A 62,765-nucleotide genomic window follows, 5' to 3' on the forward strand; every position below is an offset into this window, starting at 1 on the left:
TAAGGAACTTATTTAATGGTTTTAAATTAATAATCACTCTATAGGACTGATCTGGCTTCTGGATCAGAAACAAATTAGAGTAGAAACCAAAATACTTTTCAGTCTCTGGTACTGGCACCAGGACATTTTTATTTATTAAAGACATGACTTCACCTTCTAAGGTCTTTTGACCCAATCCCCCCATGTGACTTCTCGTCACCAAAAACCGGGTAGGTGGTAGTGACATAAAATCAAAAGTAACTCCTTCTTTGATGTAGCTCAAAACCCATGTACTCCCACAGATCTTGGCCCACTCTTTAACAAAAAACTTTAATCTACCCCCGACCTGTTCACCTGGTTTACTGGGAGGTTGGCTTTTTTCCTGTGTCAGATTTCTGATTGAAGAGGTAACCCCTGGATCTACTTGCTCCTCTTCCTCTTCCTCTATCTGACCCTCTGCCCCGGAAGTTTCCCTTTCCTTGTACACGAAAGGACTGGGACCTTCCAGGTTGATATGTAACAGGAAACCCTTTCTTTTTATCTCCTGCTTTCTCCAATAAATCTTCTAATACTGAACCAAACAAAGTATTTCCTTCACAAGGAATGTTGCAAAGTTTTGTCTTTGCCGCCGCATCCCCTGACCAATTTTTTAGCCATATAGCTCTCCTGGCTGAATTGGACAGGGCTGCTGACCTAGCGGAAAACCGTAAAGTGTCTGCAGAAGCGTCAGCTAAAAAAGATGCAGATTTTTTTAACCGAGGCAGGGAAGCTAACAGACTCTCACTAGACTCTCCTGACTGCAACCCTTCCTCTAACTGTGCCAACCATACTAGCATGGACCTAGCTACACAGGTGCCTGCTATGCTTGGCCTGAAGGACTCAGCTGCTGCTTCCCAGGTTCTCTTTAAAAACCCGTCCGCCTTTTTATCCATCGGGTCCTTTAAAGTCCCCAAGTCCTCAAAAGGCAGGGAACCCTTTTTTGACACCTTTGCAATAGCCACATCTATTTTCGGGGGGTGGTCCCAACCCGGATGTTCTGAATCGTTGAAAGGGTATTTTCTTTTTACTGCCCTAGGCACAAACCCCTTTCTGTCCGGTCTGGACCATTCCCTCTTAATAAGGGCTGAGACACTTCTATGGACTGGGAAAACTGCTTTCTTTCTCTCCTCCAGCCCCCCAAACATGATGTCTTGCACTGATTTTGGAACCACCTGTTCCTCCAGTTGCATGGTAGAGCGGACCTCTTTTACTAAAAAGTCCACGTCCTCTAAAGGGCATAATGGCTTCCCCGTTGTGTCTTCCTCTGGAATGCTTAACTCTTCTGATCCAGAGTTGTCATTCTCTGCTCCCCCCTCCAATTCATGATCAGACTGTGCCGCACCTGAATGCGAGGCACCCGCTGTATTCAAAGCCGGAGGGGCTACTGCCACTGGGACTACTTTTAGGGAGCTCTGGATTTCATCCTTAATCATTTCCCTATAATAGGAAGAATATACACAAATTCAACTATCCGCTGACAACAACTGGATCAGCAAATATCACCAGCATAAATTTAGGGCTTTAGCATGAGGGAACACTCACTTCATAGAAGCTAGCAGCACAGACATATTAGGCACTTCCGATGCCACCATCTTGCTTACACAGGAGTCACATGTAGGGCGATCCGTGTCTGAAGGCAGTCTGACCTTACATATCCTACATTCCTTCCTGGTACTCCTTGAGGACCTTTTAGGCTCATCCTCCTAAGGATACATCACATGTTTAATCATATGAATCTTACTTTACCTTAAAGAGGCCACCCTCAGCCCGCTGGTACCCTGGGTTTTTCCGCTGGCCCCGCTGTATCCTTCTTCTCACTCATTGCGTACTGCCAGTGACCGGCCTTCTCACCACCACACCGCCAACGCCGTACGCCCGCCTCACTGAACTCCGGAGCGTTCCTCACTGAAGAACCCCCGGCGTCTGGCGTCACTTCCGGCGTACGACGCGGCTTCCGGAACTTCCCGACGCGTCACTGCACGTCACTTCCGGAAGTCCCGGAGCTAGGCCGCAACGCCTCCCAGCTGGCTTTCCCGGCTATCGGCCTCCGCGACACCGCGCGATACCGATGCTCCGGCCGCTGACTGAATTGTCTCAGTCACTGTGGTGAGTAGGTCTTAGGCCGAACTACGGCCTCTAGAGCGTCCCCCTTAGCCTTCCACGGCCCCAGGGAATAGAGGGAGCTCCGGTCTAATGTTGACACGATGTCTCTAGGCTTCCCGCAGGGACAGGAAAACCACTGAGGAGGAAGAGGAGGGCCTGCTCTTTTATATCTTTAGGTTTCCTGTCCATGTGGGGGCGGAGTCCCTCTCTCTGGTTGGTGCTGTCATGTCGAGGGGGAAAACCTGGATACATCATAAATCTAGTAATTATCAGTCTAAGGATTGGGCAGCTTATTGGTGGATATACACACATCGATATATACGGATTCAAGGGTGTCAAGCCCCTATTACAAGGGGCAATTTCAAGGAGCAAGCGAGCGCCAACCCAACAGATCAGCGCTCACTTGCTTCTTGTTCTCTACTCGTTGACGAAGTCTACGGGGGGAGGGGGGGGGGGCGTGAAGAGCTCATAGGAAATTTCACTCCAATTAAATGGGGCGACGGCCGCAGAACATTGCCATATTAATGTTTGTGTTTCAACACGTTGAAAGACATCGATCGGCTAGCATGGAACAAATACCGATTCTTGTCCATAATGGTTTAACCCTATGTCATTCTGAATTACAAGGCCGTTCTATGGACTTTAGGCAGCTCTGTATAATAATAAAAAAAATTACCAGAATTAGACGGAAAAAAAAAAACCTCGTCCTTGCTGTACTCTTAACTCTAGAGGACAGAAGGTCAGGAAGGCGAGGGTGATGTCAGACAAGAGAACACTCTTATCAAGCGTGCCGCCATGTGCGAACAGATGAAAAGCTGGCAACAGATGTAAGAAACCAGTCCTCCTCCCCGACAATCCACAAACACGCCAATATCTATCCTTACTGGGGAGCTCAAACTGGTGTGCGCCCAGTAACAGAGCCATTGTCACATCTGTAGTACAGGTAAGGCCAGTCCAGGAGTACAACAAAAAACCCTCCAATCCACCAGGTAATAAAATCCAATCCATATTACACAAGATACCCGACCTCTTCTCCAATGACCTCGGCAGCCAGTTTATGGGCACAAAAACATTTCTGCTGGAACATACAGAACTGCAAACATTTACCGGGATGGCAGGTCATCTGTCACATGACCACGTGCCGCCCGTATACAGCACACAGGGAAACTTTACTTATTATTACTGACCATGATGTAACTTCTATAGACTGACAACAATAGGATGTGCCGCATCGAGTGTCGGTGTAAAGGAGTTCTCCGGAGAGAACAACTCATGGTGGTGGGAAAGAAAGAAACCAGTACTCACCTGCCGCCGGTCTCCACCAGTACCATCCAATGCTGCTACGTAGAGATGAACACAACTGCAGCAGGTTGGAGTCGGATCGCTCGGCATTTAAATACTGGCGGCTGAAGTTGGATGCAGCTCTAGGGAGTCCTGAATACAGCCATAGGTCCTACCCATGTTTTCCCAGACTCCCTAGGGCGGCATCGAGTGATCCGAACGTGCACGAGTTGCGGAAGTGGTGTATTCTTTCCAGTCTAACACAGTGCTCTCTGCTGCCACCTCTGTCCATGTCAGGAACTGTCCAGAGCAGGAGAGGTTTTCTATGGGGATTTGCTGCTGCTCTGGACAGTTCCTGACATGGACAGAGGTGGCAGCAGAGAGCACTGTGTCAGACTGGAGAGAATACACCACTTCCTGCAGGACATACTGCAGCTGATAAGTACTGGAAGACTGGAGATTTTTTTTTTAATAGAAATTAATTACACATCTCTAGCATCAGTTGATTTGAAAGAAAGAAAAAAAATGTTGGTGAACAACCCCTTTAAGCTGAGTGTGCATGTATGTGTGGGTATTGGGAAAGACCACTGCCTGCGGTAACAATGTACGGGCAGCGTAAGAAAAGACCGTCCCAACGTGCTCCATCACTAATACTCCGCTCAGTAGGGACCTGGTGTGTTTACTTCTACAGCCTAAAGCTATATCCAGGTCATGTGATGATCACCCAGGTGTACGGCACATTAAGCTATATACTATAATGAGCGATCACTATATTACAATGAATGAGCGATAATTTGCGCAATTGAACGATTAAGGATTTCGAAGTAACAATGTATTTTTTATACCGATCAGCGTTTAGACGGAACGATAGATCGTATAAAAAAAAAATCAAAAAAAAAAAAAAAATCGTTATTGCGATTGTTTTAAGATCGCTTTAGCCCATCTCACACACAGGGTGAATCTATGAAAGACTGTTTACACGAAGCGATCTGCGAATTTCCAGCGAACGACCGACAATTGTAGAACATGTTGAAAGATCACGATGAACCATTTATCGGTCGCCGCTTGATCGTACGCTGTGTTTAAACTAGCCGATTATCACTCAATTGCGAAAATTTGAACAATAATCGCTCCGGGTAAAGGGACCAAAAAACCGACATGGCACTTATAATAGGCCGGTCAGAGTACGGCGCCTATAATAGGCCGGTCAGAGTACGGCGCCTATAATAGGCCGGTCACAGTACGGCACCTACAATAGGCCGGTCAGAATACGGCACCTACAATAGGCCGGTCAGAGTACGGCACCTATAATAGGCCGGTCAGAATACGGCATCTATAATAGGCCGGTCAGAATACGGCGCCTATAATAGGCCGGTCAGAGTACGGCACCTATAATAGGCCGGTCAGAGTACGGCACCTATAATAGGCCGGTCAGAGTACGGCACCTATAATAGGCCGGTCAGAGTACGGCACCTATAATAGGCCGGTCAGAGTACGGCACCTATAATAGGCCGGTCAGAATACGACACCTATAATAGGCCGGTCAGAGTACGGCACCTATAATAGGCCGGTCAGAGTACGGCACCTATAATAGGCCGGTCAGAGTACGGCACCTATAATAGGCCGGTCAGAGTACGGCACCTATAATAGGCCGGTCAGAGTACGGCACCTATAATAGGCCGGTCAGAGTACGGCACCTATAATAGGCCGGTCAGAGTACGGCACCTATAATAGGCCGGTCAGAATACGGCACCTATAATAGGCCGGTCAGAGTACGGCGCCTATAATAGGCCGGTCAGAGTACGGCACCTATAATAGGCCGGTCAGAGTACGGCGCCTATAATAGGCCGGTCAGAGTACGGCGCCTACAATAGGCCGGTCAGAGTACGGCGCCTACAATAGGCCGGTCAGAGTACGGCGCCTACAATAGGCCGGTCAGAGTACGGCGCCTACAATAGGCCGGTCAGAATATGGCGCTTATAATAGGCCGGTCAGAGTACGGCACCTATAATAGGCCGGTCAGAATACGACACCTATAATAGGCCGGTCAGAGTACGGCACCTATAATAGGCCGGTCAGAGTACGGCACCTATAATAGGCCGGTCAGAGTACGGCACCTATAATAGGCCGGTCAGAGTACGGCACCTATAATAGGCCGGTCAGAGTACGGCGCCTACAATAGGCCGGTCAGAGTACGGCACCTATAATAGGCCGGTCAGAGTACGGCACCTATAATAGGCCGGTCAGAGTACGGCACCTATAATAGGCCGGTCAGAATACGGCACCTATAATAGGCCGGTCAGAGTACGGCGCCTATAATAGGCCGGTCAGAGTACGGCGCCTATAATAGGCCGGTCAGAGTACGGCGCCTATAATAGGCCGGTCAGAGTACGGCGCCTACAATAGGCCGGTCAGAGTACGGCGCCTACAATAGGCCGGTCAGAGTACGGCGCCTACAATAGGCCGGTCAGAGTACGGCGCCTACAATAGGCCGGTCAGAGTACGGCGCCTACAATAGGCCGGTCAGAGTACGGCGCCTACAATAGGCCGGTCAGAATATGGCGCTTATAATAGGCCGGTCAGAATACGGCTACAGCCGGTGAGGAAAGGGGCTGAGAAGCAACGTGCTATATAGGAGGGCACTCCGCAGGTATATGGGGGCGATACGACCATAACGCCGGTCACTCACCCTCCTGGGGTAGGTAAGAGCACCTCCAGCAATACAAACCCACAACTCCTACCATTCCCAGTGGTGGAGCCTGACTGGAGTTGTAGTTTTGTAATAACCCCACACACAATGTAAATCACAGCTGCCCCGTGCCTGTGCGCCCCTAGGCTGACGCCTCGTTTGTCCCAATCATATATTGTACACGGAATTATACAGAGCCAGCATATAGTAGTGTCCAGGCCCCTATAAACCCCTGCAGAATAGAGAACCGCAGCCACTCAGCACTGACAGACTGCGTCTTATCACCTGCGATAACGCGCTGCAATCTGGCAGCAGGTGCTAGGACCCTGCAGGGACACATGCTAGGGAATCACGTCTCCATGGCAACAAGCCCAGCTCCCGCACGCCGCCCAGGCTCTTCCCTCACACATTGCGGCAGAACTTACCGGTCCCGGTTCTCTCAGCGGCGCCGCCAGGTAACAAGAACAACGAGCTGTGCTCCCCGGGTTGACACCACGGGCACGTCAGCTGACTCCGGGCCGCTCCCAAGTATCTGAGCCAGGAGGAGGACGGGGTGTCGCGGAATACGTTACAATATAATATAAGGCTTAGTGTCGCTCTAATGTTAAAAAATTATTTGAAACGATAAAGTTTAAAAAAAAATTGTTCCTTTTTCAGGGAAACGAGCTAAAGAATCTGCTTAGTCAACGTCAAAACGGAGAATAAAAGTTACCCACCCCGCAGTGCGCGTTGGTACGGTCCGGGGACGGCCCACCTCCGTGACCAGTTCTACTAAAGCGCAAAGAGCCTATAGGGGCGGAGGAGCTGGCGGAATGGGGGCGGGGCATGTGGGTGACGTCACGGATGGAGAAGTTGGGCAGAGGTGAGGGTTTTGTTAAAGGGACCGTGAGTAATAAGCGAGAGATTGTGTAAGGAGCCGGGGGCGGAGCCTGCTGAGGGCCTCAGGCGGGGGATAGGGCTGCGGCAATACCGGATAAGGCCCCGCCCTGCGTGATTGACACAGCACACATGGGAGAGGGGAGGAAGGGACAGCAGGAGCCCTGGGAAGCAGCTCTGACTCTTCTTACCACATAATAACATATTTCTACAATCTAGAGGTCCAGTAGATATAGTAAAGGGGAATCCAGCAGAAAAAAATCTTTCAAATCAACTGGTGTCAGAAAATCTGCAGTACTTATCAGCTGCTGTATGTCCTGCAGGAAGTGGTGTATTCTCTCCAGTCTGACACAGTGCTCTCTGCTGCCACCTCTGTCCAAGTCAGGAACTGTCCAGAGCAGGAGAGGTTTTCTATGGGGATTTGCTGCTGCTCTGGACAGTTCCTGAGGCCTCACTCTCCTGTATGTTCTCTATCTGGCCCAGACCGCCATGATGATTTCTTGCAGCTACAGGTCGTCTCTTCAAAACCTGCCAGATAAACATCTCAGGCTCCACAACGTCCTTCCCCTTTTCCCACCTATAGGCTCTCATACAGTAATAATTCCACTGTTTGCTGTCATGTGCAGTAAAGTGAGTAGGTGTTCGCCTGTATTTAGGATTCCTTGAAATGCCTCAAACATAGTAATAATGTCCCTTGCTGTGCCCCCATTAGTAATAATGTCTCATGCTGTGCCCCCATATAGTAATTATGCTCCCATATAGTAATTATGCCCCCTGCTGTGCCCCCATATAGTAATTATGCCCCCTGCTGTGGTCCCATATAGTAATAATGTCTCCTGCTGTGCTCCCATATAGTAATTATGCCTCCTGCTGTGCCCCCATATAGTAATAATGTCTCCTGCTGTGCCCCCATATAGTAACAATGCCCACTGCTGTGCCTCCATATAGTAATGATGCCCCTGCTGTGCCTCTATATAGTAACAATGTCTCCTGCTGTGTTTCCATATAGTAATAATGCCCCCTGCTGTGCCCCCATATAGTAATAATGCCCCTGCTGTGCCTCTATATAGTAATAATGTCTCCTGCTGTGTTTCCATATAGTAACAATGTCTCCTGCTGTGCCCCCATATATAGTAATAATGCCCCCTGCTGTGCCCCCCCATATATAGTAACAATGTGTCCTGCTGTGCCCCCATATAGTAATTATGCCCCCTGCTGTGCCCTCCATATAGTAATAATGTCTCCTGCTGTGCCCCCATATAGTAATTATGCCCCCTGCTGTGCCCCATATAGTAATAATGTCTCCTGCTGTGCCCTCCATATAGTAATAATGTCTCCTGCTGTGCCCCATATAGTAATTATGCCCCCTGCTGTGCCCCATATAGTGATAATGTCTCCTGCTGTGCCCCCATATAGTAATTGTGCCCCCATATAGTAATAATGTCTCCTGCTGTGTTTCCATATAGTAATAATGCCCCCTGCTGTGCCCCCATATAGTAATAATGCCCCTGCTGTGCCTCTATATAGTAATAATGTCTCCTGCTGTGTTTCCATATAGTAACAATGTCTCCTGCTGTGCCCCCATATATAGTAATAATGCCCCCTGCTGTGCCCCCCCATATATAGTAATAATGTGTCCTGCTGTGCCCCCATATAGTAATTATGCCCCCTGCTGTGCCCTCCATATAGTAATAATGTCTCCTGCTGTGCCCCCATATAGTAATTATGCCCCCTGCTGTGCCCCATATAGTAATAATGTCTCCTGCTGTGCCCTCCATATAGTAATAATGTCTCCTGCTGTGCCCCATATAGTAATTATGCCCCCTGCTGTGCCCCATATAGTGATAATGTCTCCTGCTGTGCCCCCATATAGTAATTGTGCCCCCATATAGTAATAATGTCTCCTGCTGTGCCCCCATATAGTAATTATGCCCACTGCTGTGCCCCATATAGTAATAATGTCTCCTGCTGTGCCCCCATATAGTAACAATGCCCCCTGCTGTGCCTCCTTATAGTAATAATGCCCCCTGCTGTGCCTCCTTATAGTACTAATGCCCCTGCTCTGTCCCCATATAGTAATAATGTCTCCTGCTTTGTCCCCATATAGTAATAATGTCTCCTGCCGTCCCCCCATTTACTAATAATGCTCTCTGCTGTGCCCTCATATAGTAATAATGCCTTTTCAGACGGGAGATCCTGCACGTGGCGGGGAAACCTGTAAGCGCCGTGTCACAATACCAGAGCGCCGGCCTCACAGGGTGGATCAGGGGTTAAGCCAAAGAAGTTCAGACGCACGTCCATAGTAACAGCAAGAGCGCTGTCACCAGGGGCAAACATCAGAGAGGGAGGCATCAGAGCATGAATCGCAGCATCGGACAGAGGTAAGTATCGTCACTAGCGACCCGTCATCATATGGGCCACATCGTCCATCACTGTGCAGGAGTGTTGTCGGGAGCTACTAATGGGGGTACTGCTATGTCGTAGTCACCATAGCGGTCTTGTAGGGCATCATTGCACACCGTTAGTGTCTGGCGCTATAGATGGGGATACTGCCATGTCACAGTATGGAGGGGTGGACCTCAGTGTACATGGGGGTCTCTATGGGTGATGAGAGGGGTGTGGCTAAGGGCGTCCATGCCAGGTAAGGTATAAACCGGTGCAGAAGGTGCCGAAGAGGGATATGGACCATGAGGGTCATAAACCAGGCATCCGGGGGGGTCATGCCCAACAACCACTGAGCCCACCCATGCCCCAGCACAAGGAGGGCAAGGTTAGCTCTAGTTTTGGCCAACTCACTTGACTGGGATCCCCATGCCGGAGGTGCCAGGACACCTCACCATATTGTGCATCCAGAGCTGTGTCCAGAATGGTGTCTGTGCCTAATATAACCCTAGAGGTCAGGAAATCTATCCAGAGTTCCTGATAAGAAATACAGATAGATTTTCCTGAGGTGTGAAGGAAGCCTAAGGCAGTGGTAGTAGGGGCAGGTGAGTATACGTGACAAAAAAAAAAAATGGACACCTGAACAAACAATTCCCGGATGGATCTGGTGGCGTCTCCCGACTCTGTACTAAAACTATGACACATGTGTCCCACACAGTCTACATCTAAAGCTTCGCCCATCCGTTCCATCTTATAAATATGGGTCAGGATACATGGTACAAGCTGTTTCATAAACTGGCATGATTACAATGGTAAATAATGAAGGAGTATAATATTATACAGTGCAAGTCTGGTAACCTCTAAGCAATCCCATAACAGATGATGAATACTGCTGTAATCCTATGATGCACAGTCAGCAGGTAAGTGATGAAATAGCCTGGAAATTCTCAACTATTCAGAAAGAGAAATCCACACCTTCCTCCGCCTCCGCCATGGTATCGCATTACCCTGGTGCATCAGGTCTCCGACCATAGTTCATGTTTGCTCTTGGTTCATATTCAGTAGTTGGTAGAAGGTAGAGATAGTAGGGAAAGCACAAGGAGGTATGTAATGGAAGTGAGAGTAATCATACAGCTCTTTATTTAAAGCTAATAAACCACTAGGTACATCACTGTGTGTTTTTTACATAAATAGACCGGTGCCGGCGTGGGGATGCCAGTAATGCAGTCCTTTTTCTGAACCACCGTCTTGTTCCCAGGCACAGCGCCGGTCTATTCCTGAGCACTGGTCCGGCATGAAGCAATGGGGGCCCCGACTGTGACAAACCCCCTCCCCTCTCTGATGCACCTCCATTACAATCAATGGAGATGCGTCACAGATGGGTGATCGCCACACTGGGGGCAGGTTGGCTTCATGCCAGGCCAGTGCTCGAAGTAGACCGGCATCAATGTACGGGAACCATGCGGAGGTTCAAAAAGACAACGTCACCAGCATCCCTGCGCCGGGTCCGTTCATGTAATAAAAGACAAAGCGATGTAGCTAGTGGTTTATTTGCAAGAACTGCCCAAGCTGAATGTCATGGAGTACAATAAATTGTAAAAATCCAGTGTGTGTGTGTGTGTAAATATATATATATACACTATCGTTCAAAAGTTTGGGGCCACATTGAAACGTCCTTATTTTTGAAGGAAAAGCACTGTACTTTTCAATGAAGATAACTTTAAACTAGTCCTAACTTTAAATAAATCCACTCTATACATTGCTAATGTGGTAAATGACTATTCTAGCTGCAAATGTCTGGTGTTTGGTGCAATATCTACATAGGTGTATAGAGGCCCATTTCCAGCAACTATCACTCCAGTCTTCTAATGGTACAATGTGTTTGCTCATTGGCTCAGAAGGATAATTGATGATTAGAAAACCCTTGTGCAATCATGTTCACACATCTGAAAACAGTCTAGCTCGTTACAGAAGCTACAAAACTGACCTTCCTTTGAGCAGATTGTGTTTCTGGAGCATCACATTTGTGGGGTCAGTTAAACGCTCAAAATGGCCAGAAAAAGAGAACTTTCATCTGAAACTCGACAGTCTATTCTTGTTCTTAGAAATGAAGGCTATTCCATGCCAGAAATTGCTAAGAAATTGAAGATTTCCTACAACGGTGTGTACTACTCCCTTCAGAGGACAGCACAAACAGGCTCTAACCAGAGTAGAAAAAGAAGTGGGAGGCCGCGTTGCACAACTAAGCAAGAAGATAAGCACATTAGAGTCGCCTCACAGGTCCCCAACTGGCATCTTCATTACATAGTACCCGCAAAACACCAGTGTCACCATCTACAGTGAAGAGGCGGCTGCAGGATTTTGGGCTTCAGGGCAGAGTGGCAAAGAAAAAGCCATATCTGAGACTCGCCAATAAAAGAAAAAGATTAAGATGGGCAAAAGAACACAGAGATTGGACAGAGGAAGACTGGAAAAAAGTGTTGTGGACGGATGAATCCAAGTTTGAGGTGTTTGGATGACAAAGAAGAAGGTTTGTGAGACGCAGAAGAAATGAGAAGATGCTGGAAGAATGCCTGACGCCATCTGTTATACATGGTGGAGGTCATGTGATGGTCTGGGGTTGGTGCTGGTAAGGTGGGAGATTTGTACAGGGTAAAAGGGATTGTGAATAAGGAAGGCTATCACTCTGCACTGCCATGCCATACCCAGTGGGCAGCGCTTGGTTGGAGCCAATTTCATCCTACAACAGGACAATGACCCTAAACACCTCCAAATTGTGCAAGAACTATTTCCAGCAGAAGCAGCAGCTGGTATTCTATCATAGGGAATGGAGTGGCCAGCGCAGTCACCAGATCACCACCCCATTGTGGGAGCAGCTGGACCGTATGGTACGCCAGAAGCAGGGGCGTAGCTAATGTCTCCTGGGCCCTGGTGCGAGAGGCCAACTTGGGCCCCCCCCCCCTCCTTTCACGACCAAGTGATGCTATTGTTGTGTGTGTGTGTGTGTATGTATATATATATATATATATATATATATATATATATATATATATATATACACAGTGGTGCCTTGGATTATGAGCATAATTCGTTCCAGGACCGTGCTTGTAATCTGCTATGATTTGGAAGGTGTTTAGAGTACAGTGCTGTAGACCCCGCTATGCAGGCCATGCCCCTTCTCCACTCGCGCTCCCACCCAATACAGGAAGTTCTTAAACCAAAGCAATGTTCTTAAACCAAGTCACAATTTTGAAAAACTGTGAGCTCTTAAACCAAAACGCTCTTAAACGAAGTTACTCTTAAACCAAGGTACCACTGTATGTATGTATGTATATATATATATATATATATATATATATATATATATACACACACACACACACACCAAGACAGATATTACCTATTACCGCCATACTGTTACCGACCAAATCCTGTATACTGAGACCAATATTACCAGTAATACCAGTATATAGGGAGGAAACATTACCGCCACACCACAACCACTACCATCACCACCATATTGTTACTGACCAAATCCAGTATACTAAATCACCTCATCCAGTCATAGAGAGGTGGCCCCAGCTCTACACAGGCTCTATACACCATATACATTACAGTGCAGTTATATCAGGTGACTCACAGGAGACGTCTTCTCTGATCGGAGTTCTTTCCTTTTCATCTTCTTCTCCATCCGTCCTGGGCCGTTATGAGAACTTCTCCGAGCCACGAATCCACAGAATCTGCCAGACAGACATATTAGTCTCCTCACTCTGACACCATCCTCATCTCTATACACACTGCACATCTGTACTGTCCCCTTTACACCCTCATTTAGTGGGTAGCCCTGACTCTATGTGACCTCCTAATAATATATGCCCCCCTCTGTGTATTCCCTCTCCCCCTATGTTGCCCCCCCAAATAGATGGCCCCCTCTACCCCCTCCCTTATAGATGGCCCCCTCTACCCCCTCCCTTATAGATGGCCCCCTATACCCCCTCCCTTATAGATGGCCCCCTCTCTCCTCACCCTCCCTTATGGATGGTCCCCTCTCCCCCCACCCTCCCTTATAGATGGCCCCCTCTCCCCCCACCCTCCCTTATAGATGGTCCCCTTCCCCCCCCCCCTCCCTTATAGATGGTCCCCTTCCCCCCCCCCTCCCTTATAGATGGTCCCCTTCCCCCCCCCTCCCTTATAGATGGTCCCCTTCCCCCCCCTCCCTTATAGATGGTCCCCTTCCCCCCCCCCCTCCCTTATAGATGGTCCCCTTCCCCCCCCCCCTCCCTTATAGATGGTCCCCTTCCCCCCCCTCCCTTATAGATGGTCCCCTTCCCCCCCTCCCTTATAGATGGTCCCCTTCCCCCCCCTCCCTTATAGATGGTCCCCTTCCCCCCCCCTCCCTTATAGATGGTCCCCTTCCCCCCCTCCCTTATAGATGGTCCCCTTCCTCCCTCCCTTATAGATGGTGCCCTTCCCCCCCCCCCACCCTCATAGATGGCCCCCCTCTTTCCCCCCCCCCTCATAGATGGCCCCTCTTTCCCCCCACCCTCATAGATGGCCCCTCTTTCCCCCCACCCTCATAGATTGCTCCTCTTTCCCCCCACCCTCATAGATGGCCCCCTCCTTTCCCCCCACCCTCATAGATGGCCCCTCTTTCCCCCCACCCTCATAGATTGCTCCTCTTTCCCCCCACCCTCATAGATGGCCCCCTCCTTCCCCCCACCCTCATAGATGGCCCCCTCCTTTCCCCCCACCCGTACAGGCTGATAAAAAAAAACAAAACTTAACTCACCTGACATCGCGCTCCCACGTTGATTCTCACTCCTCCTGGTCTGTCCCCGGCTGCTGCGCGGCTGCCGGGGGTGTCGCGTCTTATCCCCGGCAGCGCGCGCATCCCAGAACTCCCTGCGCGCCGGAAACCGGAAGTCAGGGCCCAAGGCGCGCAGGGAGCTCTGGGATGCGCGCGCTGCCGGGGGTAAGACGCGACACCCCCGGCAGCCGCGCAGCAGCCGGGGAAAGACGGAGCCCGACTCTTGTGACCGCAAGCACAACAATGCTTGCGGTCACAAGAGTGATTGATCGGGGGGCCCCGCGGGCCCCCCTTGTGGCGGGCCCGGTCGCGGCGGCGACCCCCGCGACCACGGTGGCTACGCCACTGGCCAGAAGTGCCCATCCAACCAATCCAACTTGTGGGAGCTGCTTCTAGAAGCGTGGGGGGCAATTTCTCCAGCTTACCCCAACAGATTAATAGCTAGAATGCCAAAGGTGTGCAATGCTGGAATTGCTGCACAAGGAGGATTCTGGGACGGAAGCAAAGTGTGATGGAAGAACAATGTTATTTCACATACAAATCAGTATTTCTAACCTTGTCAATGTCTTGTCTCTATTTTCTATTCATTTCACAACATATGGGGGTGAAGAAGTGTGACTTTTCATGGAAAACACTAAATTGTTTGGGTGACCCCAGACTTTTGAACGGCAGTATATATATATATATATATATATATATATATATATATAATTTTTTTTTTTTTTTTTTTTTTTATTAAAACCTAGGAACAGCTAAGTGACTTGAAGTAGTCCTAATAATGTATTGCTCCATGGATCACGCGGGTTGCCTCTCAGTACAGTGATACCTTTGGACTGTACTATGCAGGGATCACAGTTGACTTCCACCATTTATTGTTCTTCTAGGGCATCTGAGTGTCATTTCTGAGGTGACTTGAGTTTCTTTGCACTGATAATAAAGTGGGGAGTGAGTCATGGATTGTATATTGTATATTGCATGTAACATTATGCTCTTATTCTACAGTGAGTGATATTTATGTTGCTGTTACCTAACCTGTGTCACAGTACATTATACACTGGTGCTAAAAAGTTTACATACATCAGTAGAATTTTTGCTTTCTTGTCCTTTTTTTCAGAGAATATAAATAACACAGAAACTTTTTAGAGTGTTTTATCTTTTTATATCATAATGAAAACCAAAAACTTCCAAATGACCCTGATTAGAAGTGTATAGCCTCCTCTTACATCAATGACAGCTTGAAGTCTTTTGTGGTAGTTGTGGATGAGGCTCTGTGTTTTCTCAGATGGTAAAGCCGCCCAATTCTTCTTGGCAGAAAGCCTCCAGTTTATGTAAATTCCTGGTCTGTCCTGTATGATCTGCGTGCTGGAGATCTCCCCAGAGAGACTCAATGATACTGAGGTCAGGAGACTCCGATGGCCACTCCAGAACCTTCACTTTGTTCTGATATCCAAGGAATCAGTAACAGTCTTGGGCACCAAGCACCCCACGCAATTGCGTGGGCCCCTCGACATCCGGGAGGGGGCCCCACATCCCGCTCTGGTGCCCAAGACTGCCAGACAGGGCCGCCGCTCGTCCGCTCTGAACTGTAAGGCTGCATTCTCATGTTCTCTGTTCCTCACGGACGTGGAATGCCTCTACCGGACTGTCCCCCCCGCCCCATCTATAATTAGATGCGGGAAGCGGGGGAACTGTACAGATATGCACCGCCCTATGATGAAGCAGCCGCGCAGCACTGTCATTACAGCGCAGCGCCTATCTGTACAGTTCCCCCGCTCCCAGCATCTAATTACAAATGCTGCCCAGGCGGGGGAGAGTTTGGTCGTCCGTGTTCCTTGAAGAACATGGAACGTGAGAATGCAGCCTAACTATGAGCACTCGTAACGAGCGCTCATAGTTACATGCAGCAGCAGCAGTGACTGGGTGGGAGCCATTGGCTCCCTCCCTGTCAGTCACTCTTGTGGCCGCAGGCAGTATCTTGCCTGTGGTCACAAGAGGCTGCTCTTTCTTTGCTGGCGCACGAGTGATGTCACTGGAGCGCCGACTCTGCAAGGGGAGAGCGGCCTCTTGTGACCACAGGCAAGATACTGCCTGGGCCCACAAGAGTGAGGAGAAGAGAGGTGAGTCTAAGTGTTTTTTTTTATGTTATATACTATATGGGAGGGGGAGCACACAGCGGAGGTCTATATAATTGGGCTAAGCACACAGGAGGTCTAAGCATACAGGTGGTCTGTATAACTGGGGTAGCACACAGGGGAGCTATATATAACGGGGGTAGCACACAGGGGAGCTATATATAATGGGGGTAGTACACAGGGAAGATATATATAATGGGGGGAGCACACAAGGGGTTATATACTACTGGGGCATCACAGAGGGGTCTATATACTACAGGGGAGGCATAATGGGGTCTATATACAACTGGGGGCAGCACACAGGGGGTCTATATACTACTAGTGGAGCACATAGGGGGTCTATATACTAGTGGAGGAGCACACAGGGGGTAATATACTACTGAGGGGGGCAGAATGGGGGTCTATATACTACTGGGGGCTGCACACAAGGGGTATATACTACTGGGGGGCAGTACACAAGGGGGAGATTTATCAAAGGGTGTAAAATTTAGACTGGTGCAAACTGCCCACAGCAACCAATCACAGCTCAGTTTTTGGCAGTGCTGAAAGGAAAGAGGAGCTGTGATTGGTTGCTGTGGGCAGTTTGCACCAGTCTAAATTTTACACCCTTTGATAAATCTCCCCCAAGGGGTATATACTACTGGGGGCAGCACACAGGGGTCTATATACTACTGGGGGCAGCACACAGGGGTCTGTATACTACTGGGGGCAGCACACAGGGGTCTATATACTACTGGGGGCAGCACACAGGGGGTCTATATACTACTGGAGGCAGCACACAGGGGGGGAGATTTATCAAAGGGTGTAAAATTTAGACTGGTGCAAACTACCCACAGCAACCAATCACAGCTCAGCTTTAGGCAGTGCTGAAAGGAAAGCTGATTGGTTGCTGTGGGCAGTTTGCACCAGTCTAAATTTTACACCCTTTGATAAATCTCCCCTAGGGGGTCTATATACTAGTGGAGGAGACCAGAAATGCCAACACCGCCCCTGCAAGGAATTGGTAATGCCAGCCAGCAGTGTTCAAACTGTGATTAACAAATGGAAAACCAGGAGCTCTGTAAAAACCAAACCACAGTCAGGAAGACAAACAAACATTTCGGCCACAGCTGCTAGGAAAATTGTTCAGGATACAAAGGAAAAATCACAAATAATATCAGCTGGAATCCAGGAAAACTAGCGGTGCAGCTGTTTCTAGATGGACAATAAGGAGGAACCTGAAGCGAAACGGGGGGCAACTTAAAAAATTGATCTGTGTGCCGACCATGTCATTTAAAAAAAAAAAAAAAAAATGCACAGAAATATTTTGATCAGTCAGAATCTCAATCCTGGGAACCCTGCCGCTAGTCAGATATAGCGGGTAAAGCAAACGTCAGGCTCCATAGATGTATAACAGGGCCTGTCTCCTGCAATCCTGAGTCAAGGGGATTGGTCGGCCGGGGAGTTAGGCGCACAGCCCCACATGTCACCTGAATATATCTAAAAGTGAGGCCAACTCATCAAAACTTTTCATATTTCTGTGCCACATGTCAAAAGTTTACTCAAATGGCAGTAACACTTTAACTAATTTTACTACCTATTACTGTTGATCATAATGGTTTATGTCACCAGATCAATGATACAGGGATGAGATTACTTTTGAAGGTTGCTGACGCAGAAAGTTCTGTTCGCAGAACTTGCCAAAAACTTCTGTTAACTTTGTTCTCCGCGTGCAACGCACAAATAATGATTCATTCCACTTAGTTCCAAGAAACTCGGATCACCTCAGAATTTAAACTCCTGTGTCCTAGACTACCAAGAAAGAGTGGAAGCCAACTGGGATCACTGCTTAGTATGTAACACCAAAAGTCTATTAATACTATCAATGTCACCCCTGACCTTCCAGAAGTAACGGCACGTGGTCTCCCTACAGTGCTTTTTTTCTTGTTCAAAGGGGTTATCCAGTGAAAATCTTTTTCTTTTCTTCAAACCAGCTGGTTTCAAAAAGTTGTATAGATTTGTAATTTACTTCTGTTTAAAAATCTCCAGTCTTCCAGTACTTGTCAGCTGCTGTATGTTCTGCAGGAAGTGATGTATTCTCTCCAGTCTGACACAGTGCTCTCTGCTGCCACCTCTGTCCATGTCAGGAACTGTCCAGAGCAGGAGAGGTTTTCTATGGGGATCTGCTGCTGCTCTGGACAGTTCCTGACATGGACAGAGGTGGCAGCAGAGGGCACTGTGTCAGACTGGAAAGAATATACCACTTCCTGCAGGACATACAGCAGCTGATAAGTGCTGGAAGACTGGAGATTTTTAAATAGAAGTAAATTCTATATACAATCTATATAATATTGACACCAGTTCATGTTCATGTTTTGAAAGCGCTGGCGGCGATGGAGAGTGCGCGGCCCGGGACCCGGCAACTGCGGCGGAGCAGGACAGGTAAGTATATGTCCCTGACATCCCCCACAGCCCCAGCGGCATAGTAAAATATAATTTTATCCGGCTCAATCCCTTTAAATGCAGGTTTATTGGGCTTCTTCTGCTGCACATGTTTCCTTCATCTTAACATGGGAATATAAAGGAATCACCTACCAACAATGGAACCCTTATGTCTTTTTTAAATAGATTTCGGGAACTTATCCCCTTTAACTCTCTCTGTGCCATACATGTACAGCACATGGGCAGCGTGACTGAATGAAGCAAGCTGACAAGCTGAGCTCATGTCATACCCAGTAAGTACCAACTGCTATCAGCAGCCATCACCACTACTAATCGACATCAGGGATTACTGATGTCGGTCTTTTGAAGGGTTTATCCAACGTTAGAAAAACATGGCTGCTTTCTTCCAGGAACAGCACCACTCTTGTTCATTTAGGAGTGTTTTTGCAGCTTGGTTCCTTTAAAGGGGAACTATCAGCAGGTTAGATGACCGGGACGCCGAGGAGGAAGGTATGTGTTACCTTCCTCCTCGGCGCAAGTCCTGCTCTGATAATGGAGCAGGTGGGTCGGATCATGCTGTGGGGCAGTACTCCCAGCTGAAGAATACGCGGACTAATAGCGCAGGACTGGTGGGGAGGAGGAAGGTAAGATAGTACCTTCATCCTCAGCGTCCCAGGCACTATAAGGGGCTATAAGCAGGATAGATTCCTACAACCTGCTGATAGTTCCCCTTTAAAATGAATGTTGCTGAATTGTAATACCACACACAACCTGGGGACGGGTATGGTGCTGTTATTGCAAGGAAGTCGCTGTGTTTTTTCCCCAATCCTGGATGATCCTTTTAACCACTAAAATGCAGCATTAATAGTGGTCACAGAATCTAAACAGTTTACTGACCTATCCGGTGGGTGTGCAGACAGAACACACTCATTTCCCATTTTTCAAATAAAAAAATATATATATAAACCTGTATACATACATGTGTCGAAGGATGTTGAATTGTCCGAACAATTAAAATAGTAAACAGCATGAATAAAAAATGGCAAAATTGCTGATTTTTTTGTTCACATCATATGTCAAAATTTTGATGATTAGGAGTGCATACTTTTAAATGTAGTGCTGTGACTGACAGAGCGAGGAGCCATTGGTTCCCTGCCCTGTCAATCACTCTTGTGGCTGGGGGCAGCATTATGCCTTTGTCCACAAAAGTTCCGTCCGCCAGCCCTGTGGCACAAGTGACATAACTCGTGGCTCGCAGAGCAAGAAGGTAAAGAAGAAGCTGTAGGAAAGCAGCCGTGCACTCGGTGAGCATGGCTTTTTTTTCTCTTTTCAATACTTTCTTAGTCAGTGATAATCAGTATTTCTGACAGTAAGGGGGCATTCAGCGTGGAATGAATCTCACTTACCTGGGTGTTGTTTCGTGTTTAGTTCTTTCAAATAACTCCATTTTATTTGATCCTGCTGTCTTTATGATCCTGCCACCTACATTCAATTTCCTTCACGTGGAACGCTAACAGGATTATTATAAGCTGCTGTTTGTTTTGCGATACCGATGCAGCCCTGCCTTGTAAAGAGCTAGAGAAAAGGGAGTGTAATGCCGAGGATAGGATTATATGAGCGGTTCAGCAAGTCTAAGCAATCGCTCTGTGCAATGTTAGTTTTTCTGAATATTCCAAATAAATAATGTTTAAAAAAATTTACAAAACGCTTCTTGAAGTAACAGATTTATATGTCTACATATATTAGACCCTTCTGTGCCCCCCATATAGTAGTTAGGCACCCCTAATATTAAAGGAAAACTCCCACAAAATTTTAAGCTTATTTAACACACATTACAAAGTTATATAACTTTGTAATGTGTTTAAATAAGGGTTCTGACCCCCTTCCCCCCCGGAAGTTAGATAAAATATACATTACCAATTACTGTCGTCACCGTCCCCTTCTCCCGGGCGCCGGGGGGCAGGCCAGGTCTTCTTCCTCCTCGGCGTCTTCTGCTAAAGTGAATAGGAGACGAAAATGCTGCTGGTGCACTTGGCACTTGGTGCCCTGATTGGCCGAGCTTGCTAGAAGCCATGTGATGCGCTCCAGCCAATGAAAAGGCTGCCGGTACCCAAGCGCACTGGCAGCCTTTTCTCTCCCATGGACCCGGAAGACGCAGACGGCGGGCGATTCATGTGGCGATTGTCACCGGAGGGATGGTGAGTATGGTGTGTGTGTCTGTGTTTTGTTTTTTTTTCAGGTCCCATGGTAGTTGTCCTTTCACTAGGCCCCTCTGTCTTCATACAGTAGTTTGGTCCCTCTGTGCCTCCATGTAGTGATTAGGCCCCACTTTGCCTCAATATATTATAGACAACCCCTGTGTAGTAGTTAGTATAGTAGTTAGACCCCTCTGTGTCCCCCATATAGTAGTTAGGCCTCTGTGGACTACTACCCCTCTGTGCCTCCATCTATTACAAGCTCTCTCAGCCCCCTCATCTAGTAATTAGGTCTCCCCTGCGCCCCCATATAATAGTTAGGCTCCCTCTGTAGGGGGGGGGGGGGGTGGCGGCATGAGCTCTGATTTTAAGCTGCGTGGATTCCTGCCTTGTTACACAACCAGTCCTTGCTGGGTAAAATTATTATTGTAATTGTCTTTAGTGGCCGTTACATCTTAATGTGGCAGAATCCATGTGTTTTGACTGTGTTTCTACCCTTTACGTTAATATGTTGATAATTTTTTAACGTTATCCCATTATTCCGTAGGTTAATTGGGAAAATACGGCAATCGTGGGCTACTTAGTAGCTCTTAGTTGTGATTGAGATTAATCACCCTCCAATTTCCAGTCCTTCCTAAATCCCATATAGTATTAAGGCCCGTGTGCATCTATATAGTAATTAGGCTTCTCTGTGCAGGTAGGTCCCCAGTGGATAGTATCCTCCATGTACCTACCCTTCTCCCCCCCCCCTCATAGTTAGTATCCCTAGTAGATAGCCATATCCCTTGTAGGTAATCCTGTCCAATTAGGTTGTATCCCCCAACTTGGGCACCCCCTGTAGGTAATGCCTTGTGACAGTTAGCCCCCCAGTATGTGGTATCCCCCATGTAGTAAGCATCCTCCTATAGGTTGTCCCCCTGTTTAGTTAAACGTCCCACTTCTCTACCTCCAGTGGACAGCCTCCTCAATCATAGGTATCCTGGCCTCTAGTAGTTACCACATTCCCCCACCAACTCCAATAGTTAGCCAATATATATTCAGGTTTTAGGTTGGCTATTTCAGGTTTGCCTTATGCGGCAAAACCTAGAATCGGCCCTGTCTACAGGTGGGGTTACAAGGGTAGAGGGCTAATGCTGGGGTTACAGGGGTATTAGGCTTTTTCTGGGATTACAGGGGTAGTGGCTTTTGCTGGGGTTACATGGGGGGGGGGGGGGTAGCTGCTTTTGCTGGGGTTACATGGGGGGGTAGCTGCTTTTGCTGGGGTTACAGGGGTATTAGGCTTTTTCTGGGATTACAGGGGTAGTGGCTTTTGCTGGGGTTACATGGGGGGGTAGAGGGCTATTGCTGGGGTTACAGGGGTATTAGGCTTTTTCTGGGATTACAGGGGTAGTGGCTTTTGCTGGGGTTACAGGGGTAGCGGTTTTTGCTGGGGTAACGGGTAGCGGGCTTTTGCTGGGGTTACATGGGGGGTAGCCGCTTTTGCTGGGGTTACATGGGGGGTAGCGGCTTTTGCTGGGGTTACATGGGGGTAGCGGCTTTTGCTGGGGTTACATGGGGGTAGCGGCTTTTGCTGGGGTTACGAGGGGTAGCAATCTTTTGCTGGGGTAACGGGTAGCAGGCTTTTGCTGGGGTTTAGGCTTTTTCTGGGGTTACAGGGGTATTAGGCTTTTGCTGGGGTTACAGGGGTAGTGGCTTTTTCTGGGGTTACAGGGGTAGCGGCTTTTTCTGGGGTTACAGGGGTAGCGGCTTTTCTAGAGCCTTTGTTGTCGTACATCACAAGACACCAGATATTACAGACGTCACATATACAGGATCCCCGGGATACAGAAGAGGATAAAAGAACAAAACAAGTAATAGATATAAATAAATATCAGGTATTGTCTGCAGATGGTTTATAATGGAGCCAGTAACGGCCATTATTTGGTCAGGTGCTTCTATATAAATGGCTCCGGTGACTGCGGCTATTATTATCCTGTACATTTCCTGTAGAGCAGATGCAGAAGCTTCAGATACATGGAGGACGGTGCCTGCTAAAAAGCTGTCAGAGAGCTGGACGAGTGGCAGCCGAAATCCATGTAAGTAATGGAAAGGATTCTGGTCGGAAATCTAGGTTCTAGGGTTCTCCTCCTATAATGTAAGGTATATTCTCTGCATGTCATATGATGATGTATGTATGATGTCATATGATGATGATGATGTATGTATGATGTATATATGATGTATATGATGATGTATGTATGATGTATATGATGATGATATACAGTATGTATGATGGTGATGTATGTATGATGTATATGATGGTGATGTATGTATGATGTATATGATGATGATGATGTATGATGTATATGATGATGTATGTATGATGTATATGATGATGTATGTATGATGTATATGATGATGAATGTATGATGTATATGATGATGAATGTATGATGTATATGATGATGTATGTATGATGATTTATGTATGATGTATATGATGATGATGTATGTATGATGTATATGATGATGATGTATGTATGATGTATATGATGATGATGTATGTATGATGTATATGATGATGATATATGTATGATGTATATGATGATGACATATGTATGATGTATATGATGATGATATATGTATGATGTATATGATGATGATGAATGTATGTATGATGTATATGATGATGTATGTATGATGTATATGATGATGTATGTATGATGTATATGATGATGATGATGTATGTATGATGTATATGATGATGTATGTATGATGTATATGATGATGATGATGTATGTATGATGTATATGATGATGATGATGTATGTATGATGTATATGATGATGTATGTATGATGTATATGATGATGTATGTATGATGTATATGATGATGATGATGATGTATGTATGATGTATATGATGATGTATGTATGATGTATATGATGATGTATGTATGATGTATATGATGATGTATGTATGATGTATATGATGATGTATGTATGATGTATATGATGATGATGTAATGCTATCAACTTTTACATTTATAATTTCAGAGCAAATAGAAATCTATGTAATTATATCAAAATATAATCACTTTAAGGATTTCTCTATATTTTGTAATTATTAATTTGTTATGTATAATTATTTCTAAATATAATTTCCTTTAGGATTATTCAAGCTTAGACACACCCATACGTATATATACCCATATATAAAAATAGCAAGGAAACAACACACTGTCACAGTATGTACATGGAGAGGTGTCAGCCCTAGATGGAAGGTGTCAGCAATTCCACCTCTGACATTCTCCTTTAAAAGTTTATAGCGGAATATAAAAAGCACAAAAACCACTGGATGACCTGTCCTATCCGGTATCACACTGAACACTTAAAGGAGCGAAAATTTTTATTAAAGTATTGTATTGCCCCCCCAAAGTTATACAAATCCGCAATATACACTTATTACGGGAAATGCTTATAAAGTGCTTTTTCCCTGCACTTACTACTGCATCAAGGCTTCACTTCCTGGATAACATGGTGATGTCACTTCCTGGATAACACGGTGATGTCACTTACTGGATAACATGGTGATGTCACTTCCTGGATAACATGGTGATGTCACTTCCTGGATAACATGGTGATGTCCCGACCCGACTCCCAGAGCTGTGCGGGCTGTGGCTGCTGGAGAGGATGATAGCAGGGGGACACTGAGGGACACAGGGCACTGGAGGGACACTGAGCATCCCTCTGCCATCATCCTCTCCAGCAGCCATAGCCCGCACAGCTCTGGGAGTCGGGTCGGGACATCACCATGTTATCCAGGAAGTGACATCACCATGTTATCCAGGAAGTGACATCCCCATGTTATCCAGGAAGTGAAGCCTTGATGCAGTAGTAAGTGCAGGGAATAAAGCACTTTATGACTTCCGGTTCCGGCGCCATGCTGTGAAGATGCACGAGCCGGCTGCTCCGCACCCTCCACAGCTCTAAAACTGCCTGACACCCGCACCACTGCTGCACCCGATACCTAACCACGCCGGACGGACGGGGAAGATTCATGGACCGATTTGTCCAGACGATGAAGACCAAAACCCGCAGCAAATCGCAGGTCAGACCAGGCAAAGACGCGGTTCTTGCTCCGTCCATCATGGAGGGCGCGACGCCACGTGACTCTTGGGATAATGCCCTGTCCCGCTCCTCCACTGGCCTCCCTGATCAGGAGGAGGAAAGGGAGTCGTTTAAAGTGGACTATAAGAAATTAGCGGCGGAGGTGGCGAAACAGATGGTCCCTGAAAACCAAGAGACGCTGACGGCGACTATTGCGTCGTCCCTGCAGAAGCTACAGGCAACAGTGAACAAACATGGCGACTGCCTGATAGAGGCAGAGAAACGCATAGTGATATTGGAAGAACAGATGGAGGCTGCTGAGTCCTCTTATAGAAACCTGCGGTCTGATAATAACAAACTGCAAGACCTGGAGGACCGCTCCAGGCGTAACAACTAGAAAAAATACAAATGGGGCCCCTAATCTTTATGCCATGTAAATAGTAATAAACAAAAATTATGCATCAACTATGAAGATTGCTAGAATTAAAACGTAACTTTTAATAATCCTAAATAAAAGTGCGATAATGTGAGATTAAAAAAATCGATGTCGCTAGTATAGATACTAATATATTGTAATAGTCTGGTAGAGCACTGGTGTCAATGTCCTAAATCACCGTGAATTCCTCTTATGTTAACAGTTCAATGTGTGTGTCCGGGGAATGTCACCTCCACATTCCCTTCTCAATTGACACCAAACACAGAGAAAGCTATTATTTTAATATTTACAGCCAGCCTGCCCTTAAAGACATCGGACTCCGCTTATCAGATAAGTTTGGACGCTGTTGCTGATTTTAAAGCAAATGCCTACAGCTCTCAGTATGCCACAGACTAAGGGTTAGCTGTGATAATAAATCCTAGTGATCATGGGAGAATAAACCCTTTTGTACGACCACCAGGTAGCAGGTAAAGGTAGCAGATTGTATGTTTAATCACTGACTCCTCCTCCATATTCCAATTCATCCACTAATATGGGGCCATACTTGGTCCACCTATTAGAATATGCTAGCGTAATAAGTGGGCGGAATCCTTCATCGCTGTTGCGCACATGACAGCTGACTTATACTCCGTACTACCCACAATCTCACATTATCGCACTTTTATCCAGGCGTAACAACTTGCGCATTATAGGCGTGCCGGAGTTAGTGGCGCAAAAAGATCTGGCCAAGTTATGCGAGTCCACCATTCCTGCGCTACTGGGGATTTCCCATAAATGCAAAGTTGAACGAGCTCATCGCCTGGGCCCTGATCGTACGGGACAGCTTGGGGACACTTCCCATGCAACACTACAACACCGTGCGCGCCCACGACAAGTTATAGTGCGTTACTTAGATTACTCGGACAGAGTGGAAATCTTACAAGCGTTCCGCAAGCAGCAACAGGATCTGAGATATCAGGAGGCCAAACTGCTTATCTTTGGAGACTTTTCTGCTGAGACCACTAGGAGGCGCAAGCTATTTTCGCCCATCTGCTCGGCCCTCTTTAGGAAGCCCTGTTATATCCGGCGACGCTGTGAGTCTTCTACCCTGACGGATCCTACTCTACATTCCACTCACCTGAAGCGGCTACGGCCGGTCTAGAAGAGATCCTACGAGACGTGCCGAATATGCCAAGCTCGTCTCGACGCTCCAGATCACCGCAACCTACCCGTGACAACAATTGGGGGGTGGGTGGGTCCAGACTCGCGGAAGGGATTCTGTTTGTTTTACAGTTCATCTGTCATATATCCATACTGTACAAGCCTATGTTAAAGTTGGTTTCTTGGAACATTAAGGGACTAAGGTCCCCACAGAAGCGGGTGCTTATGCTACGCCATCTCAAACGTATGAAGCCGGACTTGGTTTTACTGCAGGAGACTCACCTGACTCAGGACGATTTCTTTCGTCTGAAGAAGATGTGGGTGAAGGAGGTGTATGGATCTCCTGCAGTGAATCACAAGGCGGGGGTGCTGATATTAGTAAGTCGCTCCTTTCAGGGCGAAGTCATACATGTGTCCCATGATAATGCAGGCAGATTATGCAAGATTCACATGAGAATGCTCTCTGAGGACATGATCATCTATAATGTGTACGGTCCGAACACTAACAATTCTCTCTTCTTCTCTGACCTTACTGACCAGATCCTGGCTGACCCAGTACAACACAAGCTGATAGCTGGTGACTTCAACGAGGTTATGGCACCCTTGGAGGACCGTTGTAGATCCCGTGGCTCCCATGCCTCTTCAACACCGTTGCTGACATTATCGCAGCGGACTTCCCTGACTGACATGTGGAGGTATTTTAACCCAGACTCTAGGGAATATACATATTATTCTACTCCGCATGACTCTTGGTCGAGGATCGACTACATACTTTCATCCCCTTCCATCCTTCCTAAAATTCTGGCCCCTACTATAGAAGAAATGGTCATATCTGACCATACCCCCCTATCGTGTTCTATAGTTACGCAACTTCCCAACGGGTAGTGATTTCATTTGGAAATTTCCTATAGTCCTGGCCAAAGATGACGGGTTTAAAACCCTTCTTAAAGGCTGGTGGCTAGAATATTCTACCGCTAACGCCGAGCATACAACCCAGCCTGCAGCTAAGGCAGTCCTGCGAGGACGAATCATGGCCTATAGAGCAACTCTCCAAAGGAAGATCTCAGCCAACATTTCTAAATATAGTGCTTCCCTTAAGGAAGCCTACACTAAATTTCTAGTAGCCCCTTCTGATACCACGAGAATGGTCTGGCAACAAGCCAGAGATCAGTATGAGCAATGGATGAAAAGGAGGGAGGAGGTACATCGGTCATACTATGAGGCGCTGTTGTTCAGGGGAGCAAAGCTGGTAGACTCTTAGCCCGAATTGCTAAAGGCCCGTTTTCACAGCATTCTATCACACAATTAGTTGACCCCCAGGGAACATTGCATAGACACCCAGCGCGGATTAATGACATTCTCCAAGACTTCTATAGACGCCTTTATGATAAGGGGGCGGGGGTGGGACATTACTAACTGTGACTGGCTGACTGACCTTAACTTACCTACACTGTCAGACACGGACAGAGAATTTCTGAACAAACCGATGTCCGGGGAGGAGATTGGGGGGGTCATTGCGCACTTGAAGTCACACAAGGCCCCTGGTCCGGATGGCCTGTCCGGGGACTTTTACAAAATTCTAGGTCCTGAGATCACCCCTACTCTAAAAGGTCTATATGACACTTACCTCTCCTCCTCACCTGTGCCCAGCTCCTCCAATGCGGCGTATATTAAGGTTCTCCTTAAGCCGGGAAAAGATCCTAAAAATCCAAGTTCATATAGGCCAATTTCACTGTTGAATTTAGATGTTAAAATAGTGTCCAAAATTTTAGCTGACTGGTTAGCCGTGATCATGCCCTATGTTATTTCTTCATTACAGGTTGGCTTTATTAAAGGGAGATCAGCGGTGATGAATATCCGCAAGGTAATGGCCGTATTGGACGAGGTTAAGACACACCCTGAGAAACATCCATCCCCAGCTATCTCTCCATCGATGCTGAAAAAGCTTTTGATAACGTGAGCTGGGGATGGATGTTCAAAGTGATGGGGACAATGGGCTTCTCAGGAGCTTTTCTTTCTTATGTTCAACATCTCTACCACACCCCAGTAGCCAGGATTCATACCCCTGGTTTCCTTTCCCCTTCTTTCCCCCTGTTTAAGGGGACGCGACAGGGATGCCCGTTGTCCCCCTTGCTTTTTAACCTGGCCATCGAGCCGCTAGCACGCAGACTGAGTTTAGCTAGGGAGTTTGACGGGATAAAGGTGGGGGGGGGGGGGAGGAGCTGCGGGCCATATTGTTTGCCGACGACTTACTCATTTTTCTTAGCGACCCCAATAGGGATCTAGATGCGGTCTTTAGACACTTAGAAGAATTCGGCAATACAGCTGGCTTTCAAGTAAATAAAGACAAGAGTGACTTACTCAAGCTTACATCTTTTCCCAGTAGGCAAAACCTCCCAGTCCGCTGCACTTCCGATACTATTACTTATTTAGGTATAAAAATTGGACGATTCTCCAACTCTATATACAAGTTTGCCAATCTGCCACTCTCTCTTATGGCCAGAGTGGCCTTGCTGAAAATGATAGGATTTGCTAGACTGCTATATCCATTCCAGACCATCCCACTCCTCCTTAGTCATAGGGACCTATCATCATTAACCTCAGCCTTCTCTAAATTTATATGGGCCTCTAGACGTCCCAGGATAGCAAGACTGAAATTGGTACTGCCTAAAGAGAAAGGGGGTCTGGCTCTTCCTGATGTCAGGGGATATAATTTAGCATGTTTGCTGAGGCATGGAGTGGACTGGATCAGAGGCTCTAGCAATTACTCTAATCTTATACTGGAATCTGGCTTAGCACACCATTGGTCGCTAAATGGCCTGCTTCATACAAGATTCGGGCACTCCCTCAACACATTAGATCTAGCCTAGTTTTCAGGGACACCATTAAGGCCTGGCACCACAGTAGGAAACTATTGGGACTCCATAGCTTGGTGAGCCAACACATGGATCTTTGGCACCTTCCGGAATTCCCACAAGGTCGCCAAAATGCATTGTTTACTCTCCCTCTTAGGTTCTAAGCTACATATCAATGTGCCCCTGGACCCACATGCTGATGCTACATATTTCCCCGAATAATCCGCTAATCTCACAGTTATTACACGTTTTTATTTTGGTAGCCAAACGCTGTCTCTTGTCCCGCTGGCTGGTATCGGATATGCCCACAGTGGAGCATGTCCTCCAACAGGTTAGGAGATATTTGCTCATGGACCAACTGGATGCTGAGCCGGCCAGGGAAAAACGGGAAACGGTTTCTTGTCACTTTTCTCTCACCTTCAGAAATTCACGAGATTGTTCGAACGTTCAAAGACACGAAATGGTACATGAGGAAGGATGTGGCTGGGACTCTGGGGGTGTTGCAGGTCCCCGATACCCGGGTAGGCAGATGATACTTTGGAGGCAAGACTCCTGTCCGCCTTCTTTATCCGCGAGTCTGGAAGGGGGGGGGGGTTGAAGAGGGGTTGAGGGGGGAAAGGGGGGAGGGGGGCTGTTTCTACTGTATACTGTGTTCATTCGCACTGCCTATTCACTGTACGGTGACTTGTTTAAATTCTTTTTATACAAAAGGCTGTCTGCGTACAGACCCTGTGGTGCAGATGTCCACTTGCCTTATGTTTTGAAAATAATAAAAATTAAGTTTGAAAAAAAAAAAAAAAAAAAAAAGCACTTTATAATCATTTCCCTTAATAAGTGTATATTGGTGATTTCAATAACTTTTGGGGGACAATGCAATACTTTAATAAAAATTTTCGCCGTACTTCTCCTTTAATGCTCGGTTCCCAACATGTGTCCCATTATCATCTGATCATTGTCAAGATATATATTCGCTTTATTTTTTTAAAACATTTTTTATTTTTAAATCATTATACATACAGCCAGGGCCATTTTTGCCACTAGGCACCCGTGGTCCAGTGCCAGGGGCAGCACCAGGGAGCAGGGGGAAAGAAACAACTTTTTATTTTTCAGTCTTTCAACTTCCATTCAGCCAGTAAATCTGGAGTCTTTTCAGGGGTGTGTGGCGTCATTGGTATGGCAGTGTTATCCAGTCACAGTATGGCGGTATTGGTCAGGTCTGGTATGGCAGTGTTATCCAGTCACAGTTTGCCGGTATTGGTCAGGTCTGGTATGGCAGTGTTATCCAGTCACAGTATGGCGGTATTGGTCAGGTCTGGTATGACAGTGTTATCCAGTCACAGTATGGCGGTATTGGTCAGGTCTGGTATGGCAGTGTTATCCAGTCACAGTATGGCGGTATTGGTCAGGTCTGGTATGGCAATGTTATCCAGTCACAGTATGGCGGTATTGGTCAGGTCTGGTATGACAGTGTTATCCAGTCACAGTATGGCGGTATTGGTCAGGTCTCGTATGGCAGTGTTACCCAGTCACAGTATGGCGGTATTGGTCAGGTCTGGTATAGCAGTGTTATCCAGTCACAGTATGGCGGTATTGGTCAGGTCTGGTATGGCAATGTTATCCAGTCACAGTATGGCGGTATTGGTCAGGTCTGGTATGACAGTGTTATCCAGTCACAGTATGGCGGTATTGGTCAGGTCTCGTATGGCAGTGTTACCCAGTCACAGTATGGCGGTATTGGTCAGGTCTGGTATGACAGTGTTATCCAGTCACAGTATGGTAGTATTGGTCAGGTCTGGTATAGCAGTGTTATCCAGTCACAGTATGGCGGTATTGGTCAGGTCTGGTATGACAGTGTTATCCAGTCACAGTATGGCGGTATTGGTCAGGTCTGGTATGGCGGTGTTATCCAGTCACAGTATGGCGGTATTGGTCAGGTCTGGTATGACAGTGTTATCCAGTCACAGTGTGGCGGTATTGGTCAGGTCTGGTATGGTGGTGTTATCCAGTCACAGTATGGCGGTATTGGTCTGGTCTGGTGGTGTTATCCAGTCACCGTGTGGTGGTATTGGTCAGGTCTGGTATGGTGGTGTTATCCAGTCACAGTGTGGCGGTATTGGTCAGGTCTGGTATGATGGTGTTATCCAGTCACAGTATGGCGGTATTGGTCTGTTCTGGTGGTGTTATCCAGTCACAGTGTGGCGGTATTGGTCAGGTCTGGTATGGTGGTGTTATCCAGTCACAGTATGGCGGTATTGGTCAGGTCTGGTATGGTGGTGTTATCCAGTCACAGTATTGCGGTATTGGTCTGGTCTGGCGGTGTTATCCAGTCACAGTATGGGGGTATTGGTCAGGCCTGGTGTGGCGGTGTTAAATGTAACGCCTGGAGCTATTATCTACCAATCCTTCAGGTTTAGCGTCTAGGGCAGCAGCCGCTGTTAGTACGCCCCTGTATACAGCCAAATATTTGGTCTTTTCTCTTAAAAAAAAAAAAAGGAAACAAACACAGGAAGTCCCAGTGCCAGACGCCTGTCCATCATGCAGGTTGTAAAGCAACTGAGGCTAATTACTGTAACTTAGGCTAATTACTGTATATTATTCACTTTTGCTAATTCTATTCTCAGCTCTGCAGCTTACCAGGAGACAATGCTCTTCGTTATGTAACAGTTCAGTCAGTATAATGTCACTGTGTGGTTACAGAGGTTTTGCTGAAAGGAGAGCTGACCATACAATGCAAGCACCCCCAGGATTCTCTGCTACTGAATATGGACACACAGCAGTTGTACACATATTCAGTGGAGGGAGTCACCTAGTGGCCATAAACATAGAAAACTTCCGCCATGCTGCAGTACCTTGTACCTCTGCTATGAACAGTAGAGCAGTATAAGGAAGACTCCATGTAAGCAGTGGTGAGTGATGGTCACCCCAGCAGGAGAGGCCCTCGGATATAAGGCCTGGGTAACCCCTTTAAGAGACGTCTGTCTTGCACTTTGTACAATATGAAATGTAACACCAGTCAGCTGCCACATGAAGGATTCCGTCTTATGTAACTGTGATCGGCTCAGACTGCGCGGCCATCATCCATTATACGATTATTTCATACCAGGTCCGGTGAGCTATTTGCTGCTAACAATTGTTCATACAGAACCACCCAGAAAACAAACATCCATCCATCTGCCCGTATACATGATACCCCTAGGAACAACGCCAAGTCCAGTCCAAGCCGGGGTCACCCAGTGTACCAGATCCGCAGCACTCTCCACACCGGCATAAGGGGGGGGGGGGTCATATACTGTTTTTTTTTTTGTGGAAATTTTTCATCCAGTCTTTTTTTAGATGCAGCGACAGTTGTACAGGATCCGCTGCAGATTAGATGCTGCAGATTTAAAGGTGCAGATATCAATGTAAATAAATAATGGAAGACAACATAAAATCTGCTTCAGATATGCTTCGGATCCAGAACGTGTGAATGGACCCTTAGGGAGCACCTGTCACTGCATTAAAGGGGTACTCTGGCGGGAAAAAAATGGTTTTCAAATCAGCTCATGTCAGAAAGTTATGCAGATTTGTAAATTATGTTTATAAATTTCTAGTCTTCTGGTACTTATCAGCTGCTGTATGTCCTGCAGGAAGTGGTGTACTCTCTCCAGTCTGACACAATGCTCTCTGCTGCCACCTCTGTCCATGTCAGGAACTGTCCAGAGCAGCAGCAAATCCCCATAGAAAACCTTTCCTGCTCTGGACAGTTCCGCCTGCCTCCTCCTCCTCTGGCGGCCTGAATAAACAGCATTGGCCGGAGGGCGGGGCGGGACACTGTCTCTCTGGGGATAAAGATAATTTTTTAAAAAGATATCGGGTCACAGAGCAGCAAGGAAGGTAAGGATGTACTGGTAAGTATGCATATATATATATATATATATATATATATATATATATATATATATATATACACATTTGGGTTTCCCTTTATTTTTATACAACACATTATTTTGATTGAGTCTTTTTTTTTTTTTAGGAAAACTTCTACATCTAACACCTGAAAAACCTTCCAGTCTGAGGATGGCAGAGTGACCCGCTGATATACAAGCTGATATACATACTGATATACACGCTTATATACAAGCTTATAGCAGGGTCATTTGCCTATATGCGGTAATATTCTTATGCTGTGTTTACACGTAGCTATAATTCGCCCAATCGTAAGATTAACAATTTCGAAGTAACATTTTTTTTTTATAACCATCAGCATTTAGACGAAACAATATATCGGACGGAAAAATCGTTTTGCGATCGCTTAAGCCTATCTCACACATAGGTTAAATCGGTGAACGATGGAACGATCTGTGATTTTTTTGCGAACAACAATTTAAGAACATGTTGTAAGATCAAAATGAATGATTTTGTGCTCGTCGTTTGATCGTTCGCTGCGTTTACATGTATGATTATGGTTCAAATTTGATCGTTATCGTGCAAATTCGAACGATAATTGTTTCGTGTAAACGCAGGATTAGATTCCCAGTCTATCAGGTGCCGAGCTGGAACGTTCTCTGGGACCCTCAGTTACCACGAGCAGTGGGCTCCCCCAATCACCGGCAATAGACAGGATATGGGATAGTTGGGAATACTCCTTTAAATTTGTAGGAGAAGGGGCAATGCTATGGGACTGCATTCAAGGCGAAATCCCTTATTTCGGGGACAGGTAATGTTATTGTTACAACATACTCAGGCACTGTACACACTTGTGTGATTACAGCTGTGAGGTAACAGAATGGGGAAGGCCCAGCTATCGTTCCAGTATGACTGTAAGGACTTTGAGTGACCTGCACAGGACCCGGGCCTAGTTTGGTGAGAGCCCGGGGCCTATGGTAGTTAATCCGCTCCTCCTCATAATACTACTGTCACATGATACTGCGCTTTCACTCAAGGACTCTTTTAGGAATGGCGGTCCTCTTCATGTGACAATCCCTTATATAATGTATAATGTAATGATTTCAGTCCGGCTTTTCTTCTATTATAAAGGTTTGAAGACTTTATGACCGGAAAAGAGAGAAGCGTGCTGATAAATATTCCGGCTGATGGCTTTAATGGCGGAAACGGTGGGAAATGACGGAGATCGCGAGTTACTGCACAAGAAGGTACGGAAATAAACTCATACTGGGAAAGAGTAAAACAGTCACTACACGTAACTACAGTCACTACATGGCCCCTTCATCCAGCATTTTTGTGATAAAATCAAAGATCATTGGTCTCATTAGTCTGACATGATCGGCCCGTAGTATCGCCATGCTGGTTTGGATCCAAAAAGGAGCTGCTGCACCTCACACCTATGTCTGACACTAATGCCTCTCGGCTATATTTAAAAACCAACGCCAGGATGTTGGTATATAATTTGATCAAACCATATTGCCCCATGTACCACATGCAGGTCTCCGGGTTCACACAGGTTCCTACACTATCTCACCACTGTGTCAGTCAGCGACCGTCAACCCCAAAAAGCGTGCACAAGCAGGGAAGGGAGGCCATAGAATGGCCCTGCAACCCCAATGTCACAGGACCAAACCCCAAGGGCCCCCCCCCCAAAACCCAGCAGGCACCGCCGACGGAGAAAGCTGCCGCCAAACAACACCAGTCTGAATATGATCTTGTACTCACCATTACTGCTGCAGGTAGAATGGGAAAGATAGGAGGTACTTAACATGTGTGCACAGGTGTCTCCTGCTGGGTTTTGGGGGGGGGGGCACTTGGGGATTGGTCCTGTGACATTGGGGTCGCGGGGCCATTCTATGGCCCCCCTTCCCTGCTTGTGCGCGCTTTGCGGGGTTGGCAGTCGCTGACCGACACAGTGATGAGTTAGTGTAGGGACTCAGGAACCAGGGGACCTGCACGTGGTGCATGGGGCAATATGGTTTGATCAAATTATATACCAACATCCTGGCGTTTGTTTTTAAATATAGCCGAGTGGCATTAGTGTCAGCCATAGGTGTGAGGTGCAGCAGCTGCTCTCTCTCCATGTCGTATGTTCTTGTGTTATCCATGTGGCTGCAGGGTTTCCTGTTACCCGAAAAGAATCCCCAACATGTTTCAACCAAAATCATAAATCTTTTATACATGTCCAAATTGCATTGGATAAGATTGGAAATCCCCCCATTTATTAGTGTATGTGGTAAAAACCAGAATTACTGATATCATGGCGGGTATTCTCAGAAGGAATCATCAGAACACCAGGGGGCGCCATAACACATACAGCAATATCCAGATACCAGATATAGATGCTATATTAATGTCAGTGAGTTATGTTAGTGACAGCTTCAAGAGACGACCTGGAAGATAATCCTAATAATGTGTCATCTTCTTTTCCAGTCAAGAACGACGTGCTGCGATGGTTGTGCCAAATGCTGTGTCTGCTGCATCCATTGTCTGAGTGGATTCATTCTCCTCTTAGCAATAGCTGGTTTGGTTTTATGTGCAAGGGTGTTCTTGGGTAAGTAGAATTAAACTTAAAGGGGTACTCCAGTAAAAATGAACTGGTTTCAGAAGGTTATATAAACTTGTAATTAACTTCTATTTAAAAATCTCCAGTCTTCTAGTACTTCTCAGCTGCTGAATGTCCTGCAGGAAGTGGTGTATTCTCTCCAGTCTGCTGCCACCTCTGTCCATGTCAGGAACTGTCCAGAGCAGCAGCAAATCCCCATAGAAAACCTCTCCTGCTCTAGACAGTTCCTGACATGGACAGAGGAGGCAGCAGACTGGAGAGAATACACCACTTCCTGTAGGGCATACAGCAGCTGATACATACTGGAAGAGTTTACATTTTGAAATAGAAGTAGATAACAAATCTATGTAACTTTCTAACCACATTTGTTATTCCTCTCCCAGAGTTCCCAATGATTAAGAACGGCTTCAGAAGCAGCTCTAACTTCACAAAGGAGACAGGTGATGCATTGATTTCTGAACATTCAGGAAGCTCAACGGACCAACCTGAGACGTGCAGAATGTTTGTGGGCTCCTTCCAAGTAGTAAATGAAGTGTACCTGCCGCAGTACAATGATACATCATCGGCTGACTTCCAGAGGATGGCCCAACGTCTACAAACTCTGGTGGGTTGATCAGGTATCTAAGGCCTCATTCATGATTTGGGGCTATGTTCAGTGATGGTATTCTAATACATACTATGCCATAGGAGGGGAATTACCAAGACCGGCACATCTACATGCTAGTGTTACTTAAAGGGGCACTCCAGTGAACATATTTTTCTTCCAAATCAACTGGTGTCAGAAAGTTATATAGATTTGTAATTTACTTCTATTAAAAAATCTCTTATCAGCTGCTGTATGCCCTGCAGGAAGTGGTGTATTCTCTCCAGTCTGACACAGTGCTCTCTGCTGCCACCTCTGTCCATGTCAGGAACTGTCCAGAGCAGGAGAGGTTTTCTATGGGGATTCATAGAAAACCGAGACAGACTTCCTGTCTCGGCAAGAGATGTCAGCAGAGAGCATTGTGTCACAATGAAAATAAAACAACACTTCCGGCAGGACATATAGCAGCTAATAAGTATGGGAGATTTTTTTTTTTTTTTTTTTTTTTATTTATTTAAACAGATTTTGGGAGATTTTTAATAGATTTAAATGACAAATCTATGTAACTTTCTGACACCGGTTGATTTGAAAGAAAAAGATTTTGGCTAGACAACCCCTTTAAAGTGAATTTACCACCAGGTACTTCGCTATGAGCATTTTACATGAATAGCGCGGCGCGGGGATGCTGGTGCTTCCATCCCTTTTCTAAACCGCCACCCTGTATTTTGCACACGCCGCTGGTCTATTCCCAGGCACAGGTCGGCCATGAAGCACCGGGGGTGGGCCTGTCAGCCCCCAGTGTGACGAAACCCCCTCCCTTCTGTGACCCGGCTCCCTTAGAATCAATGGAGCTGGGTCACAAAGGGGAGATTGTCACACTGGGGGGCACACTGACTGCCTGCTCAGCCAATCACAGACGTGCTGCAGGCCTAGGGCACCCATACTCTAGGCCCTGCCTGACTGCACTGCTGCAATAAAACTAGTTTTCAGCCAAAATACCTCCACCAGGAGAAAGGCAGACCCCGATAACCAACATGGCGTGATAAAGTGTAGAAAACTGTGCCAGCTCTTGGGGGGAGGGGGGCGACTGGTAAAGATTTGCTTTCTACAACGTAATCTCTTTTCTGGACTTCTGTTCTCTACAAATTGCATCTTTTGTGCTGACTGCAGGAGGTGAATACAGGATTGCAGTGTTCCCTGCCATAAGCTTTTAGGTCAGAACAAAGGCCCCTATCTGTGGAAATATACCTGGACATATGATCCCGGCAGGTGCATTACACTAAGCGGCCAGTAATTATGGTGAGGTATTAGACTTGAATTGTAATGCTAATATTTCTGGCCAGCCTTTATAGACATAGCGCAGAATAGGGACAAAATGTACAACAAATGATACCTGGCAAATGCAGATCCGGTCACCTGGCAAATAGTGTATCCAGATGTGTTCCATTTGTGCTCATTGTTTCAATGTTTTTATCTTTCAGATAAATATGAAGTTAAATTATAGCCTAGTTAAAGCGAGCTACAGAAATGCATCCATCTTCATGCTAAGGTAAAGTATGAGTAAATAGGAACACCATGCAGGTGTGAACAACCCACATACAGTACTACAGTCCTATGTACTGTACCACTGTCCTCTCTAATGTCCTGTACCACTGTCCCCTCTAATGTATTGTACCACTGTCCCCTCTAATGTACTGTACCACTGTCCTCTCTAATGTACTGTACCACTGTCCTCTTTAGTGTACTGCACCACTGTCCTCTCTAATGTACTGTACCACTGTCCTCTCTAGTGTACTGTACCACTGTCCTCTCTAATGTACTGTACCATTGTCCTCTCTAATGTACTGTACCACTGTCCTCTCTAGTGTACTGTACCACTGTCCTCTCTAATGTACTGTACCATTGTCCTCTCTAGTGTACTGTACCACTGTCCTCTCTAATGTACTGTACCACTGTCCCTCTAATGTACTGTACCACTGTCCCCTCTAATGTCCTGTACCACTGTCCCCTCTAATGTACTGTACCACTGTCCCCTCTAATGTACTGTACCACTGTCCTCTTTAGTGTACTGCACCACTGTCCTCTCTAATGTACTGTACCACTGTCCTCTCTAATGTACTGTACCATTGTCCTCTCTAATGTACTGTACCACTGCCCTCTAATGTACTGTACCACTTTCCTCTTTAGTGTACTGCACCACTGTCCTCTCTAATGTACTGTACCACTGTCCTCTCTAGTGTACTGTACCACTGTCCTCTCTAATGTACTGTACCATTGTCCTCTCTAATGTACTGTACCACTGTCCTCTCTAATGTACTGTACCCTCTAATGTACTGTATTACTGTCCTCTCTAATGTACTGTACCACTGTACCCTCTAATGTACTGTACCACTGTCCCCTCTAATGTACTGTACCACTGTCCTCTCTAATGTACTGTATCACTGTCCTCTCTAATGTACTGTGCCACTGTCCTCTCTAATGTACTGTACCATTGTCCCCTCTTATGTACTGTACCACCGTCCTCTAATGTAATGTACCACCATCCTCTCTAATGTACTGTACCACTGTCCTCTAATGTACTGTACCACTGTCCTCTCTAATGTACTGTACCACTGTCCTCTCTAATGTACTGTACCACTATCCTCTCTAATGTACTGTATCACTGTCCCCTCTAATGTACTGTACCACTGTCCCCTCTAATGTACTGTACCGCTGTCCTCTCTAATGTACTGTACCGCTGTCCCCTCTAATGTACTGTACCACTTTCCTCTCTAATGTACTGTACCACTGTCCTCTAATGTACTGTACCATTGTCCTCTCTAATGTACTGTACCACTGTCCCCTCTAATGTACTGTACCACTGTCCTCTCTAATGTACTGTGCCACTGTCCTCTTTAGTGTACTGCACCACTGTCCCCTCTAATGTACTGTACCACTTTCCTCTCTAATGTACTGTACCACTGTCCCCTCTAATGTACTGCACCACTGTCCTCTCTAATGTACTGTACCACTGTCATCTCTAATGTACCGTACCACTGTCCCCTCTCATGTATTTTACCACTGTCCCCTTTACTGTAATGTACCAATGTCCCATCTCATGTACTGTACCACTGTCCTCTTTAATGTACTGTCCGGCTGTCCCCTCTAATGCACTGTCCAGCTGTCCCCTCTAATGTACTGTACCACTGTCCCCTCTAATGTACTGTACCACTGTCCTCTCCAATGTACTGACATAATAGAGGTTGTAGTTCTGCAATCTGGAGCGCAACAGCTTTCAAAACTACAACTTCCATCTTGAACTATCATCAGGACATGATGGGGATTGTAGTTGTGCAACACCTGCTGAGCCACAGGTTGGGAAACTTAGCCCATATTTCTCTTAGAAGAGAACGGAATCCAAGCGCATATATGGAAACACCCTCTTAGGTGACTGAGCGGTCACATGTGTTATGTTTGTTGTTTCAGCCCCAACCCCATCACGGCTCGCTTCCAGCTGCTGTTCTGTAACGATAACGCTACAATAAGTGGAATTAAAGCCGACATTATTGCGCAGAGTCTAAAAAATGATGCGAATAAGGACGCAGTCAATATATCTGTGAATGTGGACAGTCTGGCGGTGGGAGGTAAATGACATAAAATGTTACGTTATTATAACTCTATTATAGCTTCTGTGATATACGTGCTGCTTTTACATTCTTCTAAGTTTGTCCTTACTTCTGGAAACTATCAGTAAGCAGGCTAGCTGTTCTTCATACATCATGGCTGTATCCTTGCTATGTGAATACAGAGGACTGCTTGGCTAAAGTAAAGGCAGTATTCAGCCAATCCGACCCTCAGTCTCCAATATGCAACCAGTCAAGAGGAATATTGTCCAAAAGTGACCTCCGAGAGCCTAAAAACAGGACAGAAGCTCCTTACGCCCTCTTGTGGTGAGACCCGGAGTCTGTTCAGACCTGTAATCACATACATATCCACCTCAGACACACCTTACCTGCATGCTGAGGTTTGCAGAAGGCAGACATGACGATCCGGGTGCTTCTCTTCTCTATGGGTGTATGTGTGTATATATGATGGGACGAAGAGTCTTGCAGAATCGCCAAGATGGATTCTTTTTTGAAGCACCGAGGTAGATGACACCATGATAGGTATCCCCTTATATCTTTTTATCCAGTCATTGGATACCAGACCCACCAGTGACATGATATATTATAACAGAATTATATGTTTGTTCTGTTTTTACAGTCACGGCACCATGTCCAATATTTTTGAATTCTAGTCAGCCTTGGCCTTGGCACATTGTTTTGCAAGAAAACCAAAAGAGCTTGTGCTCTGGCAGCTTATTGGGGGGTTTCTGGGCGCTCAGCTCCGCCAAGTGTGTGAAGAAAAGGTGAGTTTTATTATTTTAAGAAATAAAAATGTTGTGTTGTGAACTAAAGAACCAATATAACAGATACAGATGAACCACAACTATGAATATCAGTAAAATGCGTCCCGTACATAATTACCAGAGAAGACCAACACGCCTCTGCCATAGAAGACTAATACACGGAATTTACATTCGGGAATTAGTATCCCTCTTCTGTTTCTGAAAATACATACGGCTGTGCCAGGGGCTGCCAACATCCAACACGGGGGCTGCCAACATCCAGCACGGGGGCTGCCAACATCCAGCACGGGGGCTGCCAACATCCAGCACGGGGGCTGCCAACGTCCAACACGGGGGCTGCCAACGTCCAGCACGGGGGCTGCCAACGTCCAGCACGGGGGCTGCCAACATCCAGCACGGGGGCTGCCAACATCCAACATGGGGGCTGCCAACATCCAGCACGGGGCTGCCAACATCCAGCACAGGGGCTGCCAACATCCAGCACGGGGGCTGCCAACATCCAACATTGGAGGCTGCCAACATCCAGCACGGGGGCTGCCAACATCCAACATAGGGGGCTGCCAACATCCAGCACGGGGGCTGCCAACATCCAGCACGGGGCTGCCAACGTCCAGCACTGGGGCTGCCAACATCCAGCACGGGGGCTGCAAACATCCAACACGGGGGCTGCCAACATCCAGCACGGGGGCTGCCAACATCCAGCACGGGGGCTGCCAACATCCAGCACGGGGGCTGCCAACATCCAGCACGGGGGCTGCAAACATCCAACACGGGGGCTGCCAACATCCAGCACGGGGGCTGCCAACATCCAGCACGGGGGCTGCCAACATCCAGCACGGGGGCTGCCAACATCCAACAAGGGGGCTGCCAACATCCAGCACGGGGGCTGCCAACATCCAACATGGGGGCTGCCAACATCCAGCACGGGGGCTGCCAACATCCAACATGGGGGCTGCCAACATCCAGCACGGGGGCTGCCAACATCCAACATGGGGGTTCCAAAATCCAACACAGGAGCTTTCAACATCCACAGGGTGATCCAGCATTATCATATTTTTAAAAATGTGGTTTGTTGAATTCTGCAGCTTTTTAATGAGATAAAAATATCAATACATTCAAATGTGGTCAGGTTGTATTTGTCTTTGTCCTAAAGTGGTCGCAAAGTTTTGTAATATACAGTTTTTTTTAAGTTTAAATCAATGTTATACGTATGGCTGCTATGTGTCTCCATTCACTGCACAAGTGTACAGGTGCTCTGTGTCCACATTCAGTATCAGAGAATCCTGAGGGTGCTCACATCGTATGGTCAGCTCTCCACCACAACCTCTGTAACCACACAGTTACATTATACTGACTAAATTGTTTCATAACACAGAGCACTGTCTCCTGGTAACCTGCAGGGCTGAGAATAGAATTAGTCTAAGTTAATTGCCCTCAGGTGATATACAACCTGCATGATGGACAGGTGTCTCTCCTTGTGTGAGCGGCAGAGGACGGGGACTCCCTGTGTTTGGTCTCTTTTTTTTCTTGAACAGAGAAAAGACCAAATATCGGCATGGAGAGAGCATGGAGCTCAGTTTGGCCCCATATAGAATATTGATTTAAAAATAAAAAACTTAAAAAAAAAAACCTAAATAAAGTATATTATAAAACTGCTTACGACCACAACCCCTGTTGATTACTATTTTTAAAACATTTGCACCAGGCAGGCTTTAATGTGAAAATACATCTGGTCTTAATGTAAAAAATGTTAAGATGACAAGATGCTGAAGGTGTACGGTGATCTGATTTATCTTCTCTCAGGGATCCATCCTTACTTACGGTAATGGTGGGAGATGGACTTCGCTCCTTAAGTATAGATACGATTCTCCTACACCCCAACTTCACAGAATCACCCGTATTAAGCAACTTTGCCTTGATTCGCCTTTCGACTCCAGTGTGGTTCAATTCATCCATTACTCCCATCTGCCTTCCTCAGACGTCACAGGACCCGACAACCGGAAGCTCGTGTAGCACCTTGGTCACCAATGCTTCAACTGGTCAGTCAACAAGCTTTTCTTTCGCAACAAACAGAAATGTCTGTACTTTAAGGAGAAGACCAGCGAAAATTTTAAGTATTGTATAGCCCCCCAAAATGTTATAAAAAACACCAATATATAATTATTACGGGAAATGCTTATAAAGTGTTTTTTCCCCTGCCCTTACTGATGCATCAAGGCTTCACTTCCTAGATAACATGGTGATGTCACTTCCTGGATAACACGGTGATGTCACTTCCTGGATAACATGGTGATGTCACTTCCTGGATAACATGGTGATGTCACTTCCTGGATAACACGGTGATGTCACAACCCAACTCCCAGAGCTGTGCGGGCTGTGGCTGCTGGAGAGGATGATGGCAGAGGGATTGCTCAGTGCCCTGTGTCCCTCAGTGCCCCCTGCCATCATCCTCTCCAGCAGCCACAGCCCGCACAGCTCTGGGAGCCGGGTCGTGACATCACCGTGTTATCCAGGAAGTGACATCACCATGTTATCCAGGAAGTGACATCACCACGTTATCTAGGAAGTGACATCACCATGTTATCCAGGAAGTGACATCACCATGTTATCCAGGAAGTGACATCCCCATGTTATCCAGGAAGTGACATCCCCATGTTATCTAGGAAGTGACATCACCATGTTATCCAGGAAGTGAACCCTTGATGCAGTAGTAAGTGCAGGGAAAAAAGCACTTTATAAGCATTTCTCGTAATAAGTGTATATTGGGGATTTGTATAACTTTTGGGGGCAACACAATACTTTAATAAAAGACTTCTCCTTTAACGGAAGTCTATCCATTTATTACCATTGCAGTTATCTATGTATAACATTTGTTAAGGTACAGTTTCAAAAAAATTGCAACAAAACTTGTTTCGGTGTACCACATCATAAAGCTGTCCATATATATTGTCATCCGCAACATTCACAGTAGATGCTAGATGGGAACACACCTTTAAATAACCAACTACCCAGTCTAGGTTATCTAACAATGGAGGCTTTTACTCAACAGGTGGCTTATCAACTTTGGCTGGAAGTTTGACATCTAGTCTGGATTGCTCCAGTAAGACTGAGTATAAGTCACTCTACCTCAAGCCGTCACTGTCAAGCAGCTCCTATAACCAGGTAATCAAGGAAAAGGTACCGGATCAGCATGTGCTTCATAATAAGGGCTTATTCTCACTGCACAGTGGACTCGCAGTAAGGTCCGACCAAGAGTTTATCACTTACAGCGTTCCCGGTATCATACTGGTACATGACGTCAGGAAAGCTGCGAGTCCACTGCACAGCTTCACGCTCCACTTACCTCTGGATTACGGAGATTGAGAATAGGAACAAAGTAGAGTTCCTATTATTACCTATAGGGATTGTCCAGCATTAGAGAAACATGGCCACTTTCTTCCAGAGACAGCACCACTCTTGTCTCCAGTTCAGGTGCGGTTTGCAAATAAAGGAGAAGTCCGCCCAAGGGAGAAAGTATCGGGCATACTGTATTTCTCAGAAATATGACCTATCCTGAAATTAAGCTTTTTATTTTTAGAGAAAAAAAAAATAATATAATACCCTGTCTTATTTTTGGAGAAACACAGTGGGGGAGATTTATCAAAGTGGTGTAAAGTGAGACTGGCTCAGTTGCCCCTAGCAACCAATCAGATTCCAGCTTTTATTTTTCAAAGAATCTGTGAGGAATAAGGTGGAATCTGATTGGTTGCTAGGGGCACCTGGGCCAGTTTAACTTTACACCAGTTTGATAAATCTCCCCTAGTATGTTACATAATGCATCAGTAGACTTTTTTTTTTCGTGACACCACTTCTATAAGACAGCATAATCCCAAAAATCATGATGGAATTTTTTTTTCTTTTTTCTCCATTTTTGGTCCCCCCCCCCCCCTTCAAATCAAATATATAAAAGCTATTTAATCCACTATGTACCCAAAATGGTGTAATTAAAAACATAACGGATTACAAGAACAAGCCCTGATGGGTGTCCATGTCAGAGTTTCTCCGGCTCTGGCAGCCTGCTGGTCGGAAGCTAGCGCCATTGCTCAGAACTGACCTGAGACTTTAAAGGGGTACCTCCAGCGTGGGGGCACTTTTTAGCTGGGACCGGGGAGGAGGTGGCCGAGGGAAAAGATGTCCACTCGTCTCCACGGTTCCAGCGGCGGGTCCCGCATTGCGGCGCTCCGGTGCCCAGCCGCTTCCGGGTGTCTGACACGTGACGTCTCAGGTCCGCTTAGCCACTCAGTGAAGGAGGCGGGATCTGAGCGAACTTGAAACGGATCCCGCCTTCGTCACGTCTCGGGCCCGCGTCAGACACCAGGAAGTGGCCTGGTACCGAGCACCGGAGTGCAGCGATGCGGGAACCAGGGAGGTGAGTTGACGTCTTTTCCCTCGGTCCCAGCAAAAAAGTGCCCCCATGCTGGAGTACCACTTTAACCCTTTAAGGACATGGCCCATTTTCGTTTTTACGTTTTCGGTTTTTCCTCCTTGTGTTTAAAAGGTCATAGCACTTGCATTTTTCCACCTAGAAACCCCCATGACCCCTTATTTTTTGCGTCACTAATTGTACTTTGCAATTACAGGCTGAATTTTTGCATAAAGTACACTGCGAAACCAGAAAAAAATTCAAAGTGTGGTGAAATTGAAAAAAAAAACGCATTTCTTTTATTTGGGGGAAATGTGTTTTTACGCCATTCACCCTGGGGTAAAACTGACTTGTTATGCATGTTCCTCAAGTCGTTACGATTAAACGATATATAACATGTATAACTTATATTGTATCTGATGGCCTGTAAAAAATTCAAACCGTTGTTAACCAATATACGTTCCTTAAAATCGCTCCATTCCCAGGCTTATAGCGCTTTTATCCTTTGGTCTATGGGGCTGTGCGAGGTGTCATTTTTTGCGCCATGATTTGATCTTTCTATCGGTACCTTGATTGCCCATATACGTCTTTTTGATCGCTTTTTATTACATTTTTTCTGGATTTGATGCGACCAAAAATGCGCAATTTTGCACTTTGGGATTTTTTTGCGCTGACGCCGTTTACCGTACGAGATCAGGAATGTGATTAATTAATAGTTCGGGCGATTACGCACGCGGCGATAGCAAACATGTTTATTTATTTATTTATTTGTTTACTTTTATTTAAAACCTGGGAAAAGGGGGGTGATTCAGACTTTTATTAGGGGAGGGGGCTTTTTACTATTAACAACACTTTTTTTTTTTTTTTTACACATATACTAGAAGCCGCCCTGGGGGACTTCTAGTATATACACTGTGATCTCTCATTGAGATCTCTGCAGCATAGATATGCTGCAGAGATCCATGAGATCGGCACTCGTTTGCTTTCGGCTGCTGCAGCCGGAAGTAAACGAGTGCCGAGCCGAGGACGGCGCCATCTTGGACGCGTCCCCGGCCGGCATCAGTAACGGAGATCGCTCCTCTGGGACAAGGTCCCGGAGGAGCGATCTCCCCCACTAGACACCAGGGAAACGTTGCCTCCGGTAATCGGAGGCAGCTGTCAACTTTGACAGCTGCCTCCGATTAGCTAATTAGCGGGCACGGCGATCCGACCGTGCCCGCTAATAGCGGCGGTCCCGGGCTACACGCGGCACCCGGGATCGCGGCACTTCAAAGCGGGGCCGCCGCGCGGCCCCGCTTTGAAGTGCAAGTGAGGACATAGGACGTACCGGTACGTCCTATGTCCTTAAGAGGTTAAAGTGACTGTACCACCACGCCCAGGCTGAAGCACTGGAGGCGGCCGACCCACCCTTAGTGGGAGGAAACCTCCGCACCTCTATGATAGGGTTCCATTGATTCTAATGGAGTCACGTCATGGAGGGGCTGGAGTTTCTTCCCACTAGGGGGGGTCGGCTCGCCTCCAGTGCTTCAGCCTGGGCCTGGGGGTACAGTCACTTTAAGACAACCATCTCTTACCTTGCAGCTCTTCTGAGTTATGTGTAGGGAGTCCGACCCCTCAGCACCTCACTTGTGTCTTTGTGTCAACATAATGCGGCCTTTTACCCCCTGGCTGTAAAGGATCAGGGCTGTGATGGTGGGGCAGGTATTATGTTGTCATAGTCACATGAGGGGCAAAAAACGCCCCTACATGCAGTGGCCAATGGCTGCAAAATATTGTGTATCAGTGGCATCAAGTAATTTTCAACAATAACGTGGGAACACACTTTTTTCCCTTGTTTTTCCTTTACAGACAGACCGAGGGGACGCACTAGTGTGTATGGACACAGACGGCACTGCGTATCTTCAAGGGATATTAATGCATCCTACCAACAGCAGTCTTTCATCCAGCCTGTGCCTCAGCTTCACTAGTATCGGAGAAACCATAAGCTGGATCAACTCTTACATACTAACCTGATCACAAATTGTCCAATATTCCTATTGTTCAGCAGCAGATTGTTCTATTCTTAGAAGATCATGTCGACAAATTGCTTATTTCTTACTGCTATCTCTGTCATCCCTGTGTGCATGCTTAGCCATCTGTCCATTTAAAGGGAGGGGTGTATGACCTCCATTTTAGCGATAGTCGGTCCACCAGTCCAGCAGTTATCACTTTTCTAGTGCAAAAATTGTAACTTGTTCCGGCCTCATAGCTTTTTTATTATTATTATTAATCTGTACACTGAGGAAAGCCGAGCAGAAAGGAAAGAGAAGAGTTCTCAGCCAAGAGCTTCTTCCTCTTCTTCTAGGAAACAACTGGGTCTCAAAACATTCATCAAAACTTTTCATGTCATTATGAACGGGCGTTTTCAGCTGTCCGGTCGTCTGCGCATCCCTTCCAATTCTGGCCGGTGATTATCGGTGGCTGAAGAGCTATGAGTAAGGCCTGGTGGCCGAAACATGTCAGCTGCTGCTGATAAATCTGTTTTTATGTGAAGACTTCAATAACATTTTCGTGGATGATATCCTGGATTGCTGACTTTCTACAACTATTTCTGGGTGAAGCTTGCACTGCCGAGCACCGGACAGGTGAAAGGATTGCAGGTGTGGTGAGCTGGATCTCCTTTCCATTGAAGATGTTGGATACAGCCATAGGCTTAACCATGTTTTCCAGGGCTCCTTTCAGCCACCGGTAATCAAGTGAAGAGCGTTCGGGTTTGGACGATTCCGCTCATCTCTATCAATTTGGTGTGGTTTTGCAGCTTGGTTCCATTAAAGTGAATTGCAAGAGACGTAAAATCATAGAAAATTGTCTGGTCAATCTAATCTGCTCTTATTATTTTCCCCTATATTATTTCCTTTCTTATTATCTTATGTGGATATATGTCTATACCAGGCAGGTTTACATTCTGTTATTGTAGATTTACCTACCACATCTGCTGGAAGTTTGTTCCAAGTATCTACTACTCTTTCAGTAAAGTAATATTTCTCACGTTGCTTCTGATCCTTCAGTGCTCAGTTTACTATTGACCACGTTCCGGGTTTACTTTCACTTTTGAGTTTTCATTTTACCCCTTTTGTAAAACCTGTAACGCTTTTGTTTTCCTCCATTGAGAGCCATACCGAGGGATTGTTTTTTGCAGTCCTAATTATACCTTCTCTTCTGAAGTCTTTGCTTACACAAAACTGCCAATCCTCAGATAGGGAATTCCTTCTAACCAACGGCGATGTCTAAACATTGCACAGGTGGCCTAAAGATCCAGCCCATGTGCCGGGCTGACACAGGTGGGGAATAGTAGGCAATCTGCCTGGAGCATTCCTAATAATGAGGAGGGCGGGGAGGAGGGACAGAGAGGTTGTGCAAGCCTAATATATACACAATCTAGGCCACACCCGTTGGGCACAGGGCTGCCAGTTTAAAAGTTGTTTTTTAGGACAATAACTGCACGGACCCCAGGACAGATCTTGGATTGGAAGCAGCTATCCGATAGTACAACAGTTTGTGTGTGTGTGTGGGGGGGGGGGGGGGTTTGTCAGATTGTGGGTACAGAGTCGCATATGGAATTTTTAAAAACAAGTCATTAAAAAGATATATACAAACTGGGTATGGCTGTTGTAATACTAACCTGAAGAAAACTTGTGCAAAATCGCATATTTTTTTCATCAATTTTATCTTACAATTTTTTTTTCAAATTCAAATTATGGAAAAAATAACTCATTATAAAAGTAGAAGTGATCCTGTAAAAACAAGCCATAAGATGGCTCTCTAGGTGGATAAATGAAAGAATTATACAACTATGGCTTTGAGAAGATAAGGAGGAAGAAGACCAGGAAAACATGGACAGAGCCTATGGCATGCTCACGTTATTCCTATTTCTAGTAAAAAAAAATATTAGACGCATTCGATTTTTTTTTTATAAAACAAGTTTTATTAAAAACATAACAAATTGAGGCAAACATCATCAAGAATATAAGGCAATAGTCTCCAGGAGACAGACAAGAACCAGCAAAGTATTAACTCACAAACAATTGCAGTCAAATGACAATACATTCTAGTCAACAGATCTCGATATTCTGGCATGATCCACTGTCAAACTAATGTCCATGACATTTTCTACGAAATCCTGCAGAAAAACCCACATTCGTTTGGATTTTTCCACGTCAAACTTTTTTCCACTCAAAAATATAACTGCTATTTGGGGTTTCTCATCGCCCATCTGGCTGAGGTGAAGATTCCCGACAGTGGGAAAGTGGTGGCAAATGGCAGCATCGTCTGGTCAGCTCTACGGTACGATCCAGGTCGGAAAGCACTTTTGGTATGACATATTCTGCCATGGATACTGCTGGCAGGTGGCAACATCTGATCACAGTTATATTATCAAACAAGGACAATGATATCATCTGAAATATGGACTGATAATAAAACACTGTAGCTACCAAAAAAAAAAAATAGAACTTTACTCCAAAGATGGTTTTATCCATTATGCATAAACAGCGTAAGCAAAATAAACTGTCAAGGAATTAAGATCCATATATTTACATTAAGTACATAAAGCCCCGGCATCACTTACTGCCATATATTCAGCATTACAGTTGTGTCATTTTTCCAAGGCCGACACCATTTTGAGGCACATTCGGCGCTACTTTCACAGGTTGATGCTCAATTTGGAGGTGGGAAAGTCTCAGTTCGCAAAAATACCATTGGTAATCGAGGAGATCCTGGCACTCACCAACGTAATTCTTCAATCTTTATTTCACTTTATTTGACCATAGGCGATCTGCGTTCTTAGTGCCGTCCAGCTTTTCTTTCAAAAACACCAGAATTACTGTACATACAAATTTGATCATAGACACGTTAAGGGGAATTTATTAAGGGTACAAACACACACACCGTATACGCAGCAGATACGCAGCAGATTTGATGCTGTGTTCAGTTATTTAGATCTAATTTGCTGCGTATCGCAGTAGTAAATACGCTGCGTATATGGTGTGTGTGTTTATACCCTAAAACTGCTCTGAAAGAAAAATGGTCTTTATTATGCCTTTCGCCTTTAGAGTTTTTCCCATGTAAAATTTATCCAATAGGCACTGTCATAAATTTGGAGCAAATGAGATTTGGAGTGGCTGCGACATTTCATCCATTAAAATGGCATATCTTTACATTTGCACCATTTTAAGGCATAATTTGCGCCATTTGCATTAATGGTCTGAACTGGATTTGCGATGTTTTGTACCAGTCTGCACCATCTTTTGCACCATATAAAAAATTTTAAAAAAACCGTTACATTTCTTAAAAATCAGTTAAATCCAGTAAATGTGCAAAACATTCTGTAAAACCCTGGAAAAAATAGTAACAAAACTAGAACAAGAGAAAATTTAGCAAAATCAGACCTGTCTCTTCTTATGAGGCTTAGCTCCAATGAAGTCAGAGTTCATAATTAGAGATGAGCGAACCTGGAGCAGCTGGAGTCCATCCGAACCCGATCGTTCGGCATTTGATTAGCGGTGGCTGCTGAACTTGGATAAAGCCCTAAGGCTATGTGGAAATCATGGATATAGTCATTGGCTGTATCCATGTTTTCCAGACAACCATAGAGCTTTATCCAAGTTCAGCAGCCACCACTAATCAAATACCGAACGATCGGGTTCGGATGGACTCCAGCTGCTCCAGGTTCACTCATCTCTATTCATAATCCGACGCAGTCAGGATAAGCAGACGCAAGCCCTTCTTGTGCTCCTGACTGGCCAATAAAGCATAAGAAGAAACCCTAAAAAAAAGGGTAAAAATAAAGCAGAAGAAGCCCTAAAAGGGGGCAGGTCCTGTGACGGATATCCTTTAAGAAGATAAAACAGAAGGCAAATCCAGGATAAAAGATCGACTGGTCAATGCAAAAATCAAATCATCAACCATCGCTAAGCAAGAAACGTCCATACAATCAATAATAAAATATTTCCATTCGCGGCGATTATTACTGCAAAGCGAGTGTGAGCATCACTCCACAATATAGAAGATATATTTGGGGATAACCTGAGAAGAATGGGTAAGAAACGCAAGACCTTACCAGCCATAATAAAACATGTAAACCAATACAACTGTGGTCTTTGCCATCTTCTATGATGACAGAAAAACATAGCCATTCACTCAGTCTGGACTTGGAGTAGTTCTGGCTGATCTGGAGACTCCTCAGGGACTTTATATGAGTGGAAGTCCGGACGTGCTACATCATGACTATGCGCATGTGCTCCCGTGCAGCTGTGGCCGTGTCCGGAAGATACCGCTGTTGGATACACTGTGGCCCCAGCAGGAGGCCAGGCCCCAGTTGGCTTTGTATGATGATATGGAGAGTAGACATCAGGGAGGCCTTGAGGTGGAGTATAATACTGCTGGGTTGGGTACGATCCAGGAGGTGGGTTGATCCTTCAAAAGAGAAAAAAAAAAAACACTTTAAAAGCAATGTACAAAGATAAAATAAGCCACTGCTACAAAGTCGAGATGTGACGCACATGTTACATTTTAGACGCGGCAGCTGGGACGTTGTGGTTGACCCATTACCTTACTTCCGGTCACTTACTTTCTGTTTTGGGAGGCGTTCCTTTCTGCTGAACTTGCAGGGACGTATCTCCAAACTGTGATCCTTTTTAATAACCTGAATGGAACCATCTGATCTATTTGTGTAAGTAATGATTCCGGAGGGTCTAAGAAGAAGCAGCCACCCATACCATCTGCATTCAAGATAAGGAATATATAACACTTAGTCGGATGTCTCTTTGCATTGTGACCTAAATGCACCATTTTCTAAGGTCTGCCACAAGAGATCTCGCACATGGAAGGGACCATACCAATAAAGAAGGTATCACGACCTATCGAGCCTTGTGCTTACTTACAAAACTGCTGACAGGTCCACGTGAAACAAGCCCCGCCCGGGGGGCACTTTTTCTGGGATTTATTAATTCACTATAAATACCATAGAATTTACCAACTAATTTTCTTTACTTGCCTGTCAAGTCTGTCCTTGTAGGGTAGGACTTTCCTTAACACAACATTTCTATGGGTTATTATCAGCTTAAAGTGTCACTGTCGTTAATTTTTTTTTTTGTAGAAATCAATAGTCCAGGCGATTTTAAGAAACTTTGTGGTGGACATAGCAGAGAAAGCTCCAGAAGTATAGAAGGAGAATATTCTGGAACTCCCCACTATAGTTATTGCTGTTTAATTCACATAGCAGGTGAACAGTCACAAACAAGTAAAATAAGTCACGTTCCAGAGAATGTCTGTGTCCTTGCCGAAACACGCCCTACTTTACAATTGTTTGTGACTGTTCACCTGCTATGTGACTAAAACAGCAAGAAAGATATAGGAGAGTGTCAGGATTTCTTCCTACTACTGTCTCCTAATGTTCTGTGCCACCATGCCCAAATCATCCAGGGGACAGTAATGTAGATCAAGTGCCACCATGTACAAATAACCTGTACCACATTCTCCTTTAGTGATCTCTCCCTTAAAGTTACTCTGTACCCACAATCTGCCTTACCCAAACCACTTGTACCTTTGGATAGCTGCTTTTAATCCAAGATCTGTCCTGGGGTCCGTTCGGCAGGTGATGAAGTTATTGTCCTAAAAAAATACTTAAATTTGAAGCCTGTGCCAAACAGGAGTATCTGTGCCCTAACTTTGCACCACCCCTCCGTCCCTCCTCCCCACCCTCTTCATCATTAGGAATGCCCCTAGAACATTTTCTGCTGAATGCTGAACATTGCACAGGTGCCTTAACGATCCAGCCCATGTGCCGTGCTCACACAGCTGATGAATAGGAGACAATCTGCCTGGAGCATACCTAATGATGAAGAGGGTGGGGAGGAGGGACAGAGAGGGTGTGCCAGCCTAATGCATAGACACTCTAGGCCATGGCCGTTTGGCACAGGGCTGCAAGTTTAAAGTGACCCTGTACCCACAATCTGACCCCCCCAAACCGCTTGTACCTTCGGATAGCTGCTTTTAATCCAAGATCTGTCCTGGGGTCCGTTCGGCAGGGGATGCTGTTATTGTCATAAAAACAACTTTTAATCCAGCAGCGCTGTGTCTAACGGCCGGGGCTTACATTTGTATATGCATGAGGCTGGCACACCCTCTCTGTCTTTCCTCCCCACCCTCCTCATCATTAGCAATGCTCTAGGCAGATGGTCTCCTATTCATCAGCTGTGTCAGCCCGGCACATGTACTGGATCGTTAAGCACATGTTCAGCGTGGAGAAAATGTTTCAGTGGCATTCCTAATGGTGAAGAGGGTGGGCAGGAGGGACGGAGAAGTGGTGCAAAGTTAGGGCACAGATACTCCCGTTGGGCACGGGGCTGCAAGTTTTAAAAGTTGTTTTTTAGGACAATAACTGCATCACCTGCCGAACGGACACCGGGACAGATCTTGGATTAAAAGCAGCTATCTGAAGTGGTTTTGGGGGTCAGATTGTGGGTACAGAGTTACTTTAAAGTAAATGTACCATCAGGTAAATCGCTGCTATTTTTCTTACCTTAGGGTCCTATTGCACCAACAGATTTATCTAAGAGATTATTGAAGCCAAAGCCAGGAATGTATTTAAAAAAGGAGAAATCCAGTCTTCCCTTTATGACCTGTTTGGTTTCTAGTCTGTTCCTGGCTTTGGCTGCAGAAATCTTTAAAATAACCAGTCAGATATCTGTTGGTGCCTTTAATGGATCACCGCTGGCAAGGAAATGCCGGTACTACGGTCTTTTTTTGAATTGCCGCCCAGCTTTCGCGCTCGGCGCATGTCTTTTCCTGGGCCCTGGCCCAGCTCAGAGCACTGGTGGCAGGCCCGAATCAATGGAGCCGCGTCACAAAGGGGAGGGGATCACACCACACTGGTGGGCAGCGGGCTGGTGCTCTGGAAAAGACCGGTGCCGAGCGCGGGAACTGGGTACCAATCCAAAAAAAAAAAAGAACCATGCCGCTGCGCTCCTTTTTGAAGCTAAGGCCAGGAACAGCCTATAGACTGAGATCAGGTCATAAAGGAAAGACCGAGATTTCTCCTCTTTTCCAATCAATTCCTGGCTTTGGCTTCAAAATTTGTCAGATAATTCTGTCTAAACACTTCATTATTATTACACGTCCAAAAAAACCTAGAGCACGTCTATCATCATCCAAGAAATGTGGTCGATACAACACGTGCGTCATCACCTTGCTGAAAGGATACAAATGACTCCCACCACAATGCCGCACACATTACTGAGAATGGTGGCATGTGGTACAAAGGCGGCAGGGATGAGAAATAAGAGTGGCATCACCTTTGTGGGTACCATGAACCCAAAGAATATCAGTCGCCTCAGGTTGGTGCGAATTATAAAGACACTGATCATTGAAAAGGCAACGGACGTGAATCCCTGGACTTTTCCATCCATGTAATGGCTGATGCCGGCGCTGGTGACGGCCAAGTAGAGAAGTCCGCTCCATACAGCAAAGAGCGGGGTGAGGAGGAAGAACTTCACTGTGCCAACATTCTCTTCAAATCCGCCACCAAAGTACCAAGCTATGAAACAACTGCAGGCGAGCGTGGGCAGATCCTCATGGACGTAAATATAGGTGATCAATCTGTAGACTGGAAAAATAAAACTGTGAATAAAACTGCGTCACCCACATGTCCAGTATACACCTCCCCCCCCCCACATATACAGTATACGCCTCCCCCCCCCCACATATACAGTATACACCTCCCCCCCACATACACAGTATACGCCTCCCCCCACATGTCCAGTATACACCTCCCCCCCCCACATGTCCAGTATACACCTCCCCCCCCCACATATACAGTATACACCTCCCCCCCACATACACAGTATACGCCTCCCCCCACATGTCCAGTATACACCTCCCCCCCACATACACAGTATACGCCTCCCCCCACATGTCCAGTATACACCTCCCCCCCCACATACACAGTATACGCCTCCCCCCACATGTCCAGTATACGCCTCCCCCCACATGTCCAGTATACACCTCCCCCCACATGTCCAGTATACACCTCCCCCCCCACATGTCCAGTATACGCCTCCCCCCCCCCACATATACAGTATACGCCTCCCCCCACATGTCCAGTATACGCCTCCCCCCACATGTCCAGTATACGCCTCCCCCCACATGTCCAGTATACACCTCCCCCCACATGTCCAGTATACACCTCCCCCCACATGTCCAGTATACACCTCCCCCCACATGTCCAGTATACACCTCCCCCCACATGTCCAGTATACACCTCCCCCCACATGTCCAGTATACACCTCCCCCCACATGTCCAGTATACACCTCCCCCCACATGTCCAGTATACACCTCCCCCCCCATGTCCAGTATACACCTCCCCCCACATGTCCAGTATACACCTCCCCCCACATGTCCAGTATACACCTCCCCCCACATGTCCAGTATACACCTCCCCCCCCACATACACAGTATACGCCTCCCCCCCCTCCCACATGTCCAGTAAACACCTCCCCCCCACATGTCCAGTATACACCTCCCCCCCCACATGTCCAGTATACGCCTCCCCCCCCCACCCACATATACAGTATACGCCTCCCCCCACATGTCCAGTATACGCCTCCCCCCACATGTCCAGTATACGCCTCCCCCCACATGTCCAGTATACACCTCCCCCCACATGTCCAGTATACACCTCCCCCCCCACATGTCCAGTATACACCTCCCCCCCCCCATGTCCAGTATACACCTCCCCCCCCACATGTCCAGTATACGCCTCCCCCCCCCCCACATATACAGTATACGCCTCCCCCCACATGTCCAGTATACACCTCTCCCCCACATATACAGTATACGCCTCCCCCCACATGTCCAGTATACACCTCCCCCCCCACATATACAGTATACGCCTCCCCCCCCCACATATACAGTATACACCTCCCCCCCACATATACAGTATACACCTCCCCCCACATATACAGTATACACCTCCCCCCCCCACATATACAGTATACACCTCTCCCCCACATATACAGTATACGCCTCCCCCCACATGTCCAGTATACACCTCCCCCCCCACATATACAGTATACGCCTCCCCCCCCCCACATATACAGTATACACCTCCCCCCCCCACATATACAGTATACACCTCCCCCCCCACATATACAGTATACACCTCCCCCCCACATATACAGTATACACCTCCCCCCACATATACAGTATACACCTCCCCCCCCCACATATACAGTATACACCTCCCCCCCCCCCACATATACAGTATACACCTCCCCCCCCCCACATATACAGTATACACCTCCCCCCCCCACATATACAGTATACGCCTCCCCCCCCCCACATATACAGTATACACCTCCCCCCCCACATATACAGTATACACCTCCCCCCCCCACATATACAGTATACACCTCCCCCCCACATATACAGTATACACCTCCCCCCACATGTCCAGTATACACCTTCCCCCCCCCACATATACAGTATACGCCTCCCCCCACATGTCCAGTATACGCCTCCCCCCCCACATATACAGTATACACCTCCCCCCCACATGATAACACATCGATGTGCAAAGGCATAGCTGCAGAGCCGTCACTGACTTTAAAGGCACATTACACTAGATGACCCCATACTATACATATATTATAATATATACACATACACTGTAATAGAGGGATCTTTCAACTAGCACCCACATCTCTCAGCCAGAACAGATCTGCAGCAATGTCTTCTTTAAAGGGGCACTCCAGCAAAAAATGTTTACTTTCAAATCGACTGGCGTCAGAAAGTTATATAGATTTGTAATTTACTTCTATAAAAAAAAAAAACTCAAGTCTTCCCATACTTATCAGCTGCTGTATGTCCTGCAGGAAGTGGTGTATTCTCTCCAGTCTGACACAGTGCTCTCTGCTGCCACCTCTGTCCATGTCAGGAACTGTCCAGAGCAGCAGCAAATCCCCATAGAAAATCTCTCCTGCTCTGGACAGTTCCTGACATGGACAGAGGTGGCAGCAGAGAGCACTGTGTCAGAATGGAAAGAATACAACACTTCCTGCAGGACATACAGCATCTGATAAGTATTGGAAGACTGGAGATTTTTTAAATAGAAATAAATTACAAAACGATATAACTTTCTGACACCTGTGGATTTGAAAGAAAATCATTTGCACTGGAGTTCCCCTTTATCATCCTCCTGAGGCGGCATTATATGTTAGGCCGCATGCAGACGAGCACAATGTACATATTCACATGTTTTGGATGAACGGCTCCTTCTTCATGGGCAGAGATCTTCCTAATACGAATGCTGATCCAGTAGTTCAGCAATCCGCCATTATACAGTTCATGTACTGTGAGAGAAAGGGGTGTATGAATGTTCGCCATTCGTGACCATTTACTTTCATCGTTGTCAGTACCACCTCTCATGGTTCGGCTGACTAATAATGATTTCTAGTGACACCCCATCCCTGCAAACAGCCGATGAACATGCATTTGTTCATTTACTGGCTTATCTCTCCAAGAACAAAAGGATCTAATATGCCTCGTCCTGCTCTCTACAGAAGGTGACTGCCAGTCCACACCGTAGACATTGGGGGATACAGCAAGACTGATCTGAGATCATGTGTGACTGCCAGATCATATCCTACTACGTCTGCACTCACACAATAATGCCATGGACGTGATCTATTGGGAAGCAAGCAGATGTGCGATGTTCTGCAGACATGTACATATAATAGCACCATGTCACCTATGGAGAACTGTACAAGAGGTTAGAACAAGCTCACAAGCAATGTCACGTAGAGAGCTTAGAGCTCCATGTGATGGTGGCAGCAGTGACAGGGATAGGATATGTACAGCCTGTGCGCAGTGACAGGGATAGGATATGTACAGCCTGTGCGCAGTGACAGGGATAGGATATGTACAGCCTGTGCAGTGACAGGGATAGGATATGTGCAGTGACAGGGATAGGATATGTACAGCCTGTGCGCAGAGACAGGGATAGGATATGTACAGCCTGTGCAGTGACAGGGATAGGATATGTACAGCCTGTGCAGTGACAGGGATAGGATATGTACAGCCTGTGCAGTGACAGGGATAGGATATGTACAGCCTGTGCGCAGTGACAGGGATAGGATATGTACAGCCTGTGCGCAGTGACAGGGATAGGATATGTACAGCCTGTGCGCAGTGACAGGGATAGGATATGTACAGCCTGTGCGCAGTGACAGGGATAGGATATGTACAGCCTGTGCGCAGTGACAGGGATAGGATATGTACAGCCTGTGCGCAGTGACAGGGATAGGATATGTACAGCCTGTGCGCAGTGACAGGATATGTACAGCCTGTGCAGTGACAGGGATAGGATATGTACAGCCTGTGCAGTGACAGGATATTTACAGCCTGTGCAGTGACAGGGATAGGATATGTGCAGTGACAGGGATAGGATATGTACAGCCTGTGCGCAGTGACAGGGATAGGATATGTACAGCCTGTGCAGTGACAGGGATAGGATATGTACAGCCTGTGCAGTGGCAGGGATAGGATATGTGCAGTGACAGGGATAGGATATGTACAGCCTGTGCGCAGTGACAGGGATAGGATATGTACAGCCTGTGCGCAGTGACAGTATATGTACAGCCTGTGCAGTGACAGGGATAGGATATGTACAGCCTGTGCAGTGACAGGATATGTACAGCCTGTGCAGTGACAGGGATAGGATATGTGCAGTGACAGTGACAGGATATGTACAGCCTGTGCAGTGACAGGGATAGGATATGTGCAGTGACAGGGATAGGATATGTACAGCCTGTGTGCAGTGACAGGATATGTACAGCCTGTGCAGTGACAGGGATAGGATATGTGCAGTGACAGGGATAGGATATGTGCAGCCTGTGTGCAGTGACAGGATATGTACAGCCTGTGCGCAGTGACAGGATATGTGCAGCCTGTGCGCAGTGACAGGATATGTGCAGCCTGTGCGCAGTGACAGGATATGTGCAGCCTGTGCGCAGTGACAGGATATGTGCAGCCTGTGCGCAGTGACAGGATATGTGCAGCCTGTGCGCAGTGACAGGATATGTGCAGCCTGTGCGCAGTGACAGGATATGTGCAGCCTGTGCGCAGTGACAGGATATGTGCAGCCTGTGCGCAGTGATAGGATATGTGCAGCCTGTGCGCAGTGACAGGATATGTACAGCCTGTGCGCAGTGACAGGATATGTACAGCCTGTGCGCAGTGACAGGATATGTGCAGCCTGTGTGCAGTGACAGGATATGTGCAGTGACAGGATATGTGCAGTGACAGGATATGTGCAGTGACAGGATATGTACAGCCTGTGCGCAGTGACAGGATATGTGCAGCCTGTGTGCAGTGAGTTGCCAGAGCTGAGGGTCTGTCACAGTGTACACAGCACAGGATACCACGTGGTGTTCTAGCTCTCCCAGTATGTGGTAGGGGCAGTGTGATCACTGTGCTGGGGAACATTCAGTCACACTCTCCCAATAGTGAAGTGCAGCAGTTGCCCATGACAACCACCAATCAGATCGCACAGCAGCCACCTGTATGGTCGTCAGTGGCAGCTGCTTCCCTTCTCCCTGCACGAGCGCTGACAGACATTGCCGTATACCCCGATAGAGGCAGCCGTACATGAGGCGCTTCCCAGCACTCCGGTCTCCAGGTCCAGGTTCCCCCAAGCTGGCGCCTCCCCGATCAGTACCGGAGCCGATACCGCCAGGGCCAGCAGTACGGTGAGGGTAGAGCCCGCGGTCAGACGCACGTCCGGCAGCCAGGACAGCACGGCTTTACCCCACCCTCCGGCCGCTGCTTGCTCTTCCGCCATTGTTCTGAAGACCTGTGGATTTTGTATAAAGTGCTACAACTTCAGCGCTGGGGTCCTCTGACGTAGGGACGTCACGTGGTCTCGGCGATCACGTGGTGCGGCGTCCTGTCATAACGAAGCTACACTGTGTTGCTGTGGTTACACCATGGAGGTGACTAGATAAGGTTGTGGCCCTCACAGTGATGGGGTAGGGCTGTCTGTGCTATAGTTGCTATTTATTATTATTAATAAGGCTCATTTCACTCCTAGTGCGTCCTAAACAAACGTAGTAACTGGCTCACAGTCCTTTCTATAAGGCTGTGTTCACACATGGCACATTTACGTTCTTGTGATGCCAGAATGGCGGCAAAATTAAACCATTCTACTTAAATTGTGCAATTTGTGGCAAGATATTGTGGTAAAACACATCATAAACTAAATAAAACACCGTGTGTGAACACAGCATCAAGGCCTGGTCCATAAAGGGGAACTCCGGGCTGGTGAGGGGGAGGATGAAAGAAGTAACACATGCCCTCACCTCCCCCGCTGGAGCTCTGGTCCCCCAGTCCTGGCCACTTCTGGGTCTGAGTGGGGACCTGGGGCGTCAAGTGCCAGGCCCGCTGGGTCCCACCTCGGCCGCTGACTAGCCCAGCAGGCCTGGCACTTCACGTCCCAGGTCCCCACTCAGACCCAGAAGTGGCCAGGACTGGGGGACCAGAGCTCCAGCGGGGGAGGTGAGGGCATGTGTTACTTCTTTCATCCTCCCCCTCCATAGCATTCTGCCAAAAATCACCCTAGCCCGGAGTTCTTCTTTAAGAATAATGATAAGTAGCTGACTCTGCAGCAGCCGGCTATGTACCATGACTGGTAAGGGCTGTTTTGGCTCCCTAGTGGTTGGTGCTGCATACATGTATTATTCAGGAAGGTCACAGTAAATTGTCTACTTCCCATACTCCATAAGGATCAATTACCTGTCCTGCATACAAAAAAGATGTCACACACATTATACACTGATGAGTTGCTTTAGGTTAAAAAAATATATATTTTTTTTCTTTTTGGGCACCCTAACGCCGCTGAGTGCTGATCAGCATCGCACGTCGCTGATCAGAAACTCCTCCTTTTTGGCGTAGGGGCTTTTTTCCCCCCTATATTCTACCGCCACTGTCTGCTGATAAGTGCCGCACATAAGTGCGCCATTTATCAGCAACTCCTTTCTTGGCGTAGGGATATTTTTTCTTACTGTCAAAAAAACTTAAAAAACACATTACACCACACTACATGAAATAAAGTTTTACACTATGGCCCCCAGGGTGTTTTCGGGCGACGGACGCATACTTATTATTGCCTCCGACACCGAAACAGCCAGTGAGGATGAATGGGGGGATCCTTTTTTCCTCCATTCATCCTCATCATCCAGTGACGTGTCTGGGGGTAGCGTAGCGTACGCTGCCCCCCAGACACGTTTTTTCCGCCAGTACCGTCCCAATAAGAGATCATGGTATGGCGTGAAATTCTACAAACTCTGTGAGAGTATCTCAGGGTACACTTACAGATTTAGGGTACGTGCACACTGCGGAATGGCGAAGGATAACCCTTTGTGCATTCCGCAGCTGGCACCCACTGGTGGACTGATGGAGGTGCGCGTGTCATAGACTCCATCCTATGCACAGGCGGATTCCATCGTCCATCCAAAGAATGAACACATTCATTCTTTGGACAGATCGTTCGGGAACTGATCTTCCCACTGCTGGATAAAGGTCACCACCTGTACGGGGATAACCTTTATACCAGCACCCCCTCTTCCGGTCCCTTGCTGCCCGAGCTACTGTAGCTTGCGGCACAATCCGAAAATATCAGAAGCAGTAATAAAGCCCTAATATTTAGCAGCCATGGAGCGGACCCAGCGCTTCTGAATATGAAGGACCCCGTATTGCACCAGGGCAACATTTTCCAGGTGTCGTCCCCCACACTGGAAAACAGGAGACCCCAGAAGAAGTGCAGAGTGTGGCGTAACAGGGGGATCAGGAAGGACACCATTTTCCAGTATGACACCTGTCCTGATCACCCCGGCCTCTGCATACAGGATCATTCAAGGCGTACCACACGTCATCGGAGTTCTACAGTTACTAAATTCTGTCCCTTATTCCTATTTCAGGGGTCACGTTGTTCCAGGGATTATTCTGATAATAAGGTTGACGATACGCATGGATTCTGGTCTGGAGAGCGCTATTTTATGATCATAAGAAGATGGGTTTGAAATTACTTTTGTGCAGGGGATTTCTCCACAATCTTTTCTTATTCTGTATGTCCTGTATATTTTTTGAGCACTTCCACTAGCACTGTCACTTTATATCTTTATTTACTTGTACTATGGTTATTTGCTGGTAGCATATGGTTTTCATCTATTTGCACTTTGTTCATATGATCCAGTAGCGAAAATAGGCGGGGGCAAAGGGGGCGGTGGCCCCCGGGCCCACTCAGGCAGGGGCCCACTAAGGTCTCAGACAGTTAATGCTGTCTGCAAAAGCTATTGCTTTTGCAGACAGCCTTAACACATGTCTGTCCTGGCCGGGGCCCCAAGAAGCCAACAGCACCTGGCAATAGCGGGCCCCCTCAGCTGTCGGATGCC

At 46.7% G+C, this 62,765-nt stretch overlaps 4 protein-coding genes across 5 annotated transcripts in view; 1 reads left to right on the forward strand and 3 right to left on the reverse strand.

The window, feature by feature from the left end:
• Positions 1–6,623, reverse strand: part of POR (cytochrome p450 oxidoreductase) — a 49,938-nt gene extending 43,315 nt beyond the window's left edge. Inside the window, exon 1 of the mRNA XM_069971767.1 lies at positions 6,517–6,623. The gene's annotated coding sequence lies outside the window, so the exon portion shown is untranslated. The remainder of the gene's footprint in view (positions 1–6,516) is intronic.
• On the reverse strand, positions 148–1,776 carry LOC138793945 (lamina-associated polypeptide 2, isoforms alpha/zeta-like). The gene is made up of 2 exons (XM_069972701.1): positions 1,561–1,776; positions 148–1,455 (listed from the first exon to the last, which is right to left on the reverse strand). Exons 1-2 carry the CDS (start codon positions 1,608–1,610, stop codon positions 339–341), a joined length of 1,167 nt encoding a protein of 388 aa, XP_069828802.1. The 5' UTR covers positions 1,611–1,776; the 3' UTR covers positions 148–338.
• A 12,359-nt stretch (positions 6,624–18,982) lies between the features above and the next one.
• On the forward strand, positions 18,983–48,538 carry LOC138793946 (transmembrane protease serine 11D-like). 2 transcript variants are annotated; one of them, XM_069972703.1, is made up of 10 exons: positions 18,983–19,002; positions 34,436–34,551; positions 35,777–35,897; positions 36,293–36,513; positions 37,974–38,041; positions 39,958–40,115; positions 40,735–40,879; positions 42,683–42,918; positions 43,929–44,041; positions 47,130–48,538. In XM_069972703.1, exons 2-10 carry the CDS (start codon positions 34,492–34,494, stop codon positions 47,292–47,294), a joined length of 1,287 nt encoding a protein of 428 aa, XP_069828804.1. In that variant the 5' UTR covers positions 18,983–19,002; positions 34,436–34,491; the 3' UTR covers positions 47,295–48,538. The 2 variants fall into 2 exon arrangements, with proteins under 2 accessions (XP_069828804.1, XP_069828803.1); XM_069972702.1 differs by lacking the exon at positions 18,983–19,002 and adding an exon at positions 22,906–22,979.
• Positions 48,539–50,937: 2,399 nt separating this feature from the next.
• RHBDD2 (rhomboid domain containing 2) lies at positions 50,938–60,209 on the reverse strand. The gene is made up of 4 exons (XM_069972705.1): positions 59,965–60,209; positions 54,523–54,924; positions 51,889–52,039; positions 50,938–51,734 (listed from the first exon to the last, which is right to left on the reverse strand). Exons 1-4 carry the CDS (start codon positions 60,155–60,157, stop codon positions 51,455–51,457), a joined length of 1,026 nt encoding a protein of 341 aa, XP_069828806.1. The 5' UTR covers positions 60,158–60,209; the 3' UTR covers positions 50,938–51,454.
• Positions 60,210–62,765: the final 2,556 nt, after the last annotated feature.

This window comes from Dendropsophus ebraccatus, chromosome 5 (genome assembly GCF_027789765.1).
Source record: "Dendropsophus ebraccatus isolate aDenEbr1 chromosome 5, aDenEbr1.pat, whole genome shotgun sequence".
NCBI lineage: Eukaryota > Metazoa > Chordata > Amphibia > Anura > Hylidae > Dendropsophus > Dendropsophus ebraccatus.

Coding starts and splice junctions, on each gene's coding strand:
- LOC138793945 (XM_069972701.1), bottom strand. CDS start 1,610: ATGGTGGCATCGGAAGTGCCTAATATGTCTGTGCTGCTAGCTTCTATG. Junction 1,456..1,560: donor GTGCTGCTAGCTTCTATGAA/GTGAGTGTTCCC, acceptor TTCCTATTATAG/GGAAATGATTAAGGATGAAA.
- LOC138793946 (XM_069972703.1), top strand. CDS start 34,492: ATGGCTTTAATGGCGGAAACGGTGGGAAATGACGGAGATCGCGAGTTA. Junction 36,514..37,973: donor CCCAACGTCTACAAACTCTG/GTGGGTTGATCA, acceptor TTTATCTTTCAG/ATAAATATGAAGTTAAATTA. Junction 44,042..47,129: donor CAAGCAGCTCCTATAACCAG/GTAATCAAGGAA, acceptor TTTCCTTTACAG/ACAGACCGAGGGGACGCACT.
- RHBDD2 (XM_069972705.1), bottom strand. CDS start 60,157: ATGGCGGAAGAGCAAGCAGCGGCCGGAGGGTGGGGTAAAGCCGTGCTG. Junction 54,925..59,964: donor AGTGCTGGGAAGCGCCTCAT/GTACGGCTGCCT, acceptor TTATTTTTCCAG/TCTACAGATTGATCACCTAT. Junction 51,735..51,888: donor AACGCCTCCCAAAACAGAAA/GTAAGTGACCGG, acceptor TCTCTTTTGAAG/GATCAACCCACCTCCTGGAT.